General features: G+C 41.4%; 2 protein-coding genes across 3 annotated transcripts in view; both read left to right on the top strand.

Annotated features, from left to right (window-relative positions):
- The first annotated feature begins 17,794 nt into the window (after positions 1 to 17,794).
- On the top strand, positions 17,795 to 45,013 carry LOC134060474 (E3 ubiquitin-protein ligase TRIM68-like). The gene is made up of 3 exons (XM_062517202.1): positions 17,795 to 17,815; positions 17,994 to 18,284; positions 44,748 to 45,013. Exons 1-3 carry the CDS (start codon positions 17,800 to 17,802, stop codon positions 45,011 to 45,013), a joined length of 573 nt encoding a protein of 190 aa, XP_062373186.1. The 5' UTR covers positions 17,795 to 17,799.
- Positions 45,014 to 68,302: 23,289 nt separating this feature from the next.
- arsj (arylsulfatase family, member J) overlaps positions 68,303 to 72,089 on the top strand; it is a 23,714-nt gene continuing 19,927 nt past the window's right edge. For both annotated transcript variants that reach the window (XR_009935181.1, XM_062517106.1), the window contains exon 1: positions 68,303 to 69,111. Coding sequence is in view for 1 of the 2 variants with exons in the window: in XM_062517106.1 (XP_062373090.1) it covers positions 68,810 to 69,111 (302 nt within the window). In the remaining variant the exon portion in view is untranslated. The remainder of the gene's footprint in view (positions 69,112 to 72,089) is intronic.

The following is a 72,089-nucleotide window of genomic DNA, read 5'->3' as shown; positions in this document are numbered from 1 at the left end:
GTGGGGTTGATTGATGAAAATCGCCCCAGAGTTTCTATGAGTTTCCAATTGAACACGGCCAGCAGCCACACTGCAAAGTCGGAATAATTTGTTGCAAAATCGACATATAGCCCTATTCTATTCTCCCCCCCTCTGTTGGATTGATATTCGGCCGACCAAAGCCAGCCCGTCAGCTAAAGGGACCAGCGCGAGAAGCTAGGTTGAGAAACTTTCATTTCCGTGAGTTCTGGGGTGTTGGTGTTTTAGCAGACTCAACCTCGCTAACTTTAAGACATTTGGATAACACAGAGATAAAGTTACTCACGTAGGCTGGCTGTATGGTATCGATCACATTCTTCACATCGTTCTCCATGCACTTGTTCCATTAAGTCCAACAGGCTTTTAAAAAACACTGTACAGGGTAAACCGGGTGGAAGAGCTAGCTAGCCATAGTCCCAGGCAGGCACACAACGATTTCATGCTAACTAATCTGACGAATAGTTTTGGATTAATCCATAATCGATTAGAGTGGCACCTGAAATGCATTCATGTTTTTAAAGCTTTATTTGTTATGAAAATATGATGATGAGGACTCCAATGAATTATTTCTCAAACGTTGAGACTGCATCTTAAACAGCACTGTTCCCGGGGGAGAATTGTTTTATATTAACACGTAGTCCAAGTTATAGCCTATGTTACTGTGCTGTTCACTCAGCCTATCCCACAATTCCCAGTCCCAATTTAAAACAAAATAAACCAAAATCCATCATAATTCTGAACCGAGGACTTTTAATGGCATACGATGCAATAAAAACAGCCAGTTTTGAATGTTGAAACAGTGTGTTAGGCTAGCGCCTGCTCTGCTTATGTTTTGATCTGACTAATCGTTTATTATAGGAAAAGACACCGTAGACAAGAAAGTATTAGACCTAACCGCATTTAAATACTTAGCTGACACCTCGACATGTTAACGGGTCGTATTCGTCGCAGTTCAGCAAGCAGCTAATGGTAAGTGAAGATTCATATATATACTAGTCATTGCCTTAGCCATCAAAGACGTTCGCTCTCCCAGGTTACAGATAGGCTGTCGTCGCAGACGACGAGAGTGCAGCGAGCCATATCAAGGATGTCACAATAATTCTACATATTTTTTTCCCCCTTTACACTTTGTTGCTGGGAGGTTAGGGGAACGTTAATGCAACCAAATATAGTAAAGTTCCCTAAAGGGTAGGAGAACGTTCTGCTAACCAAAATAAACAACCAGAAAAAAACGTAGTATTTTCGTCAAGAAAACTTTCCTGGGGAACCTTGTGGCAACTTTCGCAACTTTCAGGCAACGTTTTCCTAACCAGGAAAAAAACGTTCTAAAAACGTTCTCCTAACCAGAAATTGTTAGCTGGGGTGCCTTATATTCTTGTAGAATGGAGAGACACAGCTCTCTACTGAGAGTAGTGGATACAGATACAGGTGTAATCAATTTAACTGGCTAGTCTTAAGAGAGCCTGAGACAGAGTAGATTGTTTAAAAGTTGAATGTAGATCGTCTAATTGATGTTGATAGGCAGACTGTTTAGAATGGGTGGATGAGTGAATGGTTTGAAGAAGATGAATGGATAGAAAGTTGGATGGAATTAGGAAGACTTAAGTTGATACAGTTGATACAGGGGAACAGAAAATGTAGTCTCAAGAGAGCCAGTGTATGTTAAAGCCTGAGAGAGAGAGAGAGCTGCTGCACCTGGACTGGCCACCTGGCGTACGATTCTAATTGCTGCCGTGATGTCATAAAGGGTAATGTTAAGTCTATGGGGAAATAGCTCAATGTTAAATCTATGGGGAAATCGTTTTTTAATTAATAGTTTAAAAAGTATAAAAGTTACAAAGTTGAAAAGTCATAGCACACATGTCATAAGTAAGACCTACGTAACGCAGTTTGAATGAAGTTTCTACGTTAAACGGTTCAAGCTGATTTGCGTGCGTTAGAAGAATAACTAGAAATGCAATTCCAAGGAATTACCAGTGCATGAAAATGCAAAAATAGATAGATAATGTAGATATGGTTACTAAGGTGTAGCTAGGGTAAACATGGTGGTTGCATAGTTTACAGAGAGTTGATAGTGTGAAGGTAGACAGTTTAAAGATGAAACATTCCAGCTCTAACTTAATTAATGATTTCTATTCATGTTAAAATGTTGATTAGCTAACTTATGTAATGATTTCTAGCAGTTACGCTAAAAATGCTAATTACGCTAGCAATGCTAACCAGGTTGATTAGCTAACTTAACCGATGATTTCTAGCAGTAATGCTAAAAATGCTAACTATGCTAACAATGCTAAATTTGCTAATAATGCTAACCAGGTTGATTAGCTAACTTGGTTGATGATTTTTTGCAGTTATGCTAAAAATGCTACCTATGCTAACAATGTTAACTATGCTAACCATGCTAACTAGCTAACTTGCTAGTGAGGACTTTTATTTTGAAACATTTGTTGCTAGGGTATCCATGGTGGCCACTATCAAGAAACAAGAAGTTACTGCAGTATAATCATGTTGGTTGCTATGGAAACGGTCATAAACACTTAATTTTAATGGTTGCTATGTTGGTTGCTAGGTACATGGAGGTTTCATGTAGTTGACTGGAGGCATAGTGGATGATAACTGACAGTTGGAATGGTTGAACAGTTCAATAGTTGAGTAGTTTCAATGGTTAAATGATTTAATGGTGTATTATTGCAGTGAGGACTTTTATTTTGAAACAGTTGTGGACAGAGGAAACAGTTAACAGGATATGTAGTCTTCAGAGAGATTGTATGCTTATAGCCAGAGAAACTGACAGTTGATACAGGTGTAATCAATTTAACTGGCTAGTCTTAAGAGAGTCAGAGTGTATATGTTTGAAGCCTGAAGGCCCGATCAGATTACAGGCGGCATGCGCTATGAAACCCATTCATTTCAATGGGTTGAGAGCGCAAAAGCGGCTCTGCCGCTAAGCGCAGCAAAGCGCAGCGCCGGCGGCATTTTGCCGCTTTGCCGCTGTTGCGCGTACCGCGGTCAAAGTTGAAATAATTGAACTTTGACCGCGGCGCGCTGTAAGTGAATGGTCTTTTGCGCGGAGCCCAGCAGTAACCATAGAAATAGGAGCGGTAACAGCAACAAAAATCGTACAATGTTATCTCAACCAAGAGCAACCTAGCGGTGAGCGCAGCGCATGCCGTCTACAATGTGATCGGGCCTTGAGACAGAGTAAATAATTTAAAAGTTGAATGTAGTCTAATTAATGTTGATAGACAGAGAGTTTAATGGATGTTGATAGACAGTTTAATGGGTGGATGAGTGAATGGTCTGAAGAAGATGAATGGATAGAAAGTTGGATGGAATGTCCCAGCAAACAATTAACGTTCTGCTAACTTTCACTAACGTTAGCTTTTGGTTCCCCTATGGTTCGTTTTTCAGCAACCTACTAATAACGTTTAGAGAACGTTATCTCCAGGTTGTCAAAACAAATAACGTTCCCCTAACGTTTTTACAACTAAAGAAAAAAACGTTATATTCTGGTTGAATCCCAGCAAGCAAATAACGTTAGCCGCTGGTTCTCCTGTGGTTAGTTTATCAGTAACCTTCTAATACCCTGGAGAGAACGTTAGCTCCAGGTTATCAAAGTTTCCCGAACGTTATTACAACTAAAGAAAAAAACGTTATATTCTGGTTGCATTTCTCTTTTCACACAACGTTGCTACTTAGTTGTTTTTAGGTATCTTATTTGTATAACCATATCGGTATTCTCTGGTTATGTGCGTGGGGTTGATTGATGAAAATCGCCCCAGAGTTTCTATGAGTTTCCAATTGAACACGGCCAGCAGCCACACTGCAAAGTCGGAATAATTTGTTGCAAAATCGACATATAGCCCTATTCTATTCTCCCCCCCTCTGTTGGATTGATATTCGGCCGACCAAAGCCAGCCCGTCAGCTAAAGGGACCAGCGCGAGAAGCTAGGTTGAGAAACTTTCATTTCCGTGAGTTCTGGGGTGTTGGTGTTTTAGCAGACTCAACCTCGCTAACTTTAAGACATTTGGATAACACAGAGATAAAGTTACTCACGTAGGCTGGCTGTATGGTATCGATCACATTCTTCACATCGTTCTCCATGCACTTGTTCCATTAAGTCCAACAGGCTTTTAAAAAACACTGTACAGGGTAAACCGGGTGGAAGAGCTAGCTAGCCATAGTCCCAGGCAGGCACACAACGATTTCATGCTAACTAATCTGACGAATAGTTTTGGATTAATCCATAATCGATTAGAGTGGCACCTGAAATGCATTCATGTTTTTAAAGCTTTATTTGTTATGAAAATATGATGATGAGGACTCCAATGAATTATTTCTCAAACGTTGAGACTGCATCTTAAACAGCACTGTTCCCGGGGGAGAATTGTTTTATATTAACACGTAGTCCAAGTTATAGCCTATGTTACTGTGCTGTTCACTCAGCCTATCCCACAATTCCCAGTCCCAATTTAAAACAAAATAAACCAAAATCCATCATAATTCTGAACCGAGGACTTTTAATGGCATACGATGCAATAAAAACAGCCAGTTTTGAATGTTGAAACAGTGTGTTAGGCTAGCGCCTGCTCTGCTTATGTTTTGATCTGACTAATCGTTTATTATAGGAAAAGACACCGTAGACAAGAAAGTATTAGACCTAACCGCATTTAAATACTTAGCTGACACCTCGACATGTTAACGGGTCGTATTCGTCGCAGTTCAGCAAGCAGCTAATGGTAAGTGAAGATTCATATATATACTAGTCATTGCCTTAGCCATCAAAGACGTTCGCTCTCCCAGGTTACAGATAGGCTGTCGTCGCAGACGACGAGAGTGCAGCGAGCCATATCAAGGATGTCACAATAATTCTACATATTTTTTTCCCCCTTTACACTTTGTTGCTGGGAGGTTAGGGGAACGTTAATGCAACCAAATATAGTAAAGTTCCCTAAAGGGTAGGAGAACGTTCTGCTAACCAAAATAAACAACCAGAAAAAAACGTAGTATTTTCGTCAAGAAAACTTTCCTGGGGAACCTTGTGGCAACTTTCGCAACTTTCAGGCAACGTTTTCCTAACCAGGAAAAAAACGTTCTAAAAACGTTCTCCTAACCAGAAATTGTTAGCTGGGGTGCCTTATATTCTTGTAGAATGGAGAGACACAGCTCTCTACTGAGAGTAGTGGATACAGATACAGGTGTAATCAATTTAACTGGCTAGTCTTAAGAGAGCCTGAGACAGAGTAGATTGTTTAAAAGTTGAATGTAGATCGTCTAATTGATGTTGATAGGCAGACTGTTTAGAATGGGTGGATGAGTGAATGGTTTGAAGAAGATGAATGGATAGAAAGTTGGATGGAATTAGGAAGACTTAAGTTGATACAGTTGATACAGGGGAACAGAAAATGTAGTCTCAAGAGAGCCAGTGTATGTTAAAGCCTGAGAGAGAGAGAGAGCTGCTGCACCTGGACTGGCCACCTGGCGTACGATTCTAATTGCTGCCGTGATGTCATAAAGGGTAATGTTAAGTCTATGGGGAAATAGCTCAATGTTAAATCTATGGGGAAATCGTTTTTTAATTAATAGTTTAAAAAGTATAAAAGTTACAAAGTTGAAAAGTCATAGCACACATGTCATAAGTAAGACCTACGTAACGCAGTTTGAATGAAGTTTCTACGTTAAACGGTTCAAGCTGATTTGCGTGCGTTAGAAGAATAACTAGAAATGCAATTCCAAGGAATTACCAGTGCATGAAAATGCAAAAATAGATAGATAATGTAGATATGGTTACTAAGGTGTAGCTAGGGTAAACATGGTGGTTGCATAGTTTACAGAGAGTTGATAGTGTGAAGGTAGACAGTTTAAAGATGAAACATTCCAGCTCTAACTTAATTAATGATTTCTATTCATGTTAAAATGTTGATTAGCTAACTTATGTAATGATTTCTAGCAGTTACGCTAAAAATGCTAATTACGCTAGCAATGCTAACCAGGTTGATTAGCTAACTTAACCGATGATTTCTAGCAGTAATGCTAAAAATGCTAACTATGCTAACAATGCTAAATTTGCTAACAATGCTAACCAGGTTGATTAGCTAACTTAGTTGATAATTTTTTGCAGTTATGCTAAAAATGCTAACTATGCTAACAATGTTAACTATGCTAACCATGCTAACTAGCTAACTTGCTAGTGAGGACTTTTATTTTGAAACATTTGCTGCTAGGGTATCCATGGTGGCCACTATCAGGAAACAAGAAGTTACTGCAGTATAATCATGTTGGTTGCTATGGAAGCGATCATAAACACTTAATTTTAATGGTTGCTATGTTGGTTGCTAGGTACATGGAGGTTTCATGTAGTTGACTGGAGGCATAGTGGATGATAACTGACAGTTGGAATGGTTGAACAGTTCAATAGTTGAGTAGTTTCAATGGTTAAATGATTTAATAGTGTATTATTGCAGTGAGGAACTTTATTTTGAAACAGTTGTGGACAGAGGAAGTAGTGAAACAGGATCTGTAGTCTTAATGAGATTGTATGCTTAAAGCCTGAGACAGAAGGTGCCTCTCATATAGCGTTTACGCGATCCTCTCTCGCTCCTCACTGATCTACATAAAGAATGATGGAGCGGCAACAATGGGATAGTCTAGCCCCTCTTCTATCTTTCTTTATGTAGATCATTGAGGATCGAGGAGCGAGGGAGGACATATAAACGCTGCTTGAGAGGGACCCACAGTAAATACTTTAAAAGTTGTATGTAGATAGTCTAATTAATGTTGATAGACAGAATGTTTAATGGATGTTGATAGGCAGATTGTTTAATAGATATTGATTGACAGTTTAATGGGTGGATGAGTGAATGGTCTGAAGAAGATGAATGGATAGAAGGTTGGATGGAATGTGCCTTATATTCTTGTTAAGAGAGACACTGATACAGCTCTCTGAGAGTAGTTGACACAGGTGTAATCAATTTAACTGGCAAGTCTTAAGAGAGCCAGAGTGTACTCTTAAAGCCTGAGACAGAGTAAATAATTTAAAAGTTGAATGTAGATAGTCTAATTAATGTTGATAGACAGAGAGTTTAATGGATGTTGATAGACAGATTGTTTAATAGATGTTGATAGACAGTTTAATGGGTGGATGAGTGAATGGTCTGAAGAAGATGAATGGATAGAATGTTGGATGGAATGTGCCTTATATTCTTGTAGAATGGAGAGACACAGCTCTCTACTGAGAGTAGTGGATACAGATACAGGTGTAATCAATTTAACTGGCTAGAGAGCCAGCCTGAGACAGAGTAGATTGTTTAAAAGTTGAATGTAGAGCGTCTAATTGATGTTGATAGGCAGACTGTTTAGAATGGGTGGATGAGTGAATGGTTTGAAGAAGATGAATGGATATAAAGTTGGATGGAATTAGGAGGACTTATTTTGATACTGTTGTGCGCAGAGGATACAGTGGAACATAATATGTAGTCTTCAGAGAGATTGTCTGCTTAAAGCCTGAGAGAAACTGACAGTTGGTGCCCAGGTGGCTGACCAGCTGGGGTAACATTCTAATTGCTGCCGTGATGTCATAATGAGCCATGTTAAGTCTATGGGGAAATGTTTAATAGTTTTTAATTTATAGTTTAAAAAGTATAAAAGTTACAAAGTTGAAAAATACATTGCACAGGTCTCCTTAGTAAGACCTACGTAGCAAAGTTTGAATCAAGTTTCTACGTTAAACGGTTCAAGATGAATTGCGAGCGTTAGAAGAAGTAGTGGAATAACTAGAAATGCAATTCCAAGGAATTACCAGTGCATGAAAATGCAAAAATAGATAGATAATGTAGATATGGTTACTAAGGTGTAGCTAGGGTAAACATGGTGGTTGCATAGTTTACAGAGCGTTGATAGTGTGAAGGTAGACAGTTTAAAGATTAAACATTCCAGTTCTAACTTAACTAATGATTTCTATTCATGTTAAAATGTTGATTAGCTAACTTAGCTAATGATTTCTAGCAGTTACGCTAAAAATGCTAATTATGCTAGCAATGCTAACTTTACTAACAATGCTAACCAGGTTGATTAGCTAACTTAACCGATGATTTCTAGCAGTAATGCTAAAAATGCTAACTATGCTAACAATGCTAAATTTGCTAACAATGCTAACCAGGTTGATTAGCTAACTTGGTTGATGATTTTTTGCAGTTATGCTAAAAATGCTAACAATGCTAACTATGCTAACAATGCTAACTAGCTAACTTGCTAGTGAGGACTTTTATTTTGAAACATTTGTTGCTAGGGTATCCATGGTGGCCACTATCAGGAAACAAGAAGTTACTGCAGTAAAATTATGTTGGTTGCTATGGAAACAGTCATAAACACTTCATTTTAATGGTTGCTATGTTGGTTGCTAGGTACATGGAGGTTTCATGTAGTTGACTGGAGGCATAGTGGATGATAACTGACAGTTGGAATGGTTGAACAGTTCAATAGTTGAGTAGTTTCAATGGTTAAATGATTTAATAGTGTATTATTGCAGTGAGGACCTTTATTTTGAAACAGTTGTGGACAGAGGAAGTAGTGAAACAGGATCTGTAGTCTTAATGAGATTGTATGCTTAAAGCCTGAGACAGAAGGTGCCTCTCATAGCGTTTACGCGTCCTCTCTCGCTCCTCACTGATCTACATAAAGAATGATGGAGCGGCAACAATGGGATAGTCTAGCCCTTCTTCTATCTTTCTTTATGTAGATCATTGAGGATCGAGGAGCGAGGGAGGACATATAAACGCTGCTTGAGAGGGACCCACAGTAAATACTTTAAAAGTTGTATGTAGATAGTCTAATTAATGTTGATAGACAGAATGTTTAATGGATGTTGATAGGCAGATTGTTTAATAGATATTGATTGACAGTTTAATGGGTGGATGAGTGAATGGTCTGAAGAAGATGAATGGATAGAAGGTTGGATGGAATGTGCCTTATATTCTTGTTAAGAGAGACACTGATACAGCTCTCTGAGAGTAGTTGACACAGGTGTAATCAATTTAACTGGCTAGTCTTAAGAGAGCCAGAGTAGGCTACTCTTAAAGCCTGAGACAGAGTAAATGATTTAAAAGTTGAATGTAGATAGTCTAATTAATGTTGATAGACAGAGAGTTTAATGGATGTTGATAGACAGATTGTTTAATAGATGTTGATAGACAGTTTAATGGGTGGATGAGTGAATGGTCTGAAGAAGATGAATGGATAGAATGTTAGATGGAATGTGCCTTATATTCTTGTAGAATGGAGAGACACAGCTCTCTACTGAGAGTAGTGGATACAGATACAGGTGTAATCAATTTAACTGGCTAGTCTTAAGAGAGCCAGCCTGAGACAGAGTAGATTGTTTAAAAGTTAAATGTAGAGCGTCTAATTGATGTTGTTGATAGGCAGACTGTTTAGAATGGGTGGATGAGTGAATGGTTTGAAGAAGATGAATGGATATAAAGTTGGATGGAATTAGGAGGACTTATTTTGATACTGTTGTGCGCAGAGGATACAGGGGAACAGAATATGTAGTCTTCAGAGAGGAGCCTGAGAGAAACTGACAGTTGGTGCCCAGGTGGCTGACCAGCTGGGGTAACATTCTAATTGCTGCCGTGATGTCATAATGAGCAATGTTAAGTCTATGGGGGAAATGGTGATAGTTTTTAACTAATAGTTTAAAAAGTATAAAAGTTACAAAGTTGAAAAATACAAAGCACATATGGCATAAGCAAGACCTACGCAACAAAGTTTGAATGAAGTTTCTACGTTAAACGGTTGAAGCTGAATTGCGAGCGTTAGAAGAAGTTTAACTAGAAATGCAATTCCAAGGAATTACCAGTGCATGAAAATGCAGAAATAGATAAATAATGTAGATATGGTTACTAAGGTGTAGCTAGGGTAAACATGGTGGTTGCATAGTTTACAGAGAGTTGATAGTGTGAAGGTAGACTGTTTAAAGATGAAACATTCCAGTTCTAACTTAACTAATGATTTCTATTCATGTTAAAATGTTGATTAGCTAACTTAGCTAATGATTTCTAGCAGTTACGCTAAAAATGCTAATTATGCCAGCAATGCTAATTTTACTAACAATGCTAACCAGGTTGATTAGCTAACTTAACCAATGATTTCTAGCAGCAATGCTAACTATGCTAACAATGCTAAATTTGCTAACAATGCTAACCAGGTTGATTAGCTGACTTAGTTGATGATTTTTTGCAGTTATGCTAAAAATGCTAACTATGCTAACTAGCTAACTTGCTAGTGAGGACTTTTATTTTGAAACATTTGTTGCTAGGGTATCCATGGTGGCCACTATCAAGAAACAAGAAGTTACTGCAGTATAATCATGTTGGTTGCTATGGAAACGGTCATGAACACTTAATTTTAATGGTTGCTATGTTGGTTGCTAGGTACATGGAGGTTTCATATAGTTGACTGGAGGCATAGTTGATGATAACTGACAGTTTGAATGGTTGAACAGTTAAATAGTTGAGTAGTTTCAATGGTTAAATGATTTAATAGTGTATTATTGCAGTGAGGACTTTTATTTTGAAACAGTTGTGGACAGAGGAAACCGTTTACACAGGATATGTAGTTCTAGTCTTCACATAGAGATATGCTTAAAGCCTGAGAGAGGCAGAGGCTGCTGCAGGTGGGGCTGGCCACCTGGCATAACATTCTAATTGCCCTATTATGATGTCATAATCCAATGTTAAGTCTATGGGGAAATTTTAATAGTTTTTATTTAATAGTTAAAAAAGTATAAAAGTTACAAAGTTGAAAATAACATAGCTGAAGTCACCTAAGTAAGATCTACGCAGCGCAGTTTGAATGAAGTTTCTACGTTAAACGGTTGAAGCTGAATTAGACGCACAAAAAGCGTTAGAAGAATAACTAGAGAATGTAATTCCAGGGAAATTACGAGTGCATGAAAATGCAAAAATGTACAGATAAATCATGTAGATATGGTTACTGAGGTGTTGCTAGGGTAGACATGGTGGTTTCATATTTTATGAAAGTTGATAGTGCGAAGATAGACAGTTTAATTGAATACGGATAGCTTAAAAGCTGTTGATAAAAAGATAATTTAATGAATGTTGACAGACCGATAATTTAATTGATTTTGATAGGTAAATCATTTAAATGGATGGCAAAAGTTATAGATTAATGGATGTTTAATGTTTTGCTAATGTGTTAATAATGTTAATATGCTACTCAGATTGCTTAGCTAACTTAGCTTATGTTTGCGAGCAAATTTGCTAACAATGCTAACTATGTTAATAATGCTAACCAAGGTGATTAGCTAACTCGGCTAATGATTTTTAGCAGTTATGCTAAAATTGCTAACTATGCTAACAATGCTAACCAGGTTGATTAGCTAACTTAGTTGATGATTTCTAGCAGTTATGCTAAAAATGCTAACTATGCTAACAAGGTTGGTTAGCTAACTTAGCTAATGATTTCTAGCAGTTATGCTAAAAATGTTAAAAATGCTAACAATGCTAACTATGCTAACCATGCTAACTAGCTAACTTGCTAGTGAGGACTTTTATTTTGAAACATGTGTTGCCAGGGTATCCATGGTGGCCACTATCAGGAATAAAGAGGTTACTGCAGTATAATTATGTTAGTTGCTATGGAAACTGTCAGTAATGCTTCATTTTGATGGTTGCTATGTTGGTTGCTAGGTACATGGAGGTTCCATATAGCTGACTGGAGGCATAGTTGATGATAACTGACAGTTGGAATGGTTGAACAGTTAAATAGTTGAGCAGTTTCAATGGTTAAATGATTTAATAGTGTATTATTGCAGTGAGGACTTTTATTTTGAAACAGTTGTGGACAGAGTAAACAGTTTAACAGGATATGTAGTCTTCACAGAGAGATTGTATGCTTTAAGCCTGAGAGAGAGAGGGCTGCTGCAGGTGGGGCTGGCCACCTGGCATAAGATTCTAATTGCCCTATTATGATGTCATAATCCAATGTTAAGTCTATGGGAGAAAAAAATGTTTTAAAAAATTAATATAAATTCAACGATAAAGTTTTCAAAGTTGAAAAATACATAGCTGAAGTCACCTAAGTAAGACCTAAGCAGCGCAGTTTGAATGAAGTTTCTACGTTAAACGGTTGAAGCTGAATTGCGCGCACAAAAACGTTAGAAGAAAAATAAAGATAAGAAGATGTCGAACTAGAGAATGTAATTCCAGGGAAATTACGAGTGCATGAAAATGCAAAAATGTATAGATACAGTAGATAATGTAGATATAGTTACTAAGGTGTAGCTAGGGTAAACATGGTGGTTGCATAGTTTAAAGAAAGCTGAGTGTGAAGGTAGACAGTTTAAAGCTTAAAGATTACAGTTCTAACTGAACTAATGATTTCTAGCAGTTATGCTAAAAATGCTAACAATGCTAACCAGGTTGATTAGCTAACTTAGCTAATCATTTCTAACAGTTATGCTAAAAATGCTAACTATGCTAACAATGCTAACTATGCTAACAATGCTAACCAAGTTGATTAGCTAACTTAGCTAATCATTTCTAGCAGTTATGCTAAAAATGCTAACTATGCTAACAATGCTAACCATGTTAACTAGCTAACTTGCTAGTGAGGACTTATATTTTGAAACATTTGTTGATAGGGTATCTATGGTGGCCACTATCAGGAATAAAGAAGTTACTGTAGTAAAATAATGTCGGTTGCTATGGAAACGGTCATGAACGCTTAATTTTAATGGTTGCTATGTTGGTTGCTAGGTACATGGAGGTTTCATGTAGTTGACTGGAGGCATAGTTGATGATAACTGACAGTTGGAATGGTTGAACAGTTAAATAGTTGAGTAGTTTCAATGGTTAAATGATTTAATAGTGTGTTATTGCAGTGAGGACTTTTATTTTGAAACAGTTGAGGACAGAGGAAGTATGAAACAGGATCTGTAGTCTTAATGAGATTGTATGCTTAAAGCCTGAGAGAGAGAGAGAGCTGCTGCACCTGGACTGGCCATCTGGCATAAGATTCTAATTGCCCTATTATGATGTCATAATCACAATGTTAAGTCTATGGGGGGAATTTTAATAGTTTTTATTTAATAGTTCAAAAAGTATAAAAGTTACAAAGTTGAAAAATACATAGCTGAAGTCACCTAAGTAAGACCTACGCAGCGCAGTTTGAATGAAGTTTCTACGTTAAACGGTTGAAGCTGAATTGGACGCACAAAAACGTTAGAAGATAAATAAAAATAATAAGAAGAAACAGGATAACAGTAGAGTGCATTTTCATGCACTCTAATAACAGTTGAGTGCATTTTCATGCACTCTAATAATAAGAAGAAATCGGATAACAGTAGAGTGCATTTTCATGCACTCTAATAACAGTTCATCATTATGCCTATCCAAACACACATGATCAAATACTTACTACTTAAATTGTCTGCTATAAAGTTGCTGGTATCAGATTATCAAATCAACATGCACTCTTCAATATTTCTGCTGTTAACATTTATTAATGTAATGTTGAAATGATGACAAAAATGCGAAGGAACTTGGCTTCACACCAGAATACATGATAAAAACCAAAGCCCTTATCATCAACTATTGCTATATACAATATATAGGCTATGTAATACATTTAACAATATCTAAATACATTGAATTAATTCAAATATATTAAGAATATATATAAAATGTCTGTCAAATACTGAAACAAACATAATAGTTCAGGCAGATAAAATCTCTTTGATTAATCATTTCCCCATTAAAAAACAGGCTATAGTCATACTGTAAGTCTGACATACAGTATAAGGGACTATTGCCTGTAAATTCCAGTTATCAGAGGTTGAAGATGATCTATTTGCTTGTCATCAAGTACAGTAAAATATTGTCCAAACTCTCAGATTATTGCACTTTGTCTTTTCAGGTCCCTGGAAGAGCACTGCTGTGTTTCTGGGTCTGCTGTGTGTTCTTCTGCTCTCTGGTATTGCAGTTCTCATTTTCAAAGTGATGGAAACCAAGCAGTCACAGGCCAGCTGTACAGAGAAACTACAGATGCAGTCAGATTATGACAATCTGATCAAAGACAAATTAACGTTGCAAGAGAGTTACGACAACCTGAATAGAGAGAAGTTCCAGTTACAGACCAGTTATAACACCCTGAATTCTGAAAAATCTAAACTGCAGGACAGAGTTAACAACCTGACAAAATACAATACTGAACTGCAGACAGGTTACAACAGTCTCAATAAACAGAGGGCCCTTTTGGAAACCAGTTGCAACAACGTAACTGAAGAGAAATCAAAATTACAGGGTAACTATAACAACCTGTTTAATGAGAAATCCCAGCTACAGGACAGACTGGATACTGTGATTGCCGAGAGGGATGCACTACAGAACCCTAGTGAGTGTTTCACATATCTTATGATGTGGATGTTATTTTAAAGAGAAACTATGCAGGATTGGCAATTTCATCTTAAGTTTCGGTTTCGTTTTTCATTGTCGCTCGTTTTATGCTTGCATATTTCTCTGCAGAGCTTCCCCGACAGCTTTAGCGTGTATATTTATACATATAGGCTATATATATAAATTGCAAGCGTGGTTCTCCTTGTTCTTTATGCGTCTCAGCCTTCCAGATGTAAACAGGGAACGATCGTCTCCTGAACAAGTTGCAAGGTTGCAATAGCGGATAGGGACACTGGGGGCGGGAGGAGATATTACTGTTAAACTGGTCAGTCAAGCAAAACAACAATTTCTAAGCGATTTTATGACTATGAAAAAGTTGCATAGGGTCTCTTTAAGGCCAAAGCAACATGTGATGAGGGGGTGCCTCAATGAATTCCTTAAATAGCGTTACAGTGGATACGTCATATCTGCAGACAAGAGTGGTGACATGTACAGCTGCTGGTCATAGAATTCGAATATCATGAAAAAGTTTAATTATTTCAGTAATTCCATTCAAAAGGTGAAACTTGTATAATGTAAACATTCATTGCACACAGACAGATAAATGTCAAGTGTTTATTGCTTTTCATTTTGATGGTTATAACTGACAACTAATGAAAACCCACAATTCAGTATCTCAGAGAACTAGAATATTGTGAAAAGGTTCAATATTGAAGACACCTATGGTGTATAAGCAAATTAATAGAGAGGCGAAGGGAAGGAAAAGATCTGGTTGAAAAACGTGTACAAGCAATGGGGATAACCGCACCCTGGAGAGGATTGTGAAACAAAACCTATTCAAAAAATTGGGGGAGATTCACAAAGAGTGGACTGCAGCTGAAGTCAGTGCTTCAACAACCACCATGCACAGATTTATGATTTATTTAAGACATGGGTTTTCAGCTGTTGCATTCCATGTGTCAATCTCTCTTGAACAGTGTTATGTTACAGTATGTTCTCTGATGAAAGTCAATTTTGCATTTCCTTTGGAAACGCACTTAGAGAGCGCAGACCTCCGCCTACATTGTTCTTCCTAGGTTGTCATACTGTACATTTGAACCTAAACTATTCAGATCGCCACCGCGTGGCCATACCATGCCATTACACCACTAAGCGAAATACATAAACACAGACGGAATTACGGATCACTCCCAAAATGTAGTAATTTCTTCCTTGGGTCATTGCTGACCTTCCCTGAAAATGTCATCCATTACTTTTTTAGTTATCTTGCTAACAAACAGACAGACAAACAGACAGACAAACGCCGCTCCACGATGAAAACATATACCTCCTTGGCGGAGGTCAATCAAGGTCCCAGAGTCTGGAGGAAAAGAGGAGAGGCACAGAATCCACATTGATTTAAGTCCAGTGTAAAGTTTACACAGTCAGTGATGGTTTGGGATGCCATGTCATCTGCTGGTGTTGGTCCACTGTGTTTTCTGAGGTCCAGGGACAACGCAGTCTACCAGGAAGTTTTAGAGCACTTCTTTATTCCCGCTGCAGACCAACTTTATGGAGATGCAGATTTCATTTCCCAACAGGAGTTGGCACCTGCACGCAGTGCCAAAGCTACCAGTACCTGGTTTAAGGACCATGTATATTAATTGGCCAGCAAACTCACCTGACCTTAACAAAGAGGAAGATGCGATACACCAGACCCAATAATGCAGAAGCGCTGAAGGCCAATAATACCTGGCCTCATAATACCTGAGCAGTGCCACAGATTGACTCCATGCCACGCTGCATGGCTGCAGTAATTCTGGCAAAAAGAGCCCCAACTAAGTATTGAGTGCTGTACATGCTCATACTTTCCATGTTCATACTTTTCTGTTGGCCAGCATTTCTAAAAAAAAAAAACTTCATTTGTATTGGTCTAATATTCTAATTTTCTGAGATACTGAATTTGGGATTTTCATTAGTTAGTAATAATGATCAAAATGAAAATAGAATAGAAAGAAATAGCATATATACTTTTTTGATCCCGTGAGGGGAAATTCAGTTCTCTGCATTTAACCCAATTTAACCAAATTAGTGAACACACACAGCACACACACAGTGAGGTGAATCACACACTAACCCAGAGCAGTGAGCTGCCTGCCCAACCAACAGCGCTCGAGGACCAGTGAGGGGTTAGCCTTGCTCAAGGGCACTTCAGCCGTGGACTGGTCGGGGATCAAACCGGCAACCCTCCGGTCACAAGCCCGAAGCCCTAACCAGTAGGCCACAGCTGCCCCACCCAATAAATAAACATTTTAAATATATCAGTCTTTGTGTGATGGATGATTTTAATATATGAGTATTTAATATATAAGTTTCACATTTTGAATGGAATTACTGACATAAATTAACTTTGTGATGATATTCTAATTATTGTAGAATTAATGATATTTCAGATTCTGAAAAACGTACTGACTTCTAAAAGCAGGACTCGAAATAACCATTGAAAGTCTGATGAACAGACAATAGACAGAGCATTGTGGTGGTCATTTTCATCTTGACTTTTAGCCTGAATTATCTATTGAGGCTGTGGTCTTGTCACCTGCTGCGAAATGGTGTTTTGTCCTCCAATGCGAAATGTACCACTTGATGTGCAGAGTACGATTTTGAGCATTCAGCTTGAACCGAGTGAGTGTGTGTGCTGAGCGACAGAGGACAGGTTACATGGTTATATTTACTACTATTAAAGAAAAGGTTATTTATCTTAGCTTAAAGTGCCAGTATTTCTTTACCTTAATTTGCACAAATTTGAACTTTAAATATAGCTGCAAGCAGCAATGTGGGGGCCAAGCAGGCAGGTCAAAAGGCCAGAGTTGCCATGGTAACTCAATGCTGTTAAGTCAGGTATATAGTTTTAAGCAAAGATTCTAGAACAGAGCAAGATGGATCAGTTGCGTCAAAAGAATGAAGTACGGTACAGGACGCCATTTCGGTAAGCTCAGCAACATTTCTGACACAGTTCCAATCATATAAACCCACCTCAACAGCTGTTTTTGCCGTTGCCAGCTGTTTTTTGTTTTGTTTTGTTACTCGGTAATGATCTGGCCGTGTGAAAGGCACGATTTATTACTTTTCGGCTTACCAAAATGGCGCCCATGGAGCGTTAAAATGTACTTCAAAAAATCCAACGTATTCTCCGGCCAGTGATCCATCTTGCTCTGTTCTAGAATCTTTGGTTTTAAGCAGTCACAAGAATTTTGATGTCAAACAACCCAAGATTGCCCGAGATGCAAACTTTAATTAAGGATTAGTATTACAGTAAATTGTTCGTACAGACATGAAAGGAGTTTGCTAAACTTTTCTTTTAATCTTTTTCACACAGGGTTGCAAATGACTCAATATGCAGGTAAGTAATGTGTGATTTAGAAAGGATTTTATTTGGTTATAGGTCCTTGAATTGGTGCTTACCCATATGGTGTAGCTGTTTTTGCTATGAATGTAACAGTGGATAAAGATTTCCATTTAACAAAAAATACATTTTAGATGAAGATATCAAACCTTTGTTTTATGGACCTCTCTTGCAGTGGATGTGACTCTGGATCCAGATACAGCTCACCGTAATCTTATCCTGTCTGCTGATAAGAAACAAGTGAAATATGGAACCACAGCAAAGCGCTACACTGAAAATTCAAAGAGGTTTAGTAAATGGTACAACGTCTTGGGAAAGCAGGGTTTCTCCTCTGGTAGATTTTACTATGAGGTGAACGTCAGTGGGAAGATTGGGTGGTCATTAGGAGTAGTCAGCGAATCAACTGACAGAGTGTCAGAAAAGGCCATGAGCCCTGTGAGTGGATACTGGATAATAAGCATGGAAGGTGTGAATGATTACTTTGCACATGCTGGTCCCAATGTTCCTCTCTCACTGAAAGACAGTCCAGAGAGGGTGGGAGTGTTTGTGGATTATGAGGGAGGTTTGGTTTCTTTCTATGATGCAGACAAATGGAAACTGATCCATTCATACAGAGGTGTTGTTTTCAGAGAACAAATCTATCCAGTCCTTAATCCCTATCAAATAACTAAGGATGGCCAAAACTCAGCTCCATTGATCATCATTAGTCCAGTCAACTGTGCTACGTAAAGCCTGTTGGTTCTATTATCTCTATTTTTGTGTTAGTTTAAGAAGTGCTCCACGTAATAATAAATAATAAAACGTGCATGCAATTAAAAATACTGTAATTAAAAGCGTTATCCTCTGATTTCTTGCTTCCCCCACCGTCCTACAATGTTTAATGAAGGGGCTTGCTTTCATGTTAAATGTTAACCAAAGGCACTATCGTATAAAATCCTCGCCAATAGTTTTGTTTGTATGTAGACATATTTTGAGTTCGTAAAAATGTTTTGTGCACATGCAAAAATATTTTGTAGTTGTACATTTTTTTTGTGCATGTAAAAATTATTCGTACATCTGCAAATCGGTTTTGTCACTGTGTGGAAAAAAGTTTTGTGAGTTTGCAAACGGTTTTTGCACGCACAGATTTTCCCTTTGCAAGTGCGTATCTGTTTTCTACAGACACGAAACAGATCTGCGGGTACGAAATGAATTTACAAGTGTGCAAAACTTTTTTACCAATCGCCAAAAGTCATGTGACCTAAACAGCCAATTATGCAACAGTATTACGCTTTCATAATACTGTCATGCCTCCCCGTAAAATAAAAAATCGATTTCTGAGCAATCGACGTCACCTAATTCAGCACCTTCATGGTGGACAGTGCCTTGTACGTCGGAAAGGAGCTTCTCGTAAGAAGACTCCTAAGTGATAGTTCGGGAACCACGACTATAAAGGTATACAACTTTGGTAAGTTATACCTTTGGAGTCTTCGTAGCTCGCTAAGAGTGAACGTTATCGGGAAACCGGCCCCTGGTCATTTTTTCAAATATGAGAAAACGAACGTCTGGAACGTCTGGAACTGAAACATAAAAGTCTATGCCGTTTTTGTAATGTCAACAGTAGCCAGTATTTTTAAACCTAGTTCACTCTGATTGACTGCATGTATCTTGTGAAGTGAAAACAAGCTTCATTCTTTGACAAAATAACTTCATTTTGAGTCAGGTTTCCAGTGTTTTGGTAAAGTTAGTGTGTGCAGAGAAATGATGAGTTAGTGTATATGTAACAAAATGTGGTGTAACAACATGGGATGTGCTTTTGAGAGGAAAATTATCCATTTGGCCAGTTGTGTTTTGTAGGTGAGAGTCAGTGTTTATAGTTTTGAAAATGTATCAAATGAATGGACAAACGCTTGTTAGCGATTGAAAAAAACTGTAATAGCATTTTTACAAATATGTGTATATGTTTTGACAGAAATGTGTATGTTTTGACTGAAGTGTGTATGTTTTGACTGAAGTCTTTCATTTTGCAAATAATCTAGGAATTATGCAAACTGAGTGTGGCGTTTGGATAGCTGTGCTTAAATTTTGTAAAAATTGTGTGTAAGCAACTGAAAAAAACTGTAACACTAAATTTCTTGGTTGGGAACTGTATATCCACATGTAATGTTCACATTCAAAAGCATTCCAATAAAAAGCAAATAAAATGTTCTTTTACTGTTTATACACAGAAAAAGTTGTACCGTATTGCTTACAGTGAACAAAATATCCATGAAACACACAAGAGCATTCTGAACAAAAAACAACAGCAAAAAGCCCAGATAAAAGGGGGGAACAAAAAAAACACAAAATGACTGTGTCATCAACATTGCATCCGATATTTACATGTATTCTCACCAGCCTTTCTTACATGTAGTGAAAGGCCTAGGTTGATTACATGGGCAATGATAGTGGCACAAATCTTATCACTAGCTGCGTTTCCATTACAAATATGCGCAAAAACTTTGTCGATATTGTCTTAAAGGTATACTATGCAACGTTTTTCAGTTAATCAATTCGTTCCATACTGTTATATATGATTAAATGGGTCATTACCGGTCGAACGGTGTTTTTGTTGGCCGCTCTAGTGGTCTGTAGCGGTAAAACCACACTTGCAACTTCAGGAGACACCGGGCACGCACCCATGCTCTACTCCAGGAAGTGTCATGTAAAGTCTCATGAAAAGGCACGGCAGACTGACCGATTGAGGAGTTTTGTCAAATATACACGCTAAAGCTGTAGGGGAAGCTCTGCAGAGAAATATGCAAGCATAAAACGAGCGAAAATGAAAAGCGAAATGAAAGCGAAACCGGCGATGAAATCGCCAATCCTGCATAGTATACCTTTAATGTCGAAAATCACAATTTTCGCAATTGCGGTGTTTCCATTACATTCGGCTAACTAAATTAAAATCTCATGTATTCTCGCGTGCTGTAAATCATTAGGAGACATGGCGGTTATCAACATAACCCAGATTTACACTAAATGCATTTCAAATTGCCACCACGGCACGCTGATTATCAGTCATTAGGCTATAAGACATCAGCGGAGGAGGCCTACGTAGCAGTCAGGCGGGACGCAGTCTCCAGGGGGTCGGCTTCTTCTCCTACGGCTGGCCCTGATGCTGGCGCTTCCCCTCCGCTCCCGGTGGAACAGCTGCAGTTGGGCAGCTCGAGCCGGCAGCCTCCAGCAGCCGGCTCTACAGCACCACCCCGTCCACTGTTTACTCCCAATACCCTGTTGATTGGCGATTCCATAATAAGGAATATTAGGTGCTTTCATGTCATCACGCATAGTATTCCCGGTGCCACGACCCCTGTCGTTCATGAGAGACTCCGTGAGCTGATGCCTTCCCTGCCTACGTCCATTAGCAGGGTTTTAGTTCACGTTGGGTCAAATGACACATCCCACCGCGATTCGGAGCTGTTAAAAGCACTGTGGCAAGTCCTCTTTTATTTCTGGCCCAATCCCTACCGTGCGGCACGGCGATGAGCGTTTTAGCAGACTCCTCAGCCTTAACACTTGGCTCAAGCATGCGTGCAGAGTGTACGATATAGGGTTCATTGACAATTTTAATGCTCTCTGGCACAGACCAGCACTTTATATGTTGGATGGGATCCACCTCACCACCACAGGCACTCGTGTTCTCACAGCGAACATTCAATACGAGGTTCAGTCAGCGCCACGCCGTTTGCGAAATGACTGACAGAGTGGGCATCCGGTCCTTCCGGCTGCCACCTGGAAGGCCCAGCCCCAGCAGGTAGCTGCCACCGCTAGCCCCCCCTGCCGTTCGCCATCTCTTATCACAGTCATCACCGGCCGTAATGGGAACACTCACAGAGCAAAACGAACTCCCACCACTCGATCTGCGCTCACAGCTATACGCATCTCCGCCCCCACCCCTGCCAGTCAGAATGCAGACCCCACAGCAACGAAAATGTGTCTTGTGAACGCGCGCTCTGTGGCGAACAAGGCCCATGTTTTAAATGACTTTTTAAATGAATTTACCAAAGAGGACTTGGATTTTATGTTTGTGACAGAGACCTGGCAGCAGAACTCTGATTTTACCCATCTTAATGAACTGTGCCCTGATGACTGTGCGTTCATTGGCTCCCCGCGGCTTACGGGCCGTGGCGGGGGCATAGCCAAGGTCTGGAAGAATTGCTTTGCCTGTCAATTGGTGAAATCAGACACCTACTCCTCTTTTGAACTACAGATCACCCGTGTGGGTCGGCTTGAGCCGATCTACTGTATCCTCATATACCGTCCGCCGGGACCGGCCGCGCAGTTTATCTCTGATTTTATTGACTTCATGTCCTCTGTTATTAAGCTCGAGAAACTGCTTATATTGGGTGATTTTAACCTGCATGTAGACAAAACGGACAATCACACAGCCAAGGACTTTTTAAGTGTTACTGAATCACACAACTTAACCCAACATGTTCATGAACCCACGCATGCGGCTGGCCATATTTTAGATCTTGTTTTTACCCTTGGGCTGGATGTTAAGGGATTACGTTGTGAGGATCTGCTCATCAGCGATCATAAATGTATATTCTTTAATGTTTTAACAACTGCGGACCCCCCCTGTCAGATGACTGTGTCGCGTTCGCGCATCATAACAGAAGCAACTGTTGAGCGATTCATGGCTCATTTTAATAGTTTCAACATCAACAATGATGATGTAGATTGTTCTCTCCAGGCGTTCAATGAACACTGCTCTTCTGTTTTAAATGTTGTGGCACCGCTTAAATCCAAAGCTAGACCCATCCGCAGGCCTTCGCCTTGGATAACGGAGTCTGTCCGTTGTCACAGGAGGAAGTGCCGCAAAACAGAACGGCCATGGAAAGCCACGGGGCTAGAGGTTCACCGTCTCTATCTTAAGGACCTTATGCGTGATTTTAATATTCTGGTTACTGAATCAAGATCAGCATATTTCTCCAGCTTGATCTCCTCTTCTAAGAGAAACCCTAAGGTCTTGTTTGAAACGATTAACAAAATTGTTGCCCCTCCTGCTGACATCGTAACAACGCATTCCCAAAATGACTGTGATAAGCTGCTTGCATTTTTTGTTGATAAGGTCATATCTATTCGAGCCAGTATACAGCCAATGCCCTGCTCCCATGACTGTAGCCAACCTCCTCATCCTCAACCTGTCACTCTAGCGACTTTCCAGCCTATCAGTATTGAGGACTTGGTTGCTATCACTAAGAGTATGAGGTTATCATCCAGTCCACAGGATATACTTCCAGCTTCACTCTTTTCCAAGGTTTTACCTGCTATTGGACCCACTATTGTTGGAATAGTTAACTCCTCACTAGCCTCAGGCTGCGTCCCCACCTTTTTCAAGCATGCCATTATCCAACCTATACTAAAAAAAGCAAATCTGGATCCAACAGTGCTAAAAAACTGCAGACCCATATCCAAACTACCACTGCTGTCCAAGATACTTGAGAAAGCTGCTGCTAACCAACTCACTCGTGCTCTTGACAGTTCTGAGCTTTTGGATACTTTCCAGTCTGGCTTCAGAAAACTGCATTCTACGGAAACTGCCCTGGTGAGAGTGCACAACGACATACAGATGGCGTCTGACTCTGGCTGTTGTTCTGTGCTGGTACTTCTCGACCTCAGCTCTGCCTTTGATACTGTGGATCATTGTATAATGATTAATCGGCTGCGAGACTGGGTGGGCATCTCGGGCATGGCGCTTGATTGGTTCACGTCGTACCTTGCCGATAGAAGTTATGCCGTGTCCCTTGGTGAATTTCTCTCTGCCCAGTCCCCCCTGACCTGTGGTGTCCCCCAGGGGTCAGTGTTGGGCCCTTTACTGTTCTCTTTGTATATGCTGCCCCTGGGCCAGATAATTCAGAGTTTTAACATTGCCTATCATTTTTATGCTGATGATATGCAGCTTCATTTTACCCTTAGGCCAAATGAGACCCCTAAGCTTTCAAAGCTGCTTGACTGTCTATCTGCCATCAAGGGTTGGCTAGCAGAAAATTCTCTGCAACTCAATATGGACAAGACAGAGGTCTTAGTTGTTGCCCCAGACAAAGTGCTGCCCACAATACAGCAAAACCTTGGCTGTCTTTCAACTCTTGTGCGTCCTAGTATAAGGAATTTAGGGGTATTGTTTGACAAGTCCCTATCTTTTGACAGCCACATTAAATCACTTACCAAATCCTGTTTCTTTCACCTGAGAAACATATGCAAGCTGAGATCTGTGGTTTCCCAGTCAGAGTTAGAAATGCTCATTCATGCCTTCATCTCATCCTGTATTGACTACTGTAATGCTCTGTTCTCTTCACTCAACAAATCTGTACTCCACCGTTTGCAATCCATCCAGAATGCAGCTGCCAGACTCCTCACCAGATCAAACAGGCGCACCCATGTCACCCCTCTACTTCATTCACTTCACTGGCTCCCTGTGGCCTACAGGATACAATTTAAAATTCTAACACTAGCATACAGAGCCCTCCATGGTCAGTGTAGCTCTTTCCACAACAACACAACGGGGGCAGGTTCTTAGATACGGGCGTTTATTTATCTGGATACACCGAAGTCTCCACACTCCATTCACGCCGTGAGAACTATCAAGTAATCACCAAAAGGATACATCAGTGTACAGTGTATAAACAACAAAACGATACAAAGAAACAAGGAAAAACAATATAAAACAAAGTAACAAATACCTCGTTGGCCGCTGGTTATAGAAAGAGGTTGAGCTTAACTTAATTCTTCTCTTCTGAGTACAAGTATACCAGGCCTAAAACGATGCATAAATTGGTTGGCTTTACAGTAATATACACATTAAGATAAAACGAATATAGCAAACAAAATGACATAAAACAAATGGAAATAAATACCTTGTTGCTGGTAGTTCTTGCGCACAGCTAGATTAAGCACTATAACTTAAGGCTTAATGCAAAATAAAGGCAAAGCTTAGCGTTATGGTCTGCCTCCACCGTGACAATGGCAATAATGAACTATGCGTTCTTTCGGTAGCCAACATACAGACGCGCCTCGCGCACAGAGTTTTAATAACAAATAAACAATTCTGAAACCATAGCAGCTTCGAATACAAATAAACATATTTATTCCTTGTTGATAAGGAAATGGAAATTAGAAATTCTATAAACTTAAGATTCTATTGTAGAATTCTTCACATAGATAAATAGAATAGAAAACTTAACATTTACACTCCCACCAAATCACTCATTTATTTGGAATGTGGGATTTCTTTGAATAACAAATAAAGAAAATAAATGAAAAGAGAACCAACCAAACAAAGGAAAATAAATAAAATATAAGTTATGTGTGGGTGTGTGTGTTAGTGTATGACTGTGAGACTTTGCTGACTTCAATTAGTGTTACTACTTTATGGATAGGTCTTTCAAGGTAAACTGATCTAGTGAGTGGTTTTCCATTGATAAGTGTAGTGTCACTAATAAGTAACTTCAGCTTTCGTACCATGCCATCTGCACTAGGGTGAGCTTGTATAACTCTGCCGAGCTTCCATTCATTCCTTGGCTTGTTGTCATCTTTAAGAATAACAATGTCGTCCACTTGTGAGTTTCGAGTTTTCTTTTGCCATTTCTGTCTTTGTTGAAGATTTAGTAGGTAATCTCGCTTCCATCTTTTCCAAAATTCATTGGCTAGAAACTGAACTTTTCTCCACCTTTTCCGTAGATAAAGATCTTCTTCACAGAACTGTCCAGGAGGGGGCAGAATGATTGATGACTTCATTGTAAGTATATGGTTGGGAGTGAGAGGTTCTGGGCCATTGGGATCTTGAAGATGTTCAATGCTTAGTGGTCTGCTGTTGATAATAGCCATGGTCTCATAAAGAAATGTCCTTAGCGTAGTGGTGTCAAGACGGCTTGCAGATTTGTCTAGCATGGATGTCAGGATGCTGCGGATTGTTCGAATCTGGCGCTCCCAAACTCCACCCATATGACTCGCTGATGGGACGTTCATTATGAACTCACAGCCAAGTGTTTGTTGACGGTCTTGATCCATCCCTTTGAGTAGCTCATAAAACTCTCTTTTGGCTCCTGTGAAGTTTGTTCCTTGATCACATCTTAATTGGCGAACAGGTCCTCTGATAGATACAAGTGTTCGAAGAGCGTTCATGAAGGCATCCGTTGTCAAATCGTCCAGAGTTTCTATGTGTACTGCTCTGGAACACAGGCAGGTGAACAGCAGCCCATATCGCTTTAGTTCTTTTCTGTTTTCTTTTACGATGAAGGGGCCAAAACAGTCAACGCCACAGTATGAGAAAGGAGGAGATGTTTCAGTTCTTTCTTCTGGTAGATCTGCCATCAGTTGAACTTCCGTAGTTCTTCTGTATCGTCGGCATTTCACACACTTGTAGATATGTGAAGAAACTAGCTTTCCGCATCCAAGGATCCATATTCCATTTGCACGTAGTTCATTTGTAGTCATGCCTCTCCCTTGGTGGTGTATTCGCTCATGGTAGTGTTTGACCAGCAGTGCTGAAACGTGGCACTTCTTTGGAAGAATTGCTGGGTGTTTAACATCATAATGTAAAGAGGATTTGGACAGCCGTCCTCCCACTCTGAGAATACTGTTCTTATCCAGAAAGGCATTTAGTTGGTGTAACTTGTTATGTTTGCTTAAGTTGTCTTCTTTCTGTAACTTGAGTTTCTTAATGTCCTCAGCAAAGGCTTCCTCCTGTGTCAGCTTGATGATGAACATTTCAGCTTCTCTTCGTTCTTCAAGGCTTGTTAGTTCATTTGTTCTTGGCTGAAGACCTTTTAGTTCTCTTACAAATCTTTTGAGTCTGGCGACAGCTCTTACAACCTTGTTCCATTCAGAGAATTTGGTGAAGCGGTTCAATATTGCAGGTACTTCTTTTGTCTTTACTGTATGGACGTGGACCTTGCGAAGCTCTGGATCAGTTAGTTCCACTTCTCCCACCGTCTTTTCTTCCTGTGGAAGATTTATTTTCCAAAGAAAGTCCGGTCCTTTCAGCCAGTTAGACTCTTTCAACTGAACAGCAGTAAGTCCTCTTGAGGCATGGTCAGCTGGGTTGTTCTCTGAGCTTACATGTTGCCATTGTTCAGGAGATGTGCTGGATTTTATGCGTTGAATGCGGTTGGCCACGAAGGTGTGGAACCTTTTGGCATCATTATTCAAGTAGCCAAGGACAACTTTTGAATCTGTCCAGTAATACTCTTGCAGCTTTTCAATCTCAAGCTCTCTTCTGACGACAGAACCATTGCGGACTGAAGTTACTGCTGATGACAATTCAAGTCTTGGAATAGTTGTTAGTTTAGTAGGGGCCACTCTTGCCTTCCCCATAACCAGTGAGCAACTGATTTTCCCTGTTTCACTTATTGCTCTGAGATAAGAACAGGCACCATATCCACTGCAACTTGCATCTGAGAAGTTGTGAAGTTCATAACGTGCAACCTCCCCAAAGTCAGACGGAGAGTAACTTCTTGGAATTTTCAAAGCTGCTAAACGTGGCAAGTCTATTAGCCATGCTTCCCATTGTGGTAGAATGTTCTCAGGGAGATCCTCATCCCAGCTTATCTTGTCTCTACACAGTGACTGAAGTATTTGCTTGCCGACCAAGATGAAAGGGGCTACAAACCCTAGAGGGTCATAGATAGAGGCGACAGTCGATAGAACTCCTCTTCTTGTCAGCGGATTGTTCTTGACAACAACTCTGAATTGAAACTCGTCTGCTTCTACACACCACTGAACTCCAAGAGCTCGTTCAATGTTATATTCTCTTAAATCCAAATCCAGATCTTTGGTATGGGCACGTTCCTCAGGTGGTATCATTCTCATCACCTCCTTGTTGTTGGATACAAACTTGTGAAGCCGAAGGTTACCAGTTCTACACAGGGCTCTTGCTTCTTCAACCAAATGTATGGCTTCAACAGGGGACTTTGTGCTTGTCAAACCATCATCAACATAAAAACTTCCATGGATGAACTTGATAGACTCTTCACTGAACTTTCCATGGCCTTGTGATGCCAGGTGCTTGAATGCATAATTACAGCAGCCAGGTGATGAAGCAGCTCCAAACAGATGTACTTTCATTCTGTACACAGAGGCTTTTGCATTTAGATCACCCTTCTCCCACCATAAGAATCTGAGGTAGTCTTGATGTTCCTTTGTGACATGAAACTGGTGAAACATTTTCTCTACATCGCACATTATGGCTATTGGACCTTTTCTAAACCGGCACAATACTCCAACCAAAGTATTTGTCAGGTCAGGCCCAGTCAAGAGCTGATCATTTAAAGAGCTGTTTTGGAAGCGTGCTGAACAGTCAAACACTACGCGGATCTTTCCTGGCTTCTGAGGATGGTAGACTCCATGGTGTGGAATATACCAGGCTTGCTCATCCAGTTCAGACTGTGGAACCTTTTCAGCATCTCCTCGGGCTATTATGTCATCCATGAAGTGAACGTAGTCCTGGCAATACTGTTTATCCCTTTTCAGTCGTCGTTCTAGTGAAGTGAGTCTCCGAACTGCACATTGTTTATTATTTGGAAGGTTAGGTGTGTCCGTCTTGAATGGAAGTGGAAGTTCATAATGACCATCTTTGTTCAATCTTATACCTTCCTTCACTTTGGACAAAAAGAGAAAATCTTCTTGAGAAACTGGGTTATCGTCTGCTGAGTGATCCGTGAAGTCTGATTCAAGTGCTTTAATTATGTCTGTCGGTCCAATCTCCTTAACTTCAGTTCTGCACACGAAGTGTACCTCCCTCTTCAGTTCAACTGATGGCTGTGCTGCAGGTGTCACTTGACACTGTAGGATTTTGTGGCTGGTGCCTATTGCATCACTGTAGTCACATTCTGAATTCGCACATCCAACGATGCTCCAGCCAAGATCTGTTCGCTGAGCGTATGGGTGATTTTCTTCTCCGGCAATGATCTCTCTTGGAAGGAGGGCTTGTTGGCAGTTATACCCAATCAGAAGGCCTACCTCACAATTTAATGGTGGTGGTATCTTGTCTACTAACTGTTCCAGATGAGGCCATTTTCGAGCTGTTTCTGAAGTGGGGATGTGCAGTCTGTTGGCAGGAATGAACTCTCGTGTGAAAGCTGGTGGCAGGGGAATTCTTTTCTCTGAATTATATCCTCTCACTTGGAGATTTGACAATTTCTGACAAGGTATGGTCTTTGACAGCGCAGACATTGTGGACAACTGTAAGCAGACATTCTCCTTGGTTGTGTTGAGGTCTTGGGCTATCTCATCCAAGATGAAGGTTGTGTCACTCTGCGTGTCTAGAAGTGCATATACAAGAATTTCTTGATCAGGATGTTTTGAAGATGAGACCCAGACTGGTATTGTTGATGACGTTTGTGTGTTCAAGCTCTTATGAGTGGTTGCGTTGGCAAATGACACAGCTGTAGCCATCTCTTCAGCATTTGTCTTGTCTTTTAGGTTGTAATTTCCACTCTTTACTTTGAAGTTTTCCTCATGCAGACATGTTGGATGTTTCTTCTGACACTTTTCACATGTGCTCCTTTTAGCACACTGTTTTGATTGATGACCAATCCTCAAACATCCAAAGCAAAGCTTCTCTGTCTGTATGAACTTTACCCGATCTTGAAGTGGTCTTTCAACAAACTTTCTACACTTGGCTAGGTGATGTCCTATTTTCTTACAAAAGACGCATGATGGTATATTGCTTTGTGTTGTATTTGTGGAGAGCGTCTTCGCTTGGATGGTTTGGTTTCTTGGAGGCTTTGGTTTTTCACTTTCCATGTTTCTGAGGGCTTGTATTGAAGACACAGGGTCACAGGCAAGATCTGCTTCTTTAGACAGAAAGGGTACAAACACTTTGAATGGTGGGTATTCCCCGGTTTCCGCTCTGAATTCCATCACTTTGCGGTTCCATTTAGACACTAACCAAGATGGTAACTTCAGCAGAATTTTTTGGTTCTCATTGCAGTCGTTTAAGACTTCTAATGTTTTCAGATGTGGCATTGCAGCCTCACAACTCTTGAGGAAGTCTGTAAACTCTCTTAATTCGAAGGCCTCTTTAGAGCTTATCTTTGGCCATCCATGCAACTTGTCTCTAAAAGATTTCCCAATTATGAATGGGTCACCAAAACGTTTTTCTAGTACTTTCCAAGCCTCGTCATATGCTGAATCAGTGCCTAGAACAAAGTAACCTTCAACAGCTTTCTTTGCTGCTCCACCTAGTACATACTTTCTTAAGTAATACAGTTTTTCATTCTTTGGAATATTCTTTCTGTCTATCAGTGTTTCGAAAGAGAGTTGCCAGTCTTTGAATTTCAAAGGATCGCCGGTGAACAATGCTGGTTCTGGCGTAGGAAGGCGATTGGCACTTATGGCTTCTGCTAAAACATTGACCAGGTCACAACTGTTTTGTGTCTGAGGGGTAGGCATTGAAGCATATGGAACTTGAAACACCATGGGGCTTGTAGCAGGAGTTGCTTGGGTATTAACTGGCAGTGACTGAGGACTGAATGACAGACTTGAGGCAGGAACAGCTTGAGACTGAGAAACAAATGGTGGACTTGCAGCAGAGATGGTTTGAGACTGAGGAATAAGTAATGGACTTGTACCATGAATGGTATGAGACTGAGGTACGAATGGAAAACATGCAGCAGGAATGGCTTGAGACTGAGGAATGAGTGATGGACTTGTAGCACAAACGGCATGAGGCTGAGGTAAGAACGGCAGACTTGCAGCAGTAATGACTCGAGATTGAGGAATGGATGACGAACGTGTAGCATGAATGGCATGAGACTGAGGAATAAGTGTCAGACTTGTGGCAGGAATGACTTGAGATTGAGGAACATCTGAGTTAATTAAAGCACTGGAGGCTTGGCATTGAGGAATAGTGGAAGAAGGTGCTGAGTTAAGTGTGTAGGCAAAGTCATTTGCTTCAAACTGTTCTTCAGCTTGATCATAAACTCTTACTCGGGCTTTTGCAGCATTTAAGTTTTTTAATTCTTCTAAGACCTCAATGTTTGTGCGTCTACCTCGCATCTCTTGTTGTCTGGCTAGTTTTTCAGCTTCATGCTGTGCCTGACGAAAAGCATCTTCAAACTCAAGTTTTTGAAGCTCTGTTGCTTCCTTCTCCTGTTCAATCAATACGGCAATTTTTTCTTGGGATGCAGCAGCTTCAGCAGCAGCCTCAAATCTTTTGACTGAGTGGATGCTAGAATGTAAAGAACTGCATCTTGATCTAACAGAAGATATAGAGCTTGCTGAGTCTAAGACGGATCCAACATCAGGCCAAAGTTCATCTTCCTCTTCCTTTCCTTCAATTTTCTTCTGTGCTCTTTGAACAATGAACTTTGAAAGAGCTATGCAAGAATCCACTTTGCGCCGCAGGTTTGTTTCAGGAGCCTGTATCTGACGAAGATTTTCATAAAGGGCTCTTACCTCTGAACAAGTGCTTTGTACATTATGAATCAGTTCCTCTAACTCATCTTGTGAGGCCTCATCAGATAGCATTTCTTTGCCTACTTTTGCATTAGTCTTCCAGAAGCCATACGCAATTTTGTACTTACGTTGCACAGCCTTCAGACTTTCTTTTTCTTTTTCTGTCAATGTTCTAAGTCTTTCACTCCTTCTTAACGGCATTTCTCCTGCAGAGCTTTCTTCAGCAGTTTGGCAGGTACTTTTACTGAACATTTTGTGTGAATGACTACTAGAATTACTGTATCTGAATAACTTATGTACTGTATATGAATGTATAACTTAAAGTGAAAAAGTAGGCCTGTGTGTAAAGGCTTGAAGTGACCTACGTGACTTAGCTGTCTTAAATTCACAAAACAAACAAAACAATCAAAAATGAAACTAAATGAATCAAATAAACTAATTGCTGTAATGGACTTATTCTAAATATGCAATTAAATATTGCATAAAGATAGTCTATTGTCAGTATTTGTCAGTGTTCTATTTTTAAAAATCAAAAATAAACATAAACAGGATTTACAGAATAGAAGCTTTCTCTTTAAACTGTAACCTTCTTTAAACTTTGCTTAATCAAAACAGCGCAGTGCACAGAATCCTTAATACTGACTATGGTTTTTGCAATAAGCAAGCAGTCCTTATATTGCAGCTTTCAAGTTGCACCGCTCCTCAAACTACCTTAACTTTACTTAACTTAAAACTTTGTAGCAGAGTAGCCTACTTATGGCCTTCACTTGAAACTTTTGCTTTAAAAAGTCTTTGCTTGCTGTCGCTAAACCGACAGAGATTTTAAGGGCTTATCTGATAAACTGGATGTCGTTAGCTGCCGCGGACGCGTCCTCTCCCACTTCGGAATGAGCAGGCAAGTTGCAGCTGATGTCCGTTGCGCAGTGAAGTTGTCTTGTCTCTTCTACCCGCGATGAGCAGTCGAGTTCTCACTGTAGCTCTTTCCACAACAACACAACGGGGGCAGGTTCTTAGATACGGGCGTTTATTTATCTGGATACACCGAAGTCTCCACACTCCATTCACGCCGTGAGAACTATCAAGTAATCACCAAAAGGATACATCAGTGTACAGTGTATAAACAACAAAACGATACAAAGAAACAAGGAAAAACAATATAAAACAAAGTAACAAATACCTCGTTGGCCGCTGGTTATAGAAAGAGGTTGAGCTTAACTTAATTCTTCTCTTCTGAGTACAAGTATACCAGGCCTAAAACGATGCATAAATTGGTTGGCTTTACAGTAATATACACATTAAGATAAAACGAATATAGCAAACAAAATGACATAAAACAAATGGAAATAAATACCTTGTTGCTGGTAGTTCTTGCGCACAGCTAGATTAAGCACTATAACTTAAGGCTTAATGCAAAATAAAGGCAAAGCTTAGCGTTATGGTCTGCCTCCACCGTGACAATGGCAATAATGAACTATGCGTTCTTTCGGTAACCAACATACAGACGCGCCTCGCGCACAGAGTTTTAATAACAAATAAACAATTCTGAAACCATAGCAGCTTCGAATACAAATAAACATATTTATTCCTTGTTGATAAGGAAATGGAAATTAGAAATTCTATAAACTTAAGATTCTATTGTAGAATTCTTCACATAGATAAATAGAATAGAAAACTTAACATTTACAGTCAGTCTCCTGTTTACCTCACCAACCTCATTCACCCTCACTCTGCTCCCCTCTCCCTCCGATCCAATAACCACAACCTGCTTGCTGTACCCCGTACTCGCCTTAGGACTTGTGGCGATAGGGCGTTTGCTGCTGCAGCCCCCAAGCTATGGAATTCACTTCCCATGGAGGTTAGGTCTGCGGGTAGTATTGACCTTTTTAAAGGGAGGCTTAAAACCCACCTCTTCAGGATGGCCTTTTTAAACCTGTGACATGACCCTCATTTAAATCCTTTGTAGCTCCCTATTTATTTATGCCTTTTTCTTTTATGATTTCCTTTTCTTTTTATTATTCTCTTTTAAAAAGTGTATTTTATGCCTGAATTTTATTCTTGTTATGTGTATTTTATTATGTATTGTAAAGCACTTTGTGATTTTATCTGTGAAAAGCGCTATACAAATAAAGTACTTACTTACTTACTTACTTACGTTTTGGCGGGGCAGAAACATAAATTAAAAATGACATATTTCACAGGAGTTTGTTGTAGTAGGCCTATGCTTAAATCATGTCACAGCCATGTCAGTGGAATATTTCGTAGATCAGCCCAGTTGATTAGTTTCTAGAACTAGAATCTAGAGTCTAGATTTCTTTCAGCACCGTTCTCATCACGTTAAACCAGCAAAGCATAGCAACGTTGTTGCTATGGGTAAACAAAACTAGTTGAGCGGTTGCGTAGCGTTTTTGAGAAAGTGTTGTCGGCGAGTTCACAGAGGAGCTGTGGATTCAACATTTTAGAATGACACGAGCCACTTTTAATGAAAACAAAATATTTTTTTGACATTATAGATAGATTTCTCGAACACATGTGCGCGCACCCAAGGGGCAGAAAGCACCATGAACAGCATTAAGCATGCTGCATTCCGTGAAAAGATTAAAATGAAATATAGTGCCGAAAACAGCACTATTCGAAATGACGATGGTTAGAGAATGTCCAGGAATGTAAAGTAGGCTAATGCATATTTTGCCGGAAACCACCAAAACCGCCAAAAACACGATGTTATATAAATAACGAAAACGATCGACAAACTCTGAAATAAACTCAGAAATGAGACGTTATCCTCATTTAGACAACAGTGGCATACAAAAAATGCTGATTGTAGCTTGTACAGCAGCTGGTTATTAGGTTAACTTTATAACGTTATGACCGGCCATCCAGCGTCTTCTGCCCCTTGGGTGCGCACGCATCTAGTGTTGTTAGTAAACAGGAAATCTATGTATTCTCCTGGTGCCATTTCCTGTCGACAGTCTTCTTTGTCGGTTTCGTTCCTCCTAACATCCGGTTGTTGGATCATGTGACTCGTCAGATTCGAGTGAAAAGTGTTTCCATTGCAGTTTTGCGAAATATACAAATTTCGATACGCTCGAAATAGCACCTCACCCGAGCTCAAACACTTTTTATCGAAAAATGTGAGTTTTTTCGAAATGTGTGTGTTTCCATTAAACACATTTCTTTTCGCAACTCTTAATTTGCGCAATTTAACCCATTTAATCCCAACGGTCACAATTGTGACCGATTTTTTTTTTGTTGCTTTTGTGCCTTTACAGATGTCATTGTATGAAGTATCAATACATTTTCCCCAAAAATGGAAACCTGAAAGGGTCTCAGTTAAATATGTGAAGTGCCAAATGTGTAGTGTAATTTGTCACATGGTCAGAGCTGCTTATGTTTTGGTTGCACCCTGAACAGAAAATTTCCACCCAAAAGCTCCCAAACTAAAGCTTAGAAAAGTATTTATGTAAAAATAGGGCAAAGAGTTTGGGTACACATAATCTTTAAGGTGTCTAGTATGGAGGGATGCAAATGAAATATGTGAACTTTGTTCAGCGTTCTCATAGCATGAGTGAACATGAAGACGGTCACAATTGTGACCGCTAGGCAACTACAGAGTCAGATTTTGGGGATTTTCTCTTTTTTTGACACATTTCTTTGTCCAATCATCTAATTTCCAATAAATTCCAAACAGAGATGATATGGGGACATTGTCCCAGGTCTGTTATTTACATTTAAATGTGTATCACAATACAATACTCAACATTGCCTCTGCAATTCTCTGCTATATTCTAAGTGTGCCGATTTTTACATAGAGAAGTCATTGTTTCACACTATTATACATAGCTATTGTAATAGCTAATTTTCTATGTTGTTCTTTTTCTTAACTTTACTTTCAGTAATGTCCTACACATATAAGATCTAACTGACTGTCCAGATTTTACAATCATACCTCAAAAACAGTAAATCATTGTCCTCATTGAATATATTCCTATATATTCTTGCATATGTCACAGGTGGTGGGGGTTGTAATCAACTCGCCAGTCAGCCTGTTGAAGGCAAATTGGCTGAATGTATGCAAAGACTTGCAATAGACATGAACAACCTTACCAGAAAATATATTCCCCACCCCTTTCCCAACAGCCCCCCAACCCACCCCCCAACACACACACTTATGCACAGTAAAGGGCCTATGTCACAGGGGCCAGGCAGACAAACCAGAAGCACAGCTTCATGTGATCAAAAATAATTGTCTCAACAATCTGTCCTGACACTATTGTATGTCCACATTACAGACTGTGTCCTATTATGTATTTAGAACCTTACTTAATCCAGTAGTAAAATGAATTAAATTGAGCAATATAATGGATATCACACCGTTCTGAGACTAGATTAGGCCAATAACTGAGGTCAGAGCAGGCTCCTATGCTCCTCAGGGTTATTTGGGATCAGGGACAGGGGTCCTGTGTTCTCCAGGTCAAGCATCGTATGTTTCCAGGGTCCTCCAGCATTATAAAGCACATAGTAGATACCCGAATGAGCATAGGTCCCAGGATATATAGGACACTGGGGACATAGATATGAGGCCTTTGGAGCAAAGGGACCAGGTAACTTAGGATGTCACTTCATGTGTGTTCACTAATTCACGGATGGGATAAATGCAGAAACCAAATTTCTTGTGTACGCAAGTATACTTGGCTTAAAAACTTGATTTACAATAATAAACAGACAAACAACATCTCTTTTTGCAACATGTGGTTGTTGCATTGTGGTATATAGTTGATATAGATGATATAATGGCTTTTCTATGTAAACATGGTAAGGTTGTTCATGTCTATTGCAGGTCTCTGCATAAATTTAGGCATTATGCCTCTAACAGGCTGACTGGCGAGTTGATTATACCCCCCACCACCTAGTTTGTATAAGTGACATATGTAAAATAGAAGTCAATGAGGACAATGATTTACTGTTTTGAGGTATGATTATCAAATCTGGACAGTCAGTTAGATCTGATGTGTGCAGGTAATGACTGAAAGTAAAATTAAGATAAAGAACAGCATAGAAAATCAGCTATTACAATAGCTATGTATAATAGTGTGATATAATGGCTTCTCTATGTAAAAATCGGCACACTTAGAATATAACACAGAATTGCAGAGTCAATGTTGAGTATTGTATTGTGATACAAATATAAATGTGAAGAACAGACCTTGGACAATATCCCCATATCATCTCTGACTGGAATTTATAGGAAATTAGATGATTGCACAATGATATGTGTCAAAAAAAGAGAAAATCACCAAAATCTGACTCTGTAGTTTCCCATCGGTAACAATTGTGACCGAAAATAAAACACTCCTTTTCACCCACTTTTTTTATTAAATTTTTAAAAAATAGTAATTGATTACTTCAAAGGGTTACTCAAGACACATGATTTTGATATTTTCATGTCTGGGAAAAATTTGGGATTAAACGGGTTGGTCAATGGAAACGCAGCTACTGACTACTGTTCTTGCCGCTCTTAGAATGCCACCACTACACATTCTTACACCTCTACCTTGCCCTCTCTTTGGGCCTACTGTTCTCCCTGCCCCTGTTCCTCTCACTGCTCCTGCACCTCTCACTGCTCCTCGCACTGGGCCTGCCCTTCTTCCTGGGCCCCTTGCTCTTACTCTTCCTCATCCAGACATTACAGTGTTTGTCTTTTTCTGTTTTTGTTTCCAAAAACATCACTCCTCAAAGTCCTCCTTTTACTGTGTCAATGTCATATGAAAAAAATAACCCCTGCCACTGAGTCTAAAGGCCTATTCGGACGGGATTAGTTTTATGGGGTGACATCAGGTAAAGTAATAATTACCAGGTAATGTAGTCCCGTCCGGACGCGCCATGTCAGTAAACATAACGGAGTATGTCGGTGACATTTACAGACACTTTGACCTTCCGTAAAACGGTCCGGAGAAATTACCTTAGGTAATATTAATCCCGTGCGAAAGCGACCCTCTGTAAAGATGTCTGTAATATTTCGTCACATCCTGATTGGAAAACAATTCCACCATAGTCTGAATGAAAACATGACATGCTGTGTAGCTCCTAATAGGACGTTAGCTAGTTTGCCTATTAGCTTGATATTGTTAGCCATTTCAAACTACTTATGGCATAACATAAAGCTAACGTTTGCTAGTTTAACCAACTTGTGTAGTCTTTCAAATCTGAAAATGCCGCACGTACCTGACGCAAAGTATCACATGCACAGCGACGAAGATGTGACGGCAGAACGTAAACGTAGTTACTCCTCCCATGTCAAGTAAAATGACAGAGATGTCTAGTCCCGTCCGAATTGGACATTTATATTACAGAGGTCATATGATAAGCCTGCATTACTGTACGTCCCCCCATAAAACTAATCCCGTCCGAATAGGCCTTAAGCCAGACTGGAATTGGCTGTGGCTGGTCCAATTTACCCAACATCATGTGTGTAATTTATTCAATTGTTTGTTTATTATCAGCTGAGATATATTGCTTTTGAACTGATATCATTGCAGAAGCAGTGTTTTTTATACTGTATCTAAGGTTTGGGATATTGTGTTTGCTATTGTGAGATGTTGTGTGTTAACATTCGTAAATAAAAGAAAAACGATCTATCATTTTGTTAAGAGGTATAGCTTGTTTGTTAAGAAAGTGTAAGCATCGTGGAAATGTATTCACTGACTGCATACTGTGTGAAAACAACATGACATGTGTGAATGGTATGGCCACAAAACACCGATGCTGCGCTAACTGTGTTTAGAGTTTTGAAAATGTGAAAATGAATGGACAAACGCTTGTTAGCGATTGAAAAAAACTGTAATACCAATTTCATGACCATAATATGACAGCACTAATTACTAGCAAATCCAGCTCCTCTACTAGTACTAATAATGTTGCATATTGGTTTCTAGCAGCGGCTAAACTGTCAGGAAATTATCCTCCTTCCACATTGACAGAAAGATGCTCACCATTTTCTACCACTGCTTCATTGAATCTGTCATCTCTTTTAACCTGCGGTCTTGGTTAAGCAGCCCACCCCTAAAAACTAAGAATTTCCTGAACCAAATTGTGAGGTGGACTAGTAGGCTGATTGGAGAGCCACAGCTAAACCTGGAATCCCTACACAGTAGGCAGCTACAGAGGCTAGTTGGGTCTATCCTAGAGGGTGGATCCTACCCACTATACTGTGAATTTCAGTCTCTATCATCAGGCCGCAGGCACAAAATGCCTGTTGGCAAAACAAAGAGATACAGAGACAGTTTTGTTCCCTTAGCTTTCAACATTAAATAACACTTTTAGACTGCACACTCATTGTTTATTTAACTTATTGATTGGATAGCCTTCTTAATGTATTCATGTATTTATTTATTCTGGCTTCGCTGCATGTATCTGTTATGACTTTTATTCTGCATTTTATCCCCTCTCTCTTTTTTATCTGAAATCAAATCTACTGTAGAAGGTGGTAGAAAGTGAAACCGTGGAAAAGTATGATTGTACCCATAAGGTTTGCCAGAAATATATCTAAAATAGACTTGCTTGATACCAGTTTGCTCTAAACCAAATAAAAATGTGCTAATGCAGCAATGATAGATAAACTTATATGAAAAGAATATTTACTCAGATTTTCAAAGTGTGATTCTGCTTAAATAAAAACATGTAACTTTACTTAGAATAGAAGTATGATTTTGCAATAGATTAAAAAACTGTATTTTTTACTTAAACTTTAAAGAATAACTGTTTAGACTTAAAATGTATTTTTTCCTTGAATTTGATAGAATGTTTAATCAAAAAAATTTAAGTGTTTTAATTCAGCTTGTATGTCATGTTTAATGAATGTGCTTAGAATAAGTATAGAGGAAAAAGCTTGTAGTTCATGTGCAGGTCTGAGTTCAAAACAAGGTCACCGGAAAAAAAAAAAAGGAGAGACGAAGACACTTGGTCGTGTCGGAGCGCAATAGGTCTAGACTTGGGCGTGAAAGTAGTATAAAAGGTCTCCTTCTCGGGGACTTAAGGGTCTTCTCCTTTTTCTTTTGGACTCTAAACTTTGCATTTAGAGACAGGTAGATTTTTTTAATTTTTTTTTTTATTGTATTTTATTTTTAATAAAGTCAAAGCCCTAACCTTTTGTTAGGGCATTGTTTAAAAGCCGCCGAGAGTTCTTTTTCGTGTTTCCTGCCTCCCCTGTGTCAAAGAGAACATCGACCCCCTCGCAAGAGGCGCAAGCCTACAGAGGGGACCCAGTGGGTAAGTTGGCTGTAGTTTGGGCTTACTTTCTAAGACACCGTTAATGGGCAAATACTTACTGCACAATGCACTGACACATACAGGAGTAGCGAACTCAGCTGTGTATTTAGGAAGGAAAGTTCTATACACCGTAGCGGTCACAAAACCAACTAGGCTTTGTTTAACAGTTGTATTTCTGTAAAATAAGGTCTAAATGCATACCACACAAGCAGGGATATGGAAATCGGTTTTTAATAAGTAAACTTATGTAAAAACTGAGCACAAATTGTTACAAATAAAACCAAAATCTGTGTAATGTCATGTATAATATGCAGATTCATCCTTGACAAATTCATATTATCTTTTTGCACTGTTAGTAAATTAAACTAAGTTTGTTGTGAGCAAACAACTTATTTTAACTTATTGAAAGCAGATGCGTATTAATAACTGAGAATTTTTATCTTTCAGTAATTCAAAATCTTACTAGTTTAGATTAACTGAACTGTTTTCATAGATTACAAAAGGTCTGTCACTGGAGAAATAAAATACATATGTGTGATCAGCTTTGATGGTGACTGTGAAGCTTTCTGTGGTCCCTTGTTCGACAGACAACGTCTGCGATGCGGTCTCTGTGACCGGAGGTCGACATCAGTAACCATAGTCACGAGTCAGCTGCCATAAACACAATCTATTTTCTCCGAAAGTGTGAAGACACTTTATTATAGGTACGATTGCAGGCAATAGGATCAGCAATGAAAAAGGACTAGATTAAAGAGAGCCTCCTAAAAAGTTTCACTTGTTGACCCCAGAGTCCTGATCAAGGATTTTTGGTCCAAATAGAGAAAGTCTCTCTCTTTTGCATCAGTCCTTTCGTACATCCTAAACCCGTTGAAAAGGGGCCCCTGCAAAAAACACGATACTGACAGTCACTTCCTCTTCTGCAAGGCAAGTTTTGCAGAGACAGAAGAGGAAGCACACACTCTTTAGCAAGGCGAAGAACTCGCAGAGTCTAAAGACAAGCATACTCTTTGGTAAGGTGTGAAAAAAACATAGAATCCAAAGACAAATACACCACACCACTCTTCTTGAAAAAGCGAGAGCCTCGCTGATTTTTGAAGAAATACACACACACCCACGGAGTAGCGATCTCAACTGTGATTGTAGTAGCCCTATATTCACCAGAGTAGACACAAAACGCAACATGGCGCCCAACGTGTAGGCAGTGATTGAGTAAGACGAACAAGTCACCACACTAGCTTAAGCGCTCGAACCCACAATACCTAGAACAGTGTATAGGGTACGATACACAAAGAGTTTCTTGTTAGATAACCCAGTAGCGCGCGCACTGGCAAAACCTAAAAAGGGCTCGCAAACCGCGCATAAAAGTCTTGTTAAATAATAGCGAAGGCGCAAATCGACCCAGTAAAAGGCAAACAAGGATTATAAGGTACCGGCCATTATATATCCTGCCGCGTGATAGTTACTGGTCAAACCAAGTTCGATCACTGAAGCCGACAGAGGCTGACTGTATCCGTAGCATAAGGCAAATCTTAGGTGTCACTGGTTGTATCCTGACGCGAACCCAGAACACGGAGTGAAGTGGGGAGTTGCTAACCCACGAGGGACCGCACCTATCTGAAGAGTCCCTAGCAGGGAGGAACAGTTATTAAACAGCCGAGACTAGGGCATTATGGACCCCGCAGCCGCAGACAGTGAATGGACAGATAGCTCTAAATCTGACTCAGATGATGAGCAAGAAGCTCCTTTCAGTATGCGAGCTATGAGGGAAGCCATAGCCCGACACCAAAGTCCGGGTGGTAGGAGGCAGCGCCGTTGGCCGACACGCACGTCTAATCCTACACAAAATTGCAGGTTAATCCTGGGAAATGTTTTGGATTTAGACTTCGGTACAGACAGGGGCACCTTTCTCAACCCGGCAAACGTACAGCTGTCGCACACAGCAGGAGTAGCTGCTGCAGTGCAAGGCCGCTGGAGTGAAGAGACCCGAAATAATCGAGCCGACCTATTATCACAACTCCCGCTGAGATCAGGAACCGTGATAGCACAAAAGGTCATAACTGACCCACAGGTTAGCACAGTCTTACACGTCGCTTATGAAGCCCATGATGGGACAATGAACCACCACCAACAGGTGCAACATTTACAAACATTGATACAAAAAGCTGTGTTGATGGCGTCAGGAACCATAATAACCCCTCCCTTTGGTGATGGAGTTTTTGGTTACGACACCCTAGCAGCAACAGGGGCGCTCCGAAATGTAGTACTGCTAAACCCAGGAAGACATTTCGTAGTAGTAGCGCTAACAGAAGACAAATTTCAAAACCTAAATGATGAGTTAGGGAAACCACTAGCCCAGGTATCGATAGACCAAAATAATGGCACAAGAAGTGATGTGATAAGCGTTCCCACAGCACCTTTGATCGCTGACATCACATCACACATGCCAGACACACTCCCCCCGATCTTCAGACCCCCGGGCGGCACAAGGGCAGCTCCAGGCGTTGAGCCTGTGGAACCTGAGTTTCCTGACCCCCCTATACAAAGGGAGGGAATTGTGACCGAGGTCGGGGGAGTTAGAATGATTTTCTTAGCCGCACCACCAGATCAGGCCCCATCTGAAAACATGGGCGCTTTGACTGTATTGAGGCAAGTTGACATTATGACAGATCCCCCAGAAGAGGCTGAGATAAGGAGGACTTTCGGGTCAGCCAGATATCGTATAGCCCGTAGTACAGTAGCCACCAGCATAGGAGAGCCTGAGCCGGGGGAGATGGTGAGATTAAACACACCAGGAGCCCTCAGGGAATGGTACTCCGCAGTGCAATTGGTGAGAATAGAGCAAAACACCAAAATGAATGATTTGTCGGCGGCCATAAGGTACTCTATAGCAGACGCAGCGGATGACAATGATCCCATTGTAACCATAAGACTGCGTACTCAAAGAAAAACCTTTCTGGGTCTTAGACAGAGAGAGCTATTTGCAGCAGTTGCAGTAGCCTACCCATGGGGAACCGCCACAAATCCCATAACGGTGAGGTTCTTAGTTGACGTAGAAGAAGATGAGGCATTCCTAGAAAGTCTAATGAAACAGGCATACGCCGGTGTGCCAAAAGGGACCTCTTTGAGCGCTTCCACTCTCCCCATCCCCGCCACGGGCGAGCACGCCTTGTCTGAGGAAGAAGTGGGGGAAAGAGAGGATGGCCTCAGATACAGCGTTCCGGTCACACCAGAACGAGGGCGAGACAGAGCTAGGGCCTGGCCACGAACACCCAGACCTTCCCCCCCGAGGGGGACCCCGAGTGGTCTTCAATATGAAGGGTCACAACTACAAAATTCAACCCCACAAGGACCCACAAGGGTCCACGCCATGCCGTCTCCGATAAGTGTAGGAGCACCCATAATACGAGCCCCCTCTACTGTATCGTTCGCGTCTCCCCATGACCCGATACAGTATATTAGAGGGGAAAACAAAAAATCACCGCCGGTTAAATATAGAACACAAAATTGTAAAGCCCCCCCGTGTAAATCACCTATATGGTCAACATACGAAGGAGTAGCTTTCTGCCCACTAAATACTTCTCAAACTTATCAATATAAAGAGAATGAGAATAAAAGACCAAACATCCCCTGGTATGAAGCCTCAAGAGAGGAAAGAGAAGTAATCAGCCAAGCGCCCTCATCCTCTGAAGTTTTGGGCCTACCTGGCATAACCAGAACATGGAAAGAGGCACAGCTGGCTATAGGTTATGACTATTACAAACAGGGATGTGATAGAAGAGACAGGTCTGTAGAGAGATACTTTGGGATAAACGCCCTGTTTAAATCTATAGACCCTCCCCAAGCACAGCCAACCTGGAGCAGCAATGAGCGGACAGAGGGCCGTGGTGCTGCAATTCAACCAGAGTTAGGCACCTCCACGTTTTCACGAAGCCAAATCTTAGGCGCAGGGATGAGCACCGTAAAACTTCTTGGCCTACTTCCCCCTAGAACGGAAGGGCAATCAGACGTGGTATATCTCAAAGGCTGTATTGATGCAGGACTTCCTGAAGAATTACTTCAGGATCCGACAATGAACCTGGCCCTGAGTGTTAACAAAGGCATTAGAGTGCCTCCAGGCAGCACATGTTTTGATCTAGTGAAGACTCACAAGAGAGCCCCAGGAGAGGATGAGTTGGAGGAACAACTCAAAATCTTATCCAAAGAGGTGACAGAAAAGAAAATTTCACTAGATCAAGCCATGAGAACTGCGATACATAAAGGGGCTAGTGCAGTACAGCAAGAGAGATTATTAAATGCGATAACCGGTGGTACACCCCTAGCTGCAGGTTGGCCATGTTGGAACTCAACAGATAAACAACAACAAATATACATATATGATAGGAGATCAAGCGCTAATGAGGCGAGAGCCAAGCAGAAGGAGTTGGAACAACAATACCCCTCCTCTCAAGGCTAAACAAAATAAGATACAGATAGCAGGTTTAAACCCACTATTTGAAAAACTGAAAACCAAATGCAGTAACTGCGCCAACAAGGTAACCAAAATGTACCCCATCGCTGTTAAAAGGCGAGGGGAGTGCTACTCCACTGACGTTGCGGTGCCCCTACTTACTACTACATTAGGAAATAAATATTTTCTAATAACAACAGACAATGCAAGGGGAGACACAAAGGTCTACCCATGCAAAAAAGCAACAGCAAGGGTTATTGCCGATCGCATGGCACAATATTTCACCCACCAACAACCTCTGTCATTGAGAATAGACAACGTAACTTAGTTCCTAATCAAAACAGTATTAAACTTACTAGAGGAAATGGGCGTTCAAGCAATATTCTCAATGGTATACAAACCCGAAACAAATCGCAAAGAGTCATGGAAAGAGCAGTGAGGTCAGCATAATAGTACATAAAAGCAAATGCCACCATCAACTGGGACAAGCCCAGGCAACTGATGTTGCTAAATGAGTACTTATCGCAACCAGAACTCTCTAAAGCCACAAAACACCCATATGCAGGGCCAACGACCACTTCAGTCCTGCTCCACAGAGAGCAGACGAGAGGCCAGGGCATCAGAAACACAAACGAAGGTGAAGACATTGTAGTGAACATAGCAGGTAACGTTGTGACCTTAGCAAAGACAGGCAGGGTACATCTTTCACACATACGTTTACAAAAATGATCACACACTCAACACCCACACACACTAAGCCCAGGTGTCTTGCCCAAGGACAACTTGTCGTCTCAGACACAGGGGAGGGCTCGATTAAGCTGGGCCGAGGGGACCCCTCGGACCCAGCTGGGACTCTGCTTAGGTGGACAACATACTCTCCAGGGGAAACTCTGGACCACAGAGTAAAAGAACCAAAAGATCCAGATACTCTGGATCAAGATGACTCTTTACTCCCAATCATTGACGGGAAGAGGGGCTCAGAGTTTGACAAACCTCCCCCTGTCCCCGACTGTGAAATCAACTTTTACAGGGACTTCCCAGAAAGTCACTTGGATGGTTAGAGATTGGGGCAATAGCCCAGAAAATCTCGCACAAAGCAGCCGAAGATGACCTGCTGGAAGTCTGTTGAACAACATCCCCCAGACAAGAGGTGAGGTGACTCAAACTGAAGTTGAAACGAAGACTAGAACTGTGACAGTGACGGGAGAACACACACACACCCGTCACAGGAAGAAAAAATCGAGGCAGCTGGCTGGCGTAGATTCGACGCACTCAAACCAGAAGTAGGTCCATACGACGCCTGCATCCTCGAACCAACAGACATGGCCAGCAACCCAGACGCAACAGGATCGACGTTTCCACGGTTCCAGAGGAGGATGTAGAAGGTGGTAGAAAGTGAAACCGTGGAAAAGTATGTTTGTACCCATAAGGTTTGCCAGAAATATATCTAAAATAGACTTGCTTGATACCAGTTTGCTCTAAACCAAATAAAAATGTGCTAATGCAGCAATGATAGATAAACTTATATGAAAAGAATATTTACTCAGATTTTCAAAGTGTGATTCTGCTTAAATAAAAACATGTAACTTTACTTAGAATAGAAGTATGATTTTGCAATAGATTAAAAAACTGTATTTTTTACTTAAACTTTAAAGAATAACTGTTTAGACTTAAAATGTATTTTTTCCTTGAATTTGATAGAATGTTTAATCAAAAAAATTTAAGTGTTTTAATTCAGCTTGTATGTCATGTTTAATGAATGTGCTTAGAATAAGTATAGAGGAAAAAGCTTGTAGTTCATGTGCAGGTCTGAGTTCAAAACAAGGTCACCGGAAAAAAAAAAAAGGAGAGACGAAGACACTTGGTCGTGTCGGAGCGCAATAGGTCTAGACTTGGGCGTGAAAGTAGTATAAAAGGTCTCCTTCTCGGGGACTTAAGGGTCTTCTCCTTTTTCTTTTGGACTCTAAACTTTGCATTTAGAGACAGGTAGATTTTTTTAATTTTTTTTTTTATTGTATTTTATTTTTAATAAAGTCAAAGCCCTAACCTTTTGTTAGGGCATTGTTTAAAAGCCGCCGAGAGTTCTTTTTCGTGTTTCCTGCCTCCCCTGTGTCAAAGAGAACATCGACCCCCTCGCAAGAGGCGCAAGCCTACAGAGGGGACCCAGTGGGTAAGTTGGCTGTAGTTTGGGCTTACTTTCTAAGACACCGTTAATGGGCAAATACTTACTGCACAATGCACTGACACATACAGGAGTAGCGAACTCAGCTGTGTATTTAGGAAGGAAAGTTCTATACACCGTAGCGGTCACAAAACCAACTAGGCTTTGTTTAACAGTTGTATTTCTGTAAAATAAGGTCTAAATGCATACCACACAAGCAGGGATATGGAAATCGGTTTTTAATAAGTAAACTTATGTAAAAACTGAGCACAAATTGTTACAAATAAAACCAAAATCTGTGTAATGTCATGTATAATATGCAGATTCATCCTTGACAAATTCATATTATCTTTTTGCACTGTTAGTAAATTAAACTAAGTTTGTTGTGAGCAAACAACTTATTTTAACTTATTGAAAGCAGATGCGTATTAATAACTGAGAATTTTTATCTTTCAGTAATTCAAAATCTTACTAGTTTAGATTAACTGAACTGTTTTCATAGATTACAAAAGGTCTGTCACTGGAGAAATAAAATACATATGTGTGATCAGCTTTGATGGTGACTGTGAAGCTTTCTGTGGTCCCTTGTTCGACAGACAACGTCTGCGATGCGGTCTCTGTGACCGGAGGTCGACATCAGTAACCATAGTCACGAGTCAGCTGCCATAAACACAATCTATTTTCTCCGAAAGTGTGAAGACACTTTATTATAGGTACGATTGCAGGCAATAGGATCAGCAATGAAAAAGGACTAGATTAAAGAGAGCCTCCTAAAAAGTTTCACTTGTTGACCCCAGAGTCCTGATCAAGGATTTTTGGTCCAAATAGAGAAAGTCTCTCTCTTTTGCATCAGTCCTTTCGTACATCCTAAACCCGTTGAAAAGGGGCCCCTGCAAAAAACACGATACTGACAGTCACTTCCTCTTCTGCAAGGCAAGTTTTGCAGAGACAGAAGAGGAAGCACACACTCTTTAGCAAGGCGAAGAACTCGCAGAGTCTAAAGACAAGCATACTCTTTGGTAAGGTGTGAAAAAAACATAGAATCCAAAGACAAATACACCACACCACTCTTCTTGAAAAAGCGAGAGCCTCGCTGATTTTTGAAGAAATACACACACACCCACGGAGTAGCGATCTCAACTGTGATTGTAGTAGCCCTATATTCACCAGAGTAGACACAAAACGCAACACTACCCTTGGCCTTGGGTACAAATAAAGTTACCTTACCTTTGTCACGGGGGGAATTGTGTCAGACACAGACCAAGATGGCCGCCACCATGTGCTCCTGTAGGCAAATTGGCTGCAGGTGCCAAATTGACTCAGCCACTGATTGGTAGCCTAATCAAGGACTGGACCTTTTAAAAGGCTCTATGTTTTTAGTTGCCAGGGAGAGGGCTTACAGGGAAAAAGGGCCCCCTGTGAGTGGTAGACACAGGGTATTTCTCAAAGTCAAGAGCTCGTCCTTGATAGAATGCTTTCTTTCAAGTCGAGTGCTAGAGAGACAAGGCTACACACCTTCCCAGTACCCCCTCCAGCCGTCAAGATCACATGCAATGGAACAGCCTAGCGAGTGTGGAAGTGCACGTCAATTGTGCACGGTTCCAGCTGCGCGCTTAATTAGAACCGTGGAAATTGTGCTGCTTTTACAGGAGTTCCGACAACTGCAGCTGCACTTTTCTCTAAATAAACTTTTTGGTGTAGCCTACAGTATTTCCACTTTCGACTTGGTCTTCACATAATCACAATCCGTAGTTCATAATTATGTTAGTGTCAATGGAAAGTTATACCGGTAATTGGCAACAGCAACGGTAATGTTAAACTTCTACAAAGTTCGTATTGGGCGAAATTCTGAGATAAATTAATAACAAGTCTATCACAACTTGTTCATGCACATTGACATATGCATTTATGATGAATATGCACAATAACTTGATAAATGCCTGAGCAAATATACAATGGCATTAACAAAACACTTGATAAATCATATTTAGCCTACATTAACACGCACTGCTTCTTTGCATCTACTTTCCATCTCCCTCTCTCTCTTTTTTTTTAAACCGCACCGTCAGAAAATTTCTAATTGTTCATACGCAAAGGATTGTGGGTTATTTCTTCACTCCGAGGATCCATCGATGCATCCTCCAAAATTCTCCGAAATTCTCAGAACGAAGGACTCAGTACTCGCTAGAATTTGAAAGCATCCTTGACTTTGGAACAGTGCTTGACGAGATTTGATGACGTAACGTCCTTGAAAAAGTGGCTTGGAAGGAGCAATCCTTGACTTTGAGAAGCACCCATAGAGATGGGCAATTGGCGAATGTTTTAATGTGTTTGACTCAGTCTCAGGAGAAGGGCACAGGCACGAGTCACTGGAAGCACCGAAGATGTCGACGCTGGGCCGCACCGAAGAATACACACACTGGAGTACAACGAAGGCAGCGAGGACAGTCGGGGGAGAAGATGGCACACAGGAGATTCACACAGGAGAATCCGACAGGCACGTTAACCGAGGTCCGGGTCGGTACAAGGAGCCGACGTGGGAAGCTAAGTAACTCCTTTCCTCACTGTATGCGTGATTGTGTACCTGGATTTAAGCCAACGCTGTCCCCGATAGCCTGTCCCCGCTCTCTCTCACCTTGATCCACGACGGCCGGTGCCACACCGAGAGCCCTCGTGACTGTGAGCCAGCCCCAGTGCCTCGACCACTCCATCCCTCCGCCCTAGCCTGCCCAAAGAGAAACCATCCCCATGTGCCGATAGCCCGAGCATCGCAACCCGGGAGACCGAAGCCAGCCTGCCTTACCTAGGTGTGACCAGTGTGACCCCCTTTCACGGTGCAGAGTGTGAAGTGTGTGGTGGCACCCCCCTCACAGTCGTAGTGAGCGACCCCCTCCAAATCCGCAGGCTGCGGTATAGGCTCCCTCCGGCGAGACGACGGCCGAAGCAAAACACAACGGCGGCAGTGCATAGAGTCCGGGGTGGTGCTGTGCCGAGTTTTAAAATAAAGATGATATATTTTATTAATGCTGGCCTCTCATTGAGTTTTCTTGGCGGGTGTGGTTGCTCTTCGGGGTAGATGCTAGCTGGGCCAAACAGCACCCCCTACCGGTCACACCTTACCTTACCTTACATTCTTTCACCAAAAACGGTCTTGCCATTTCAGGATTTGGAAAATGAAACCCAACTAGTTTTCTGGTTTTAATTGTATATTACATTGAGGTCAAGACTGTACATTTACTTGTTGGAACACCAGGTGATCTAAATGACTACTAGGTCTAGTATATTAGTTTTCTTTCTTGCAGGTTTAATTCCTTTAGATTGCACTTGATGTCATACTTATTTTGTCTAAATGCCACTGAAATCTTGGAAGACAAAGATTAAAGGTTGGGTATGGAATTCTCTTTTTTGGCCATTTTTGCAAGATCACTTGAGATCCTGTTCCTAACCCACTTACAGTCACTGAGCAGCATTGGACATTAAGTCCGTCAATCAAACTGTCGTACTCCCCTGCACAACCCTTTCATGCACATACTCAAAGCTTGTGACTCATATGTCCGCCCCCTTACGTCTACGTGCCACATACAGTATAATTCACTTCTATATAAACTTAGACGGCGGAAATGCAACCACCCACACCATAAGTGCATCTAAATTAGCTATGTACCTAAAATGACATTTTACCGTGATTCAAAGAGCTGAAAACAGTGTTGTAAGGCGAAACCGCTTGGAGCTCCAATGGAATAGGTGTACCACACTAAACTCCGGGCGTGGCAAACATAAAAGGATATTTCAGGAGGTAAAAGCCCCGGTAAGAAGTTCTTACTAAGAACCAAACCAGATTCTGTTCAAATATACACACCTGGCCCCAGTCGTGGCGCGACTGGCTGGGGCACCTGCACCGCACGCCGGTGACCCGGGTTCGATTCCCGCCTCGTGGTCCTTTCCGGATCCCGCCCCTGCTCTCTCTCCCACTCGCTTCCTGTCGCTGTGCACTGTCCTGTCTAAAGGCATAAAAGCCAAAAAAATCTACTTAAATATAAAATATATATATACACACCTATGGCTACTGAAAAATGTAAGGATAATTTAGCAAATGTTACTTTGGTACATTAAAGGGGACATAGAATGGATGAATCGAGTATTGTACTGTGTTCTCTGATATTACAATACTAGCTATATATTCAACTTTGATTCATACAAATTAAACTCAATTGCAATTTTACAAGCCCAAATAAAACCTTGTATTTAGACTGGGTATTGAAATAGTCCGTTTGACTAAATGGCGCCCTCTTTGGCAACCCCAATTGAACTTCAATGGCTTTGCGATATTTGACACAAGTAGGCTTTGTTCTAATTCGCCTATTTTTTAAGTGGCTATTTTTAAGCTCAAGATTTTCATATGAAGGAGGGCACAACCATGCCTCGTGTTCATGATGGCTCTTTGGTTATGCATAACCTCTCCTAATTCATCAAAACCAAGACAAAAATGATTTCCATCTGTCACCTTTAAATCGTTGTTTTAGAATTTCCGAATGCAAGGGGCAGTTTGGAGCTTTTACAATAGGCTACTGTATTTAAAATCATGCGCCTTAGAGCATTTGTGGAACTATTAACTAGAACCTGTTTGGAGGTGAATAAAGAACGTAACTAGTTAGCTACTGTAAAACAAATTTTTGCGCCACTTAGAATTTCAGCCGCCGCCAGCCAATAATTTTGTAAGCCAAATTGAGCCGCCATCTGATAAACTTTGGCTGAGCTAGTTAGACTTTTGCATCTAAAAGTAATTCTATCACATGGAGACATACACACGCAAAAACTAAACGATACAAGAGATTTTCACCACAAGATTTCAATTTGGATTCACCACATCAGTCTTGTGCTCGTTTCTACAATACACAGGACTCACAGTGAGCTGATGACCAATTAAAAGTGTACGTTCTCCGAGATGTTTTTTTCTTTCTTTCTCTCAGAATGAGATGAAATGGGGGAAAGAAGCAAACAAGGTAGCCTAATTTTGATCTCGCTTTTCATACACTTTCCTAATTCCACAGGGCTACTCAGACTTTTGTTAAATCTTCAGGGCCCGGTTGCACAAACACCAAAACCAAAGATTGATGAAAGGAAACATATTCTGGAACGGACGGATTTACAGCATTGAACGTGATATTAGCCTACTGCCACTGCAGCATTCCAACGTTTCCAGAGATTGCTGTGCTACAGTAGTTCACGAATACTTCAGTCTACATTGAAGAGAAATGTGCAGAACTTTGTCCAACATAATATAATAACATTGTGTATTGAGGTCTAGTACAACATAGACATCTGTAGACATGAAGTGGCAACTTAAGCCATTATCCGCCATGAAAAATTGTTGCCTCGATAGGCAACATTAGATTAATTAGATTAATTAATTCATTCATTACGGTTACTTGATCGCCTTTCTGTGAATAGGCTATTATTGTCAAGGCGAAGACGAAAGAGATGGACAAGATGGACATTAGGCTACATTTATATGCTAGGAATACTTAGAAATGTTTATAGGCTATTTTAAAACGGAGGCATGTGTTCATTTTAACCGACGACGCTGGGTACATGTACATCACAGATTTTGACAACTGAAAATAAAATGTATTTAACAGAAATCTCTTTAATACATGCCTACGCTTGTCACTTTACTTATAACCGTAGGCTACATGCATGGAGAAGATCGCGCATTTTGTAACATTGTAACAATGGATGGTCAGATATGCGATAGGGCAGTGAGGGTGATTCATTGTAGGCCTAGTAGGCCTTGTTAAAGGTAGGGATCGGAGCGGTGTGAGGTTGGATGGAATCAGCACTCAGAAAGAAAGGATTGTAGGAGATGGGTTTTATTTCCCCCAAATAAGGCCCAATGGGCATAAAGAATTACAAAAAATGTAACAAAAATAAATAAAATAACAAAAATACTTAAAAAAAAAAAAAAAAAATAGACTTAGTGGCCCAAACAATAATTTCATATGCAAAAATAACAGGAGACTACAGACTCGCCTCGTCACAGGCCTGTACCTTGTGAACATCTGTTTGACACAATTACAATTCATGATTTGTTTACTATATGGAAATATTATAGCAAACAGTAGTGTTCCTTCACTTAATTGTGAATTTCTCACAGGATGACCATTGATGTCCATTTTCACATGGGGGCAGTAGAGTACAACATAGCCTACAGGAAATGTCATTACTCAGCCACACAGCCAATTTGTCTGAGAACATCAATGTATTATAATACATGGTTACACTTTGAAGGTAGCCTACATGATAGGAGTGACATGCACGTAAACGTCATGAACGTGTCGTAAACATTATAAACAAGTCGTTAATGACATAATGCTTCTGTCATTAAGTGTCCTCAATCTCACTGCCTATAGTATGTACAAAGCCATGTTGTGAGTCGTGAGATTTTCCTGAAAAGATTTCTGTCTGTGAATTTATGCAGTGGGTATAGAAAGTATTCAGACCTCTTTATATTTTATTTCTGATTGATATGCACTCAGCACCCCAATTCAACAGAAAAAAACAGAAATGTAACCCTTTGCTCAGTATTGAGACCCAAGACCCTTTACTCAGTGTTGAGTAGAAGCACCCTTTTGAGCTAGTACAGCCATGAGTCTTCTTGGGAATCCAATCCAATCCAATCCACTTTATTTATATAGCACAATTTAAACAAACACAAGGTTTCCAAAGTGCTGTACACCACAAAATGAGATACAATGATACAACATGTTATTCTCACCTGGATGTGGGGATCCTCTGCTATTCTTCCTTGCAGATTCTCTCCAGTTCTGTCAGGTTGGATGGTGAACGTTGGTGGACAGCCATTTTCAGGTCTCTCCAGAGATGCTCAATTTGGTTTAGGTCAAGGCTCTGGCTGGGCCAGTCAAAATGGTCGCAGAGTTGTTCCGAAGCCACTCCTTTGTTATTTTAGCTGTGTGCTTAGGGTCATTGGCCCTCATTTTTGAAACGTGCGTACGACCAAAAACAGGCGTAAAACAGGCGTACGCTTGTTTCCACGCAAAGTATGGCATTTATCAATGTGAACGTGATCGGTGACTACGCTCAAATCTCACGTCTAGTCTCAACTCGTACACGCAAGTTTTTCAGGCGGCATAGCATCGCGCAGCAGTAAATCGGCGGTGCATTAGAAAGTTGAATAGTTGAATTGATGGACTATCTCGGACATAACACCTTTCCTGTACATGTGCAGCCTATTTGCTGTAATGTAGCATATTATATTGACACATTTCATGGCTTAGAATAGCCATAGGTGATGATTACTTTCCCTTTGGCAAACGCAACATTCATGAATTAGGCCTAGGCATATATATTTAACATTATTTTCAAAGGGCAAATTTCAGTGGCGTACGGTTTTGTAATTAATGTATTTATAGTATGAAGCGTTCTCTCTGCGAAAATAAAGTCTGTTGCGCTTAAATTGCTCTAGTTTCCCGCCTTCCTTGATGACAGCTTCTAGCTGTCAAAATTAACAAGGTTCAGCTGGATGTCACTGTGGCTCGAGATCACTAATGATCTCTTTTGGACGTATAATGCACCTTCATGTCGTAAATTCTAGGGGCGAGGCCATTAAAACGAGCATAATATAGGGCCGTGATATTTAAATCACGCTTGTTTCCCGCCGCCACATTTATCAACACACGTTTATTCTTACGCTGGAATTGGAGTGATACGAAAGTTTGATGAATCACATGAGCCCCGTCGTAAGATGATTTCTGCGTTCAGATATATGTTGGTTTCTATGCTCTGTTGATAAATGAGGGCCATTGTCTTGTTGGAAGGCGAACCTTCGGCCCAGTCTGAGGTCCTGAGCACTCCGGAAGAGGTTTTCTTCCAGGATATCTCTGTACATGGCCACATTCATCTTTCCTTCAATTGCAACCAGTAGTCCTGTGCCTGCAGCTGAAAAACACCCCTATAGCATGATGCTGCCATCACCATGTTTCACTGTTGGGATTGTATTGGGCAGGTGATGAGCAGTGCCTGGTTTTCTCCACACATACCGCTTAGAATTAACGCCAACAAGTTCAATCGCGGTCTCATCAGACCAGAGAATCTCATTTCTCATAGTCTGGGAGTCCTTCATGTATTTCTCTATGCAGGCTTTCATATGTCTTTCACTGAGGAGAGGCTTCAGTTGGGCCACTCTGCCATAAAGCCCTGACTGGTGGAGGGTTGCAGTGATAGTTGACTGTGGAACTTTCTTCCATCTCCCCACTGCATCTCTGGAGCTCAGCTGAAGTGGTCTTTGGGTTCTTTACCTCTCTCACCAAGGCTCCTCTCCCACGATTGCTCAGTTTGGCTGGACGGTCAGGTCTAGGAAGAGTTCTGGTTGTCTGGTTGGCCATTGTGCTCTTAGGAGCCTTGAGTGCAACAGAGATTCTTTTGTAACCTTGGCCAGGTCTGTACCTTGCCACAATTCTGTCTCTGAGCTCCTTGGGCAATTCCTTTGACCTCATGATTCTCATTTGCTCTGACATGCACTGTGAGCTGTAAGCAAAGATCCTTAAGGCGGAGCAAGATACGTCGTCGTAGTTCATGTCTATGGGCGCAAAACGGGGATCACTTCCTCTGCATAAAGGGGGTGTGTCATGCGTGTCATGTCCATAGACTTCAATGGAACAGCTCTGCATAAAGGGGGATTTTGCCCCCCTCCCTTTTGCGATTCGGGTTCCAGGAAGTGGCTTCTCATGAAGTATCTTCAGGGAATGTCTAATAAGGGGAGAACGACCACTCGCTGAATACTTCCGCATGGTACTGCAACTAGAGGGCGATCGCGAGCAAGTGGAGAATGAATGGAGGTGAATGGAGTTTCACCTAAATTCCACTTTTCTCTGGATATAATTTATTGTGTAGAAATCGGAATATTGCATGTGAAAGGGGGGTCAAGGAAAATACACACGGCTGAGTATTACATTTTTAAGTCTCTTAATTGCTCTAAAAAGCCTTTCAAACGTGTCAATGACGTCATTCATTAGCAGGGTGCTAGTGTGTTATGGGCAACAATGACCAAGCCTGTGAGAAACCAAAGGGCCATAAATAATTGTTCATTCAACTTTCGACCTACAACCCATATTGAGCTTGCAGAAAAAAAAAGTCCAATCTTCGATTTTTTAATGACAATCAGGTGAAACAGACCAATTTAGCCGTCTAGCCCCATAGGCCCCCATTGTTTGGTCACTTGCTCGTGATCGCCCCTAGTGGAACTGCAACAGGAACTGCAGGTACAATGCAGGTACAATGGAGTTAATAGCGAGTGGACCATAAATGGGCTCTGGTATCTTGCTCCGCCCTTAATGATCTTTGATGTATGGTCTTATATAGACAGGTGTGTGCCTTTCCTAATCAAGTCCAATCAGTTTAATTAAACACAGCTGGACTCCAATGAAGGAGCAGAACCATCTCAAGGAGGAGTAAAATAAATGGACAGCATGTGAGTTAAATATGAGTGTCACAGCAAAGGGTCTGAATGCATATGACCAGGGCTGTACGCTGCGAGCACCTCGTCGCAAATGCGAGTAAATATATATTAGTGCTAATTGAAAATATGAAATGGGAGCACAGGTGTGAGTACTGAATTCAACCCTTTTATTCGCATTTTGCTCCTAAAAATCCACACCAAGTGGATCAAAGTATAGGCTACTACAATTTTCGCGCATCTGTATACAAATTTCATAGTTGACAACTCTAACGCTCCTGGCTGGAAACTCACGCTTTCAGCATCAACCTCGCTGTCTCTCACACACGCAAGAAATGTCTCTCCAATACCATTCTTCTTTTTCTTCAATCTGTTCGTTATCAGTTGGTGACTTTGTAGCGATTAGCCTACCGTTGAAACGGCAAACCATGATAAGAATGTTGACTATATAGCCTACAATTACCGTGTTCATTTCAAATATTATTATTATCACGGTTGATAAACACGGTGTGGAAACCGTGTTACAGTAGCTTCACCCCAGCCTGCATTTGACATAGGCCTGGTTGACTTCTATGAAAGAAATCCGACTGATTCTGTTGTCTAAATTATGGATTTAACTACGATTTGGTGTAGGCTACACCTGCTTTAAAAAGGCGGAACATTTTCATTGCAAATGTGCGCATAGCCACTCTGCGTCTTTGTATGGAGGTTACATTCACATTAATTCCATTCCACTAATGTTATCAGGAGAATACCGTAACGTTTTATTTTGAGCTCTGGTTGTCACTCATTGGATATAACAGATATAGCCTACCAAACTCCAAGACGAGTCATGGTAGAGTAAGTTGCACCCAGCCAATTAAACATGACCAAGGAAAAAGTGACAACTCACGATGCCATGCCATGGTAGGCTACCTAAATCATAGAAGTTAACGTTAGCCTACTGGACAGTGGACACTCATCTTTTCTACACCAGAAATATTTGTCTTTACCTTTGTTCGTTTTTTGAACATTTAAGTTATTTAATGAAAACATGATGTATCCTTGAACTATGCTTGACTCTTTTCCTAAAACCGAATGAAACCTAATTATGTTCACGTACATCTTAAAGTGACAGGCACTCAATTAGACCTACACACCACCCCTGTAATATCATTACAGTGTAATCAATATGAAGTATTCAGTTTACTGAATATTTTAAAGGAATACGCCACCCAAAAATGAAATTAAGCTAGTCTCGGTCACCCCCAGAGTTAGAACAGTGAAAAAAACCCGGTTAAAATCCGTCCGGGCATTCTCCTGCTTTGGGAGCAGCGATTTTAGCTTTAAAATCCAAAATATATTTAGAAAAAAATGTAGACGTCTCGGTCACTTTTTTGGAGGACGTGCTCACTGACACCCTTCCTCTACAGCAACTGTGCTAAGCTAAAGCTAAAATCGCTGCTCCCAAAGCAGGAGAATGCCCGGACTGATTTTAACCGTGTTTTTTTCACTGTTCTAACTCTGGGGGTGACCGAGACTAGCTTAATTTCATTTTTGGGTGGCGTATTCCTTTAAGCTATAAGTAATTATGCAGATCCTAAAATGCTATAAATTGATAACAAAATACAAATTCTGAATTCAAAATATGAAATAGAAACAAGACAAGCCATTTTCTGTGTTTGAGCAGAGACTATTGCCACTGCTGTGAATGATCTGTATCCTGCTTAAGGCAAGAAGGTTTTCAATGAAATTTCATAGTGCTCCTAAATTTTTTTCTGTGCTCCTAAACTTTTTCATTTAGGAGCACCTGTGCTCCTAGTGAAAAAGCTTAGCGTACAGCCCTGCATATGACCATGTGATATTTTACATTTTCATTTTAATAAATGTGCAAAAATGTCTACATTTCTGATTTTTTTCTGTCAAGATGGGGTGCTGAGTGTACTTTAATGAGAAATAAAATAACTTTTTTGATTTTAACAAATGGCTGCAATGAAACAAAGAGTGAAATGTAAAGGGGTCTGAGTACTTTACGTACCCACTGTATACGTGTGTGTGTGTGTGTGTGTGTGTGTGTGTGTGTGTGTGTGTGTGTGTGCGTGTGTGTGTGTGTCTTATTCACAACTGCTAAACATCACCTTTTATTATTTTTTTGATTGCTACTCTGATCTTCAGTTGATGATATTTAACTGCCAGTTGTGACTCCAGCTGTTTAGCCTATTCTCTGCATCACCTTGAGTAAATCTTAAGTTAAGTCCACAAATTCATCATATGCTGAGGCCTAGAGAGAAAAATAGAGACAAAGATGTTAGAGTTAGCTGTTTGGTTTAACTTGCATGTTCTGCATCTCAACTAGACCTCTGCTAGAAGCAAAATGTCTTTTCAACAGGCTTATGTATGGTGAAAGAAAGTCACTGTGCTTCAGTGGAACAGTGCTCATTCACCTAGTGTCTGCTGGCCTGTTGGGCCTCTGATTACGGCAAATCTCGCTACACACACATTTATGAAGGGGGGCGGGTGGTGGGCTTGCCCCAACATGCATTTCAGCTGGCTAAAAATAGATCTTGTTGGGCAACAGTGGGCTTCCTGTGTGCAGAGTTGAGCATCTTGTAAAGCTGGGGCAAACTAATTGCGTGAGAGTGGCGTGTTGACATACGCCACGCGCAGCCTGAAGTCTCTGCAGACCTTTTGGTCTGTGGTCCTCAGTTTCTTTTTGCGCTCTCTTTCTTTCCCTCTGCCTCTTCACATTTACATACTGAAATATAATCAATTACAGACGCATGAAATTAGTCCATCAAATCAGACGCCTGTTTTGTTAATTTGTCTGTTCGCTTGTAAGGGTTGTTGTTAGGGTAGGTAAGAATCAGACATAATACTAATGCATAGCATTACAATATAGCATTTATGAATAATAAAAACTTGCAGAGTGACACTCAACTCTCCTCCTTCTCTCTTTCTCTCCCTCTCTCCTTACCTGTCTGTCTTTCCTTTCCCCTCCATCCTTCTTTCTCTTTCACTCGTTCTCTTCTGCTTCTTCCTTGCTCTACCCATACCTTCACATTGCTCCAGCACAACAGGGTCTCTGTGCGGTTCACAGGAGGCAGGGTGGGGTGTGGGGAGGGCTGGGTAATGGATTCCTCCCAGGGGAGTTCACAGGGCAGCAGGCATCATGCTCCCCGATGCCCTTCTGCATCTGTCTGCTCTGGCCTGGCAATCCCCAGTGGGAAACAACCCTGCTGAAAAAACCAGCAAGAAACCAGCTTAGGCTGGTAGCTGGTTTTAGCTGGTTTTAGCTGGTCTTTGCCCAAAACACAGTTCTTATTGCTGGTCTTGCTGGTGTAGCTGGTTAGGCCACCAGCTAGACATGCTGGCGTGACCATCTGAGGAAGCTGGTCGTGCTGGTGTGACCAGCCTGTCGTTTGGGATACAGCTGGTTTAAGATGGTCATGCTGGTGACCAGCCTGTCCAGCTTGACAAAGATGGTCAAGCTGGTTTTCTAGAATGACCAACATAAGCTGGCGTGGCCAGTAAAAACCAGCAATGTAGACCAGCAACACCAACTAAAATGACCAGCTTAAGGTGGTACGACAATCAAAACCAGCTGAATTACCATCATAAGCTGGGTAAACCAGCTGAAGGTGTGTTTTCGCGAGAGTTTTGCTGGTCTAGCTGGTTAACCATCAAAGGGTGGTCAAACAAGCTGGTTAACAAGCTGGTCAACCAGCAAACCACCTTTAGCTGGTCAGGCTGGTTTTTTCAGCAGGGAAGGAGAGAGTAATGGGTCTTGCTCTATGCAACCCGGTATCCACGTGCAAACATGCTGGTCTGGGGGCCTCTGGGGCTTGGCACTGCCATCCCACATGAACCAACATTCAGTCTAGGGGGTGTTGGATTTACGATATACTGCACAGACAATGAATTTTGAGAGAGAGAGAGAGAGAGAGAGAGAGAGACATCTGTGAGTGTGTGTCAAATGTATAGGATACATGAGTCAAGGTCAGAGAGAAGTAAAACTTTACTGTTTCCTCTCATTTTATATGTTTCCGTCTGGATGGTAGTAACACTATCAAAATAAACACAAACCCCGTTATTATAGGATGGAGGACTAAATATTTTGTTTGTTCAAAACACATTTATTGAAAGGAGCCCATGTCACAGCTTCAGGAAGATTTAAACACAGTAACATATGTAACCTGCGTTGTGTGGAACCACCGCGGTCCAGCCCTGCACACGCCCGGACTCGAACCCGCGAGACAGCAGCACCTCGGATCGGGAGTCAAGCGCGCTAACAATCCAGCTAAAAGCCCAGGCTACTAGCTTTCATGCCAGCAGCGCTCTTGAAGCGTCGGGGAGTGAGGTTTACTAACGTTCCACAGCATAGCTAACCAGCTAGCACCCGTTACACTCACCCCCCTAAACCTCACTCCCGATCCGGGTCACGGCACCAATGTAACCTGCGTTGTGTGGAACCACCGCGGTCCAGCCCTGCACACGCCCGGACTCGAACCCGCGAGACAGCAGCACCTCGGATCGGGAGTCGAGCGCGCTAACAATCCAGCTAAAAGCCCAGGCTACTAGCTTTCATGCCAGCAGCGCTCTTGAAGCGTCGGGGAGTGAGGTTTACTAACGTTCCACAGCATAGCTAACCAGCTAGCACCCGTTACACATACTTTAATATACTTATTTTTAATCAATATCTTCTGTGTACTGTATGTCTAAACATTCGTGAAAGACGTTTTTCCCTTTCAAACATTCTAACTGAATGTAAAAGAAAATCAATTAGCTGCTACCATACAGTATGTACATTTTTCAAAGGAATAGCAAATAAATACAATGTAAAAGAGTGTAATGTCATCTTACTATCATGTTTCAAAAAGTTCTTAAAATATATTGAATACTTAGATGCTTATGTATTCCGTATGGACTGTAGCGTCTTGAGATAGAGAGAGAGAAGTAGTAGAGGGGTAATCTGGAGAATCGGGAGATTTCCTGGTCAGCCGCTAATGTTTTGAGGCCGGGCTGATTACTGTGATCCTAAAGAAGGCATGGTAGGTAGGTACACTGTTTTCTTTGCAGCAAGTTCTTTGCCTGCTCTGCAGCAGCCTGGAGTGTGCAAACTCCACTGCCCTGGTAATAATGTGGTAACAACTATGATGACGTCCTAACATGCTGGTATGAGATGCGTGTGAGATGGACACAGACTACTGAAGATTATAGATGAGTGGCCGCAACTTGTTCTAAGTAGCCCTGGAATTCTCAGCCAATTCCTAGTCAAATGGAGCAAGGAACACATTGTGAACACATTTCACTCACACAACAGGACATTGACTATGTACTTCAAAATAAATATAACAGGCAAAAGTTGTGATCTTTGAAAAGTTAAACTATGTTTGAAAACCAAACTCTTGGGGAGAGCAGTGATGATGATGATGATGATGATGATGATGCATGGGTGTAGCAGTGTTGAGTCACCCTGGAGCGGCTCCATCTGCTTTGGGGGATATGACTGTGTATACTGGCTGTGGAGAGATTCCGTCCTTGGCTGCTGTCGGAGGAGCAAACTCACTCAACAAGTTGCATCAGCATACAGTGACAGCACATCAGTGAGTGACGACGACACACGTAAACTGCTGTGAATGCGTGTGTGTATGTGTGTATGAGAGATAGACAGACAGTTGATAGGGGGGAAGGGGGTGTTAGAGGGAGGATATGTTAGACTGCTGTAGACTGTCAGATCTTAGAGACACTGGTGGGCAAAGCCATACAAGTAAACTCTACTTTTCACTTTTTTGTCGTGCATCAGCTTGTGTTCATTTCATCAATCCTTCATCTCCCCACTCTCTCTCTCTCTCTCTCTCTCTCTCTCTCTCTCTCTCTCTCTCTCTCTCTCTCTCTCTCTCTCTCTCTCTCTCTCTCTCTCTCCCACCCCATAGTCATTTGTGTCAGTGAGCCAATATCAGCAGAGGAATCAGGACCCCAGGACCCACCTGGAGAAACAGATGGAGAATGGCATTCTCTCTCTGACTATGTCTCGCTGTGTCTCTCTCTGTCTGTCTCTCTGTTTTTTCCTTTGTAACATAAGAAGGGTGGGGACAAGGGACAAACTACAACAGCTGAGACAGACATGGAGCACTTGAAGAGGTGAACAGATACTCATTTTGTCCAGAGGGAGATCCTGGACCAGAATCTAACACTCCCTGTCCAGCATGATTAAGTTACAAAATGTTGTCCCTTTTCGATCCTCTTTCTCTTAGGCCATTTTTCATGCTTAATAACCCCTCATCCAAAACCTGATTGACATATCCGTTTTTCTTTCTTTTTTTTTTTCAATGGCAAATAGCTGGGATTACTTTTGTATCTCCAAAAAGCTCGCTTTAACACTCGGCTTTGTACAGTCCCAGGATGCGCCTTCGAGCGTCTGGCAACTTGCGTCGGAGGTCACACTAACTCCAGGAGCCCTGGAGTGAAAACAAAAAGCTTGTTGATCCAGTCATCTGAGCCAACTGGAGAACACATTAAGCTCTCGCTCTCTGCAGCGACGGACGCACGGGTCTCTCCAGCGGCGGCCCACGTGGCTAAAAAAGACAGAGAGAGAAAAAAGGCAAAGAAAAGAGAAAAAAGCAACCTTGCTGAAAAAGCGACACAAATCTTGATAGTTATAGCATGGCTCGGAGGCAATGGGGCCTCTGGGTATTGCGGCCATTTGTCTTTGCACCGTTGTTTACTTTGCTCCCGCTCAGCGTAAGAATGCTGAAGCGGTAATCGGTCCATTTTTGGACATCGTTACTCATTTTTGACCTGGGGAATGTATGTGATGTGACAGATATTGAAACTGAAAGCCTTTAGAATTGCGAGTTCATTTAATTATTTAAGAAACATTTTATTTTCTCTGTCTTCTGCTTCCTCTAATCTATCTTCTCCCCCCTCTTTACACAGTTTTTTATCCACATCTCCTTGCATGCTCATACACGGGTCCCATTGGTATGCATACCTTTGAATTATACCACAACACTCAAAGTGCGGGCCACCTCAGTCATATCAAAGTCATCTCTATCTGATAGGATCTGCTGATACGGTTCAGAAAATAGATACCTTTGTTCAGACCCTCTAAAACGTTGAATGTTCAGACTTGCTTTTGTTTCCAGTTGAAAGCTCTGTATACCTGATACCCTGTCACATTGTTCAGTGCAACAGCAGATAGATTAGGATTTCCTTATAGAATTGACCAGCAAGGGAAAAGTAGTTTTTGGCAGAGAAATGTTAAATGCAGCTGTGCTTAAGATAAAGGACTAATAAGTATCTGTCAACCTTTTTTTGTCTTCACCCCCACCAACTACCCCTCACCAACACCCAAACACACACAGATTCATGACAGATAGCTACATGCCTGCTTTGCATCTGTGAAGAAAGGGTAAACCAAAAGTCTCCCTTACAGGTACACATGTGCTGGGTCGCCACATGCTCACTCACAAATAATTTTTAAGAGATGCCTTGAATGATTTGAATGACACGACCTGGAGGACCGAGGAGAGGAAATAGATGTTTGGGATCCAACATCTTCCTGGAACTTCCTGACCACAGGGGGCACTGTTCATGACAGAACACAACTGAAGGTGTGAAGAGAGATGCATGGAATGGCAAGTATCTGGGTGAATTGAAGAAGGAGTCGAAATTCCAGCGCTGTGTTTTCTGGTTAATTTCCGTGTCAGTCAAGTGACAGGGAGAACAGTGGAACATACAGTATCCATGCCTACCAAGGCTGAAGGAGAACAGTGGAACATATCCATGCCTACCAAGGCTGCAGGAGAACAGTGGAACATACAGTATCCATGCCTACCAAGGCTGCAGGAGAACAGTGGAACATACAGTATCCATGCCTACCAAGGCTGAAGGAGAACAGTGGAACATACAGTATCCATGCCTACCAAGGCTGCAGGAGAACAGTGGAACATACAGTATCCATGTCTACCAAGGCTGCAGGAGAACAGTGGAACATATCCATGCCTACCAAGGCCCCGGCAGAGGTTCTACTACACGCAATCCATGAAAACGTTACATGTGACAGGCCAGATGCTGAACTAGATATACACCGCATGGGCGGAATGGGACAAAACATCTCCTTTCGGTTTGTTTGATTGAAGTAATGACATTTTGTACTTTAATTGTCATTTATTTGAGAGTGTTGTTAACCTCTGAACACCAGTAAAACTGTAAAAACATTTTGTTTCATCATCAACATTGTACAGTATTTCTTTAATACGCATATATTCCACAAATCAACATACAGTATCTGTTCTTTACGTGCTCACATTCTGCTCTAGTGTGCAGTGAGCTGGTGACCAGGTGTGACCACATCTCTGCTACACCTCTTGACTGGACTAGAATCAAAGGTCAGCACTACTGTCACATGTGTCAGTGGGCGTGCGGATGTGGTCTCGAATGTGTGCACAAGCATATGATACTAGAATGGAGCGTGATTTGTATGAGCTTATGAACTTACCCTACAATCCATTGTATGTCTTGCTGTTGCATGTATGATGTTTTAATCCACTCTGACATCTTCTGCAACTCAGCTTAATGGTTTCCACATGGAAGGGTGAAGAGAATGGAGAGGCTGCAGCGCTGGTATGCAAGTGAGCCGGGGCGACCCGGAATGCCTGCCGCTGCGAAGGCCACAGACGAGTGCCTCTGATCCTACAGGCCCTCACCTGTGCCTCGTCTCCCACCTGTGATCCCCCGTGTCAACACCTGCCTGCTCGCATGAGGGGAGAGGGGGGGGGGGGGGGGTTGGGGATCCTGTTTCCATTCAGCACCGGCCGCGCACCTACACCAACACGCGGAGGTTAAGCCGCAGTCACGACACAGTAAGTAAGCCCTCCCAGGGTGGATGGAATTCAAACATGTCGGCGTGATAAAGGGTTAAGTCGAGAAAAAAGCCAGCTGAGGCGGATTGGAGTCAGTAGTGGGGGCAGGTCACCATTCGCATACCACCAGGCAATCTGTTTAAATGCACTGATAAGGGCAATGGCACAACTCATTCCTGGTCAACAGAGACCCACTCCGGGTGAGATAAGATGTATCTCATATGACGGATGTCATGACCCACATAAACATTCGTACGAAACTAGCATTATTTGGATACATAAAGGTATTGTGAACAAACATGATTATCTCTAATCTAAATAGATCACAGTGAGTCAACGTTTAATGACTGAGCGGGAGGGGATCAAAGGAGTGAGGGCCAGATGTGAGCGTGTTGTTTTAAAGGGACATTTCTGCTAATAAAATGAGTCACAACAATGAGGCAATTATCCTTGGGGGGAGGCTGGCTCCATTCAAATGTTCAGGGGGGCCTGGCAGCAGGCAGCGCAGACAAGCAGTGTCCCATTCAAAAGAATGGAGGGGGTGTTGTGCTTGGGCCTCCTCTGGTGCACTCAACAGTCAAGGAGAGGGTTTCCTCTGTGTTTTGCTTATCTTTGTGCGACACTTGCTTGTGTGTGTGTGTGTGTGTGTGCGTGCGTACTGTATGTGCTTGCATGAATGTGTGCATGTACTGTATGTACATAAAACGTTTTCACACTGTGTGTATGTGTGTGTGTGTGGTATGGTGTGGGAACTAAATAAATAATAATGCTAAAACAGGAAGTGTCATTGCAGAGAAGGGAGGAAAGAGGAAGCTAGGATACATCCTCACTGTTCGCTTTTTGTTTGAATCTGAAACACTTATGTTACGCTTGCGCCTATCATCTTAACATTGACATTAACTGTAATGTTAATCAACCTAACATAACCATAAGAGTAATGTTTTATACAAAGTGGAAAGAAAACGACTCTGCTCAGTGAGGATCAGAAATGAACAAACACCTTACTTCAGTTTAGCTCATTTGCTGCAGCGCAGCCCAAGACAGGTCTGAACTTAAATCCATACTTGTGCGCTTATCAGGTTGGCAAATGTGCTGCCTCAAACAATCTTGTGAAGATGAATGATGACACTGGAGAGCGTGTAGCAAGAAGAATGATTACAGCTCCGGACATTCTCCAGAAAACACAAACACACCAAGCTCTGGCAAACTGGCCACACATGACCACAGATAACCGTGGACATTGCAGCTAAAGGGCGAGCGCTTGGCATCTTCCCATTCCTACATTTTCTCTTCAGCAGGCCTTTATCAGGTCCGCCAAAGAACCTCCCTCATGGTGATCAGGGGCCCTGGAGTGAACACAGAGGGAGCACGGCACCTTTCTGTGTGGAGAGGCGCAATCAGGGGGACAAGCATATGGCAAGTTTTAGAGAATATGGGGGAAATACGTGAAATGGAGAATCTGTGATCATGTTGAGGTATGATTAGACATCATCCTTGCAAAAAAAAAAAAAAAAACCCTCTGAAAGATAAAATAAAAAGATCTTTATCTGGATTTACATTTTTTCAGCATTCTCTTTTTTTTAGCATTGCAAACCATATATCTAACCAAAGCACCTTGAGTATTTTCCAAATAGATAAATCTTAGTCCTCCTGAAACAGCCAGGTGACTGATCAAGTCCTACAGCACTGGCAACAACACCACAGTGTTGACTTGGCCTGCGACCTGCTCTAGGACCTGTGCTGTTTGGACACATAACACCTCCTACTTAACCTCGGAGTCCCGGGCACGCTCCTGCGGCAGCAGTGTCACACAACACTCCGCTGTGCTGCTGGGGTGTGAGGGGAGAGCGGCTGCCGTGTACCTAGAAAAACAAACACAGCCAATGAGATAACTCCAACTGAATGGGTCCTTTCTGGCTGGGTTGGTGGGCGCAGCATAATGTCGGGGCAGAGAAATCCCAGGTCACTCAGCTGGTTATTTGTTGACACTTTAACAGCACGTACAGTAGGCCTGAGCTGCTGGAGTCTGACATTTTCAGAAGATATTTCAAAACGGTGAATTGACATTCTATTTATAATAAAGAAGGCAGCTAGCAAATGGCTTTCCTCTCCAAGGTGATTAAATCTCTGTGTCAACAATTTCTTTCTGATTTCTCATTTATGCTGAATGGCTCATACGTTCGCTCATATTTGAACAATGCACTCTTTGTGCTAAAGTTCTTGTAAGGGTGCCTCTTCTTCTGGGGTAAATATTAAGGTGTTATATTAAATATTAAAATAGGTGTTACATTACATGTTAAAATAGGTGTGCCCTGAGTGGGTTTTATGACATGGACCTCCATTTATACGATTCAATCTCAGTATGGCCTACTTGTAGTTTTCCCATGGAATGAGGGTGTTAGATGCCTTTTTTGAACGAACACGGAAGGCTGAAAGTCTCTAGGTTACTTGAACAGGCACATCAAATAGTACATTAAAATAGTTCTGGTTGCCATTTAATTTAATTTATTTCCGCTGTTCACCTGAATGGTGTGTCGACATAAAATGTATGACAATCTCCCACAGAGATACCTTTAATAACATTCTTTACAGTACAGAATAACGTGATTTAGGGACATACTCTACATTGACAAAAAACAACCCATTGGATTTACTTAATTGTAATGTGGACATTGTTGCACATAGATTCTAGAAATATCTAGAATGAATGCAGCATTTCTCTTTCAGCTTAATAGTTTAATTTAAGTTTAAACTTAGTCACTTCAGTGTTATTGGGTCACTACTATGGAGACAAGTACTGGGCACTCACATCAGACGAGGTAGCCAAAATCGCTTCATAAATATTAAAGGTGCACTAAGGGAATGTCACTTCTGTTGACGTTCAAACAAAACAGGGAGCTAGCTTGTCCCTCCCTTACATGCAAACTCTCTTGAACGCGCACAGAGACAGTGCTTTTTAGAGTGTATTTGGTTGACAGGCAGCTGTGTGGGACAAAAACGTTTTAGCTTAAAAACCAAGTGACATCGCTTAGAGCACTTTTAAGTTTTAACTATCTCATCAATCCATAGGATAGATTGTGAGCAAGTTGAGATATGGCTGTTGAGAAGCATGTAAAGTGTTGTGAAAAGAAATTGTGAAACCACCTTTTCTTCGTTTCAAAGCATACTCTTAGAAAAGCATGCTTCATCAATGGCACGCCTAAGGTTCTTTAAAGACTGCATGGTTCTATGCGAAAACTATGCACAGTGCGGCAACACTGATATCTGCTTGATAAGCTATATTTCAGTGTTAAAAGGCTTGTGTTTAAAGGCTTAAAGAGTTACATGTAGGTGTCTCTTAATTGCGGTCTTATGTAATAACGTAATAATAATAATACAATGTTCAATTATATGAAATATGCCTAGCTTGTTGTATTCCATGTTTTGTGTTTCCATTGAATGTTCAATGACCTTTCGAACATGAGGTTGTGTTTCATACAAAACTATACTGGAATGTGCAATTGCATCGCAATGGTTTGGTAAATTGGACAGCCCTGACTTTCCCTTTTCTCACAGTGTAACGGGAGTTAAGTGTTGGCATTTGTTCCGCATCAGTGAGTCCTAGTTACTGTTTGGTGACTCCAGAAGGCGAAAAAGTACTACTTAGAGCTATTCCAATTACATGTATTCTAGCTCATCTCAAAAACAGCTCTACCATACACATAAGCTGTGTCGGTCTGGCGCAGGCGGTTGGAGGGAAGGACTTAAACGCATAGTCATTGGCTTGCAACAACTTGGAGTGGCGAATTTAAGGCAGATGTGCCAGAGGAGAACCATTGAGGTAACATGAAGAGTCTAAGGGGGGGTCTGAATTTCATTCTTTTGGAGACGCTCCTGGGACACTCATGGTAGCTCAACTTAAAAGTGTATTGTGGGAAACAGTATTCGGTTCAGCAAAACTGGAACATGCGTGTCAACACGGCTCAAGCTCTGCAAACGTGATACTCAAACTCAGAAGAACCTGCTGCCACAGCTGTCGCGAAGAAAGGGGAAGGTTCAATTAGATGTTTTAGGTTTAACCCGTTTCGCCTTGCTGACGGTCTTTTCGGGGATTTCGGTGTCTTCCGTTGACATGCAGAGATTAACATAGAGGTGGACCTCGACAACCGCGGCAAGTCAGACAATGCGAACCCGATTTCCAAGCGCTTCTGTTACACCCGCCAGTGCGCGAGCGTACCATGCACACGCTATGCATGCTCTGTGGTCAGCATGGCATACGGCAATATAAGCGCTGTGCATAGAGCATCTCATGACATTTTTAACGTCAAAAGCCGTTTTCGTCCTGCGATCTTAGAAGAGCTCATGACTTCACGTTGAGACGGAGAAACGCCGGTGGTGAAAGATGTTGGCTTTGAAAATGCTGACTTCCTTATCGGTGCTCAGTTGTACTATCTGTGGTTATTCATCCTGGGGTAATATAAACGCCCGGCTACCTAACCACGTCAACGAACTGGACAAATCCCCATCCCAACCGCACATCATTTTTATCATGGTCGACGATCAAGGGTTCCGCGATGTGGGTTATCACGGATCTGAAATCAAGACGCCGGCAATAGACAGACTCGCCGCCACCGGAGTGAAGTTGGAGAATTATTACGTGCAGCCTCTCTGCAGCCCTTCTCGAAGTCAACTCATGACGGGCAGGTGAGATACCCCCATCAAACTTATCAACATCGACGCACAATCAGCTCTCCGACAGCATAGTTGTAGATCAAACTAAAGACTCCTTAGAATTGGTTTCTGTTTGATTACTGAATAGGGTTTTTTTCCTTCCCCATGTGCACTGCAAATGATCCCAATTACTCGAGATCTCTTTGCCCCTTGCCTGCACACTCGCTTCCTCCCCACCCCCAGAAATCCCTTCAGGGGTATTTTATTGCCGGTTCACGGGGGTGGGTGAGTGGATGGAAGCATATTGGTGAAAATGAAGAGGATACTCTCTCATCCCTTTCTCATCCCTGCGCAGGGAAAGAAACTATGCGACCATATGGAATGCATAGCCTACGTGTTGCTCTTCTGAACTAGTGTGCAAGCATTTGTGCATATGGGGATGTGTATGGGTGTTTGACTCTGTCTTCTTGTGTGTGTGTGTGTGTGTGTGTGTGTGTGTGTGTGTGTGTGTGTGTGTGTGTGTGTGTGTGTGTGTGTGCACGTGTGCGTGTGTGTGTGTGTTGGACAGAGAGAGCGAGGCGGGGGAGGGAGAGAGAGAGTGTGTGTGTGTGTGTGAGAGAGAGAGAGGTTTTCTCCAGGTTGGAGTGGATGAATGACTCAGTGGAGTGCCTGTGAGGGTTCATTCATCCTGGTCGAATCCAAACAGGGTGACTTTGCAAGGGGGGTAATGAATAATCAGGTCGAGGCCGTGAACACAAATTAAGGAATGTTTTCAGAACTCCTAAGAATGCTTATCTTGTTTGCGTAGTCTTAAGTGGTAAGATGAGGATGGGGCACTGGTTGTCTGAGAAACCCAAACCCAAGCAGATGTCTCTCTCTCTCTCTCTCTCTCTCTCTCTCTCACTCTCACTTTTTCTCTCTCGCACATGCACTCACAGTGCAGTGCAGTAGTTTTGTGTGTTAAAAAACTGAAACTACTGTGGGACTTGTAATGAGGATATGTCCATTTGATTTCTCTGTTGCTGTCCTTTTTTTAATCATGTATATCCATGTTCAGGCACTCTGAATGGTTAAAAGAGTAGACACCTCAATTGAAGTGTTAACATTGACTAAAGACAGGAATAACTAATGTTCTTTATACTGTATGTCATCATGCTGTAGACCAAGAAGCATTTCATTCAGCACCACTGTCTGCACCTCTGGCTTTTAACAGCGATCAGGAGATTTCATTTCTGATGCGACTCTTGGGGTTTCACCAGACGGAGCTTATCAAGTGTTTTGATGGGTTGACGTGGCAACCACTCGAATGGGCGTGGGACTGTGCAAACACAAAGATTTTATCTGGTTTGGGTCCTTTTGTGCCACATCAATTTCAAGTGAGCCCTTTGCACGCGAGCAGAGATATTGTCCCACGTGTGTGCTATCAAATCAGATGGTGTTTTTTGGGTAGAAGGGACTGAAAGCACACCAGCTTTGGGTGCAGACAGATAATTCACAGAATAAGAGCGTATATCTATCGTACTGAGTTTGTCGGTTTGGTGTTGCTTTTACAGATGGTACGGGTTGAGAATGCTCCTTTCTTTCCCGCACATCGGGACTCCCGAAGCATCGGGACTTTAATTAAAACTGCAACCGCAAGGGGGCAACATAAGACCGCCTTAATAAAAGGAAGGTTCGGCTCATACCGGAAAACACGGAAAAACCCGAAGACACCGCGCTGGTGACAAGCGGAGAAAAGAGACATCACGCTCGGCATGTCAGATTGCAGTTTCAGAGTTTTCGAATGTTTTACAGCGTACCTCACAGCTGGCTCTCTCACTCGACGTAGCCTATAACTCAGTCAGTCCAGCAGAGATGCCAGAGCAACGTTTTGGTCAATGGAGAGGGAGAGAAATGCTCCGCATATCCGTCTCATTTAATCATTAAAATGAAGGTGATGACTGGCGAAATTATAATCAAACGACGTTTCAATAAACCATTGTTGAAATTAATGAAAATGGTTTTAGAAGCCTTCAATTCAACCTGAAAGACTCGATATAGGCAACCTTAGATTAATTCATTAATTCATTACGGTTACAAGACCGCATTTCCGTGAATAGGCTATTATTGTCAAGGCGAAGACGAAAGAGATGGACAAGATGGACATTTAGGCTACATTTATGTTAGGAATACTTAGAAATGTGTAGGCCTATAGGCTAGGCTATTTTAAAACGGAGGCATGTTCATTTTAACCGGCGACGCTGGGTAGCTTACCCAGCACTTTATCACAGATTTTGTCCCCACCACTTTTGACAACTGAAAATAAAACGTATTTAACAGAAATGTCTTTAATAGGCCTACATGCCTATCATGTCACTTTACTTATAACCGTAGGCTACATGATTGGAGAAGATCGCGCATTTTGTAACATTATAACAATGGATGGTCAGATATGCGATAGGGCAGTGAGGGTGATTCATTGTAACCATCGACTATAGGCCTAGCTCCGCAAAAGAAGTTTCTAGCAACTTAGAATATATGGATCTCGTTATGCATGTTCATGTTGATTCAGAGATAGACATAGACTACCGTGGGCTACTGTGCGTCAATATAACAGCATTTTATCATGTGGTGAATTAATGACTAACGTCAGTTTAACATGTCAGAACTTTTGATCGGCGTTTCAAGTGCATGCCGCAAATAGGCTAAATGAACTCGACTGACTGAATCCTTTATATTTGTTGGCTAAGTGCGAAGAAATTGACACTCGAACTGTGGCGTAAATGGTTGAGGCATCTTAATCATACGTCAGCGACCGGGGTTCAAAACTTACTCTACGAACCTCCGGAACCCATTAAGACAAGAGGCATTATTTTATTAAAAAGTGTTGCGATTTTTTTATGATTGCGATGTCTGCTGAAAAGAAAAGTTAATATGTGAATTTGTGGTTCAGCGCACACACACACACACACACACACACACACACACACACACACACACACACATTTTTACATTTACATAATAGGGCTCGG

The sequence above is a fragment of the Sardina pilchardus genome, chromosome 16 (assembly GCF_963854185.1).
Source record: "Sardina pilchardus chromosome 16, fSarPil1.1, whole genome shotgun sequence".
Taxonomy (NCBI): domain Eukaryota; kingdom Metazoa; phylum Chordata; class Actinopteri; order Clupeiformes; family Clupeidae; genus Sardina; species Sardina pilchardus.
This window is presented reverse-complemented; position numbering and strand designations above follow the sequence as displayed.

What these genes read in the sequence shown, in the direction of transcription:
- LOC134060474 (XM_062517202.1), top strand. An exon ending in CTGGATAATAAGCATGGAAG is followed by an intron (nt 18,285 to 44,747) that starts GTGTGAATGATT and finishes TTGTCGTCTCAG; the next exon opens with ACACAGGGGAGGGCTCGATT.